The sequence below is a fragment of the Salvelinus fontinalis genome, unplaced genomic scaffold (assembly GCF_029448725.1).
Source record: "Salvelinus fontinalis isolate EN_2023a unplaced genomic scaffold, ASM2944872v1 scaffold_0345, whole genome shotgun sequence".
NCBI lineage: Eukaryota > Metazoa > Chordata > Actinopteri > Salmoniformes > Salmonidae > Salvelinus > Salvelinus fontinalis.
Genome location: NW_026600554.1, coordinates 1 through 52,500, shown reverse-complemented (window position 1 = coordinate 52,500; position 52,500 = coordinate 1). Strand labels below are relative to the sequence as shown.

At 45.4% G+C, this 52,500-nt stretch overlaps 1 protein-coding gene across 1 annotated transcript; it reads right to left on the bottom strand.

Moving 5' to 3' along the window:
• Positions 1-508: 508 nt before the first annotated feature.
• Positions 509-38,314, bottom strand: LOC129845722 (cAMP-specific 3',5'-cyclic phosphodiesterase 4B-like). The gene is made up of 2 exons (XM_055913605.1): positions 38,231-38,314; positions 509-1,086 (listed from the first exon to the last, which is right to left on the bottom strand). The coding sequence occupies exons 1-2, from the start codon at positions 38,270-38,272 to the stop codon at positions 856-858; spliced, it is 273 nt and encodes a 90-aa protein (XP_055769580.1). The 5' UTR covers positions 38,273-38,314; the 3' UTR covers positions 509-855.
• Between the last annotated feature and the right edge of the window lie 14,186 nt (positions 38,315-52,500).

The window sequence follows — 52,500 nt, the reverse complement described above, 5'->3', positions numbered from 1 at the left end:
ACAGATACAGTCTCTGATGCAAACAGTTCCTGCTTCAATCCAGTATCTCGCTCACTGGTGGGCCTGTGTTCATTTTTGACACACACACAGCATTCCCAACCAGGCGGTTATAGTGTAGAGATGGTGCTGACTGCCCTCCTACGCAGTAATAACTCGGTGACCATGATGACTCTCTACAGAAAGTGTCTGTTAGGTCAGAGGTCACTGTACAGTGTCCTTGGGTTTCTAAGAAAGGTGCTTTAAATCCCATGTATTATTATTATTATTTAACACCGCCTTCAGTCTACTCACCAGAGTGGCGGTCAAACACACTGCCTATACAGACACAATGCAGAGGAACTCCACACAATAAAACACATTCATTGAACAAGTAGACTGTATTGAGCCTCCCTCTTTTTTGCACGCACACCCGCAGACACACACACACACACACACACACACACACACACACACACACACACACACACACACACACACACACACACACACACACACACACACACACACACACACACACCATATTCCATTAGCACAGGTTACGCAGCTATTTGACTTCCAAAGAGCCTCTCCTAGAGACTACAGTCTGAAGTCATCTCAGCAGGATCCCATAAAGAATAGACCAGCCTCCTCTACACGCTTAGAAAAAAAGGTTATATCTAGAACCTAAAAGAGTTCTTTGGCTGTTCCCATACGAGAACCCTTTGAAGAACCCTTTTTGGTTCCAGGTAGAATCTTTTTGGGTTCCATGTAGAACTCTTTTCACATGGGTATCTCTGGGTTTTGAATGGATCTACATTATCACCATAGGAGTTCAGTTAGGAATATAATGGAGGAAATTGGAGTATGTGTGTACACTCACCACTCGGGGTCAACAGGTGTGATGTCGATGCGGGGCGGGGCGCAGAAGGGGAGGAAGGTGGGTCGGACGACCCAGTCATCGTCAGGGGTCCGCGACCTCTCTGCCTGTCGCCACGACAATGGGGGCAGCTGCAGGTTGCCAGAGAAACGCCTGCGTCCCCTCCGTAGGTCGACACCAAGCGTACAGGAGTACTCACTAAGACCACAGTCTGTAGGCCCTTTACTGTCCTAGAGAGAGAGAAAAAAAGACTTTTGATGAATACAAGATGAATATGAGATTATATGTTGATTGATATGCCCTGCACACTCACATCTTTCAGATTGACTACTTTGGCCACTAAGGGGAACCAAAGGCCTTGTTTTCAACGGCAGCTGATTTCAGAAGATAGAACAGAGAGAAGCAGCCTGATGTTGAAGAACATCACTATCTTGTTTTTGAGTTGATGAGAGATCCAACCACAGAAGCAAGCACCCCCCTTTTCCTCACTTGACTTGCTCCAAAACAAGATGTTCTCCAACTGGCATGTACCACTGAGCATGTCTAAGAGGGGGTTTTGGTCCTCCCAAATGAATGGCCGTGCAGTTTTTCTCAATTGGTTTAGTACAAGGTAACATGGTCTCAATAGAATTAACACAACTGTCAAAACTTTTATTTGCAAGACTATTAGAAAATTCAGATTTTGTCTCAAACAAACAAAACAAAACACATGTTTGCAAAAAATACTCGACAACCTTCATAAAAGTTCAACCCTTAGGTGAGTAATCCTGTAGGTCACATACAAACATCAAGTTCACTAAAAACTGTAAAGATAGCTCAAGACATCAGTCATTTGAATAGATTGAATACATTGGCATTATAGAAATTAAAGGATTGATGACAATGTCACTGGTCACTAAAACTTTGTTAGGCATTGGTTTTACTAGGTCTTCTTCAGTGACATACAGTACCAGTCAAAAGTGTGGACACACCTACTCATTCAAGGGTTTTTCTTTATTTTTTACTATTTTCTACATTGTAGAATAATAGTGAAGACATCAAAACTATGAAATAACACATATGGAATCATGTACTAACCAAAAAAGTGTTAAACAAATCAAAAACATATTTCATACATGAGATGATTTAATGACAGCTTTGCAAACTGTTGGCATTCTCTCAACCAGCTTCATGAGGTAGTCACCTGGAATGCATTTCAATTAACAGGTGTGTCTTTTTTAAAGTTCATTTATGGAATTTCTTTCCTTAATGCATTTGAGACAATCAGTTGTGTTGTGACAAGGTAGTGGTGGTATACAAAAGATAGCCCGTTTTGGTAAAAGACAAAGTCCATATTATGGCATAAACAGCTCAAATAAGCAAAGAGAAACGACAGTCCATCATTACTTTAAAACATGAAGGTCAGTCAATCTGGAAAATTTCAAGAACTTTTAACGTTTCTTCAAGTGCAGTCACAAAAACCATCAAGAGCTATTGTCACGTTCCTGACCTGTTTTCCATTGTTTTTGTATGTGTTTAGTTGGTCAGGGCGTGAGTTGGGGGCGGCATTCTATGTTATGTGTTTCTATGTTTGGTTAAATGTGTTGCTTGATATGGTTCTCAATTAGAGGCAGGTGTTTAACGTTTCCTCTGATTGAGAACCATATTAAGGTAGGCTGTTCTCACTATTTGTTTGTGGGTGATTGTCTTCCGTGTCTGTGTATGTTGCACCACACGGGACTGTTTCGTTTTCGTTCGTGTATGTAGTCTGTTCCTTTTCGTGCGTTCTTCGTGTTTATGTAAGTTCACATGTTCAGGTCTGTCTACGTCGTTTTGTTGTTTTGTAATTTTCCAAGTGTTTTTCGTGTTCGTCTTCGTCTTTCAATAAATCATCATGTATTCATCACCCGCTGCGCCTTGGTCCGCTCATTCACCACAAGACGACCGTTACAGCTATGATGAAAATGGCTCTCATGAGGACTGCCACAGGAAAGGAAGACACAGAGTTACCTCTGTTGTAGAGGACAAGTTCATTAGAGTTACCAGCCTCAGAAATTGCAGCCCAAATAAATGCTTCACAGAATTCAAGTAACAGACACATCTCATTATCAACTGTTCAGAGGAAACTGTGTGAATCAGGTTTTCATGGTCGAATTGCTGCAAAGAAACGACTACTAAAGGACACAAACAAGAGAGAAGAGACTTGCTTGGGCCAAGAAACACGAGCAATGGACATTAGATAGGTGGAAATCTGTCCTTTGGTCTAATGAGTCCAAATTTGAGATTGGTTCCAACCGCTGTGTCTTTGTGAGACGCAGAGTAGGAGAACGGATGATGTCTGCGTGTGTGGTTCGCACTGTGAAGCAAAGAGGAGGAGGTGTGATGGTGTGGCGGTGCTTTGCTGGTGACACTGTCAGTGATTTCAATAGAATTCAAGGCACACTTACAGGCTGACTGTGACTCGAGCGTTGCAAAGTAAATTTAGAAATCTATATTATTCAATTATGCCAACGAGCATCTGCGTTGCCAAGTACTAAAATAGAAGTCAGATCTATTTGTGACGCAGATCGCGCTGCAAGTCCTGCCTCTCCCATCTCCTGATTGGTTTATAGAAGAAGGTACCCACGTGCCATCTCCTCATTGGTTATACCCACGTGGGTGATTGAAAGACGAACGAGGTCGGTGGCGGTAATGCACCTAATTTATGAAAGTTGCCAATAGCAATGTAAAGTCAAGAGAAGAAAAGGCCTGGAATGAGGAGAGATGACCAGAAAAGATTCGGTTGACCATTTTATGTGAGGATTAGAGGACCTTGTGCATTTCAGGTAAAATAACAACTCAATGTTTATATCCCAGGAAAATTAGCTGGCAACAGCAAGCTAGCTAAATAGGACAAATTAGCTAGCAAGTGCAAGCTAGCTAGCTAAATTGCCATAAATGTTAAATGCTTTTCGACCTGTCCCCAAATTAATATAATTGTTTCAGAGTTTGTTTTGTTAACCTGCGTGTCGTGATCATGTTTGGTGTGGGGGACAAAATACATTTATGCACAATGGCGCACGTGCGCAGCCGCTTTGGGTTCCGTGGTAACCAGCATGGCTACCACAGCATTCTGCAGCGACACCCAATCCCATCTGTTTGAATTCTAAATAAATAACTGACAGGGTCACCAGCAAAGCACCCCCACACCATAATTTGTTTTTCAACAGGACAATGACCCAAAACACACCACCAGGTTGTGTAAGGGCTATTTGACCAAGAAGGGTAGTGATGGAGTGCTGCAGCAGATGACCTGGCCTCCACAATCACACGGCCTCAACCCAATTGATATGGTTAGGGATGAGTTGGAAACTTCAAGACTGTTGGACCAGCATTCCTCATAAAGCTGGTTGAGAGAATGCCATATCAGGCCACCATAAACATACAAATATCTAGACCTACAAAACCCTAGACATACAAAAACCCTAGAAAATACAAAACCCCTAGACAATACCAAACCCCTAGACAATACAAAAACTAGCATATCCACCCTAGTCACACCCTGACCTAACCAAAATATAAAGAAAACAGAGAATATCTCAGGTCAGGGCGTGACAGTTACACTGATATACCTGATATACTTGTGTTATTCTGATATTCAGAACCCTTGACTTTTTCCACATTTTACAGCCTTATTCTAAAAGGTATTAAATCTATGTTTTTCCTCATCAATCTACACACAAACACCAATAATAACAAAGCAAAAATAGTTTTTTAGAAATGTGTGCAAACGTATTTAAAATAAAAAACAGAAATACCTTATTAACAAAGTGAAAGAAAAATTATAGCACATTTTCCAAATTAAAAAATATGTATTGATTGCACATGTCTTCACACCCCAGAGTTAATACTTGATGGCAGCACCTTTGGCAGCCATTACAGCTGTAAATCATTTATATACAATTCTACCAACTTTGCACAACTCTTACAATGCATTCGGAAAGTATTCAGACCCCTTGACTTGTTCTGAATTTTGTTACAGCCTTATTCTAAAATGGATTAAATAGCTTTTTTCACTCATCCATCTACACAAAATACCCAATAATGACAAAGAAAAAACATGTTATTATTACATTTACATAAGTATTCAGACCCTTTACTCAGTACTTTGTTGAAGCACCTTTGGCAGCGATTACAGCATTGACTCTTCTTGGGTATGACGCTTCAAGCTTGGCACACCTGTATTTGGGGAGTTTCTCTCATTCTTCTCTGCAGATCCTCTCAAGCTCTGTCAGGTTGGATGGGGAGCGTCGATGCACAGCTATTTTGAGGTCTCTCCAGAGATGTTCGATCAGGTTCAAGTTCAGGCTCTGGCTGGGCCACTCAAGGGCATTCAGAGACCTGTCCCGAAGCCACTCCTACGTTGTCTTGGCTGTGTGCTTAGGTTCGTTGTCCTGTTGGAAGGTGAACCTTCGCCCCAGTCTGAGGTTCTGATCGCTCTGAAGCAGGTTTTCATCAAGTTTTACTTTGCTCCATTCATCTTTCCCTTGATCCTGACTAGTCTCCCTGTCCCTGCCGCTGAAAAACATCCCCATAGCATGATGCTGCCACCACCATGCTTCACCGTAGGGATGGTGTTGGCCAGGTGAGGAGCGGTGCCAGGTTTCCTCCAGACGTGCCGCTTAGGATTCAGGCCAAAGAGTTCAATCTTGGTTTCACCAGACCAGATAATCTTGTTTCCCATGGTCTGAGAGTCCTTTCGTTGCCTTTTGGCAAACTCCAAGCGGGCTGTCATGTGCCTTTTACTTAGAAGTGGCTTCCGTCTGGCCACTCTACCATAAAGGCCTGTGATGTGGAGTGCTGCAGAAATGGTTCACCTTCTGGAAGATTCTCCCATCTCCACAGGGGAACTCTAGAGCTCTGTCAGAGTGACCATCGGGTTCTTGGTCACCTCCCTGACCAAGGCCATTCTCCCCCGATTGCTCAGTTTGGCCGGGTGACAAGCCCCATGGAAGAGTCCAAACTTCCTCCATTTAAGAATGATGGAGGCCACTGTGTTCTTGGGGACCTTCAATGCTACAAAAATGTTATGGTACTCTTCCCCAGATATGTACCTCGAAATAATCCTGTCTCAGAGCTCTACGGACAATTTCTCCGACCTCATGGGTTGGTTTTGGCTCTGACATGCAGTGTCAACTGGGGGACCTTATATAGACAGGTGTGTGCCTTTCCAAATCATGTCCAATCAATTTAATTTACCACAGGTGGACTCCAATCAAGTTGTAGAAACATCTCAAGGATGATCAATGGAAACAGGATGCACTTGAGCTCAATTTCGAGTCTCCTAGCAAAGGGTCTGAAAACGTACGTAAATCAAATCAAATCAAAGAAGGTATTTTTCATTTTTAATACATTCGCAAAAATGTCTTAAAACCTGTTTCACTTCATCATTGTGGGGTATTGTGTGTAGATTTATGAGGATTTTTTTTCTTTAATCCATTTTAGAATAAGGTTGTAACGTAACAAAATGTGGAAAAAGTGAAAGGGTCTGAATACTTTCCGAATGCACTATTAATGTAAGGGATAAACACTGACGATTTGTACATTATCTGAAAATAATGGACAACTTAGTACTGTCCGAGTTTCCAGATAATGTACAGAGTGGAGGCATTTATCCTGCTAACCACGGTTGCCAAAGAAAAGAAGCACACATTTACAGGTAAAAATTATATTTTTACATTGAGATTTTAATAAGTAAATTCCTACTATTTCATCCTTCTACTAAACCTGGTTGTTCTTTCTATCAGTTAGTTCATATGTTTTGTTAATCTGATTCTTGCAATGTCTTGTCTTGCATGCCTTGCAAATTCACCAAGTAGCCTAAAGTTTGATTTTAATTAAGTGGGTTAGGGATTTTTCTTAGCGTTAACAATCCCAACTTTGTTTAAACCTTGTAGCGTTTAAACCTTGTATATCTGCTCTGGGATAGTGGAGGAGAATGAGCGGCAGTATGTAGTCATGGATGGGACATGAAAGATGGAAAGTTGTTGTGTAGAGAGCTGGGCCGTGGGAATGCTGTAGATACACATTACAATTCTCCATTTGGAGAGAGATGCAAGGAAAAGGGGTTTATTTGTAACGTTAAGCAGTTTAGTTGTTCAGACATTGAGTCTACTCTCGAGGACTGTCGAGTCAGCTCTGCCGAGTTTGGTTCTTTTGGTTACAATACCATTGACATTGTGGTCTGTTCAGACTCCGTGAGGCTTGTGGATGGAGCTGGTCTCTGCTCTGGGAGACTGGAGGTGAAATCCAATCAGTCCTGGGCCTCAGTGTGTAAAGTTGACTTTGACTGTCAGGATGCAGAGGTAGTCTGTCGGGAGCTTCGCTGTGGGCTTCCTGCAGCGCTACAGCAGGGGCTCTATGGAGAAGGTGAGGTTTCAACCTGGGCTAAAGAGTTCCAATGTAAAGGCAATGAGTCCCTTCTCCTGCACTGTAACACTTCAGCCAGAGAAGAGCAGACCTGCCTCCCTGGTAACGCTGTTGGACTGAACTGCTCAGAGCCTGATGATCTGAGGCTGGTGGGAGGAGGCAGTCACTGTGCAGGTAGACTGGAAGAGTACAAGATAGGAGAGTGGGAAAATTTGAGACATTTGTTTATCCATAAAGGAAGCAGCTGTAGAATATTCACAACTAGGTTGTGGCTCTGCTTTTTCAATTGTAAATTAGCCTGAAGATACATCTGATGTATCTTGATCCGTTGACTCAGAGTCTGCACTCAGGGAGTGTGTTACACGCTCTTTGCAATATATATATATAGCAGATCTCCTGCTCCAGTTTAATATCTCTCTCAATGTCTCAATAGGAGGGGTCTCCAGGGGACACCAGGGGCCAGATGTGTTCAGGGGTCACAGCTTCACCATCACCTGCTCCACTCAGCCACAGTACCCAGGAGGACTCATTCCTCCTCTCGTTCACTGGCTCCAACAGAACCCAGACCAAGACCCAGTCAGCTGTCAATCACTCTGTTGTCTTCCTCTTCCCCGCTGCAGATGACTCAGAGTCCCACCAAGGGAACTACAGCTGTCTTAATGCGATTTATGTTTTCTCTCATAACTTCTCCACTGAGAGCTACACTGAGAGCTCCTGTCCCTCACTGTCACAGGTAACTGAGAACCAACCAGGCTTTTAACTTTGACAGATTTTGAGAAATATTCCACAGAGGAATCTGATGATAATCGATCCCCTTATCAAATGTGTTTCTATTTCAGCCTCTCCTCTGACAGCCTTCATCATCAGACACGTCGTAGTGCTGCTGACGTTCTTGACGACCATCATGGCTAGCTATCTGTATTTCAAGACCACCAAGAGGCAGAGGACAAATAAGGTAGAGAGTGTGGAGCTGGTGTCTCTGCAGGAGAAACCTGAGGCTGGGCCGAGAGGAGAGGAGAGGAGAGGAGGAGTGGAGAGGAGATGAGGAGAGAGGAGAGGAGAGGAGAGTAGAGGAGGAGACGGGGAGAGGAGAGGAAGAGAGAGGAGAGGAGAGAGGATGACAGAGGAGAGGAGGGGAGGAGGAGAGAATAGGAGGAAGTAGGAGGTAGTAGGGGACGGGAGGGGGAGGTGGGCTATATATATGAGCTAATCAACAGATGACAGGTGTCTATAGCTTTCATGGATACATTTGGATCATCTGAAATGAAAGCAATAATACATTCTGCAGTGTACTTGATCTAGTTTGCTAAATAAAACTCTGTTTGGAAGGTGTTAACAACAACTGTTTTTTGAGAGCATGGAACTGTGCTCCCCACAACGAGCCAAACCAATAGAGAAACTGTATCTAGTCAGTTCAGATTGTAATAAATCATTTCCTTGAGAAGATAACATTGAGGTTGTCAGACACAGTCAGTCAATCACTCCTAACAGCTTTCTCTGTTCAGTTATCTTATCTGCCATATCTCTCCAGACACGCTGGTGTTGATCCTTCTGCTTAACTGACTGACTTAATGCGTCTAGAATGGAGAGCTGTGTGGTGAGTGATTGGAGCGCATAAATAAAGCTGTTAACGCTGAGAAATTAGGTTTAATTTATTGTCACTGACTGAGAGCTGGAATAAATCAGTGTGCGTGTGTGTGTGTGTGTGTGTGTGTGTGTGTGTGTGTGTGTGTGTGTGTGTGTGTGTGTGTGTGTGTGTGTGTGTGTGTGTGTGTGTGTGTGTGTGTGTGTGTGTGTGTGTGTGTGTGTGTGTGTGTGTGTGTGTGTGTGTGTGTGTGTGTGTGCGTGCCTGACACTGACATGTTATATTAGATGATACTCAATCTGCATGTATAAATATTATAGACAGTAGGATAGCTTCTACGGCCTCATGCCATTGACACTACATTCCTCTAGGTAAACATCATTGGCAAGTCTTTTAAGACATGTTCAGAGAGAGAGAGAGATATATTTCTGAGAAGTGAGTGGGTACCGCAGTCCTAGCCCTAGCTCTAGGAAACAGTGCAGAGCAGTATCTCTGGCCTTGCTACAGTAAAAGTGTGCATGTCAATGCCATTCTTTTTCTGTCTTTGTTGAAACTGAAACGGAATTCTAAAGCATAAAAGGTACCATAGGAACTAACCCTCTGAGAGAGCACAGGAATAGAGCATTATAGGCTCTCCACAATACCACGGCTCCGAGAGGCTCTGGAGGCCCTGCATGTGCAGTAGGGGGAAAGAGGGAGGGGGAGGATGAGGGGTAGGAGGGAGGGGGAGGATGAGGGGGTAGGGGTAGGAGGGAGGGAGGGGGAGGATGAGGAGGGAGGGGGAGGATGAGGGGGTAGGAGGGAGGGGGAGGATGAGGGGGTAGGGGGGAGGGTGAGGATGAGGGGGTAGGAGGGACGAGGAGGATGAGGGGGTAGGGGTAGGAGGGAGGGGGAGGGAGAGGGGGGAGGAGTAGGAGGGACGGGGAGGATGAGGGGGTAGGGGTAGGAGGGAGGGGGAGGGTGAGGGGGTAGGAGGGAGGGGAGGATGAGGGGGTAGGAGGGAGGGGGAGGATGAGGGGGTAGGGGTAGGAGGGAGGGTGAGGATGAGGGGGTAGGGGTAGGAGGGAGGGGGAGGATGAGGGGGTAGGAGGGAGGGTGAGGATGAGGGGGTAGGGGTAGGAGGGAGGGGGAGGATGAAGATGAAGGGGTAGAAGGGAGAGTGAGGATGAGGGGGTAGGGGTAGGAGGGAGGGTGAGGATGAGGATGAGGGGGTAGAAGGGAGGGGGAGGATGAAGGGTTAGGGGTAGTAGGGAGGGTGAGGATGAGGATGAGGGGGTAGGAGGGAGGGGGAGGATGAAGGGGTAGGAGTAGGAGGGAGGGGGAGGATGAGGATGAGGATAAGGGGGTAGGAGGGAGGGGGAGGATGAAGTGGTAGGGGTAGGTGGAAGGGGGGGATGAGGGGGTAGGGGTAGGAGGGAGGGTGAGGATGAGGGGGTAGAAGGGAGGGGGTGGATGAAGGGGTAGGGGTAGTAGGGAGGGGGAGGATGAGGGGGTAGGAGGGAGGGGGAGGATGAGGGGGTATGGGTAGTAGGGACGGTGAGGATGAGGAGGTAGAGGGGAGGGGGAGGATGAAGGGGTAGGGGTAGGTGGAAGGGGGAGGATGAGGATGAGGGGTTAGGAGGGAGGGGGAGGAGGATGAAGGGGTAGAAGGGAGGGGGAGGATGAAGGGGTAGGAGGGAGGGGGAGGATGAGGGGGTCAGAGGGAGGGTAAGGATGAGGGGGTAGGAGGGAGGGTGAGGATGAGGGGGTAGGAGGGAGGGTGAGGATGAGGATGAGGATGAGGGGGTAGGAGGGAGGGGGAGGATGAAGGGGTAGGGGTAGTAGGGAGGGTGAGGATGAGGGGGTAGGAGGGAGGGGGAGGATGAAGGGGTAGGGGTAGTAGGCGTTTTACCAAATTACAGTACGACAGACCACGTATTCACCCTAACTTTTGACTCAGTTTGCCATGAGGGTCTGCTATACAAATTGAAGGAAAGCGGTGTTGGGGGAAACACATATGACGTTATAAAATCCATGTAAACAATCAACAAGAGTTCGGTAAAAAGTGGCAAAAAACGCAAATATTTCTGTCTATAGGGCTGTGAGGTGGCTTCAACATATATATCAACGAATTGGTGATGGCACTAGAACAGTCTGCAGCACCCGGCCTCACCCTACTAGAATCTGAAGTCAAATGTCTACTGTTTGCTGATGATCTGGTGCTTCTGTCCCCAACCAAGGAGGTTCTACAGCAGCACCTAGATCTTCTGCACAGATTATGTCAGACCTGGGCCCTGACAGTGAATCTCAGTAAGACAAAATCAAGGTTGTCCCAAAAAAGATTCAGCTGCCAGGACCACAAATACAAACTCCATCTAGACACCGTTGCCCTAGAGCACACAAAAAACTATACATACCTCGACCTAAACATCAGCGCCACAGGTAACTTCCACAAAGCTGTGAATGAGCTGAGAGACAAGGCAAGAAGGGCCTTCTACCCCATCAAAAGGAACAGAAAATTCAACATACCAATTAGGATCTGGCTAAGAATACTTTAATCAGTTATAGAACCCATTGTCCTTTATGGTTGTGAGGTCTGGGGTCCGCTCACCAACCAATAATTCACAAAATGGGGCAAACACCAAATTGAGACTCTGCATGCAGAATTCTGCAAAAATATCCTCTGTGTACAACGCAGAACACCAAATAATGCATGCAGAGCAGAATTAGGCCGATACCCACTAATTATCAAAATCCAGAAAAGAGCCGTTAAATTCTACAACCACCTAAAAGGAAGCGATTCCCAAACCTTCCATAACAAAGCCATCACCTACAGAGAGATGAACCTGGAGAAGAGTCCCCTAAGCAAACTGGTCCTAGGGCTCTGTTCACAAACACAAACACACCCCACAAAGCCCCAGGACAACAGCACAATTAGACCCAACCAAATCATGAGAAAACAAAAAGATAATTACTTGACACATTGGAAAGAATTAACAAAAAAACAGAGCAAACTAGAATGCTATTTGGCCCTAAACAGAGAGTACACAGTGGCAGAATACCTGACCACTGTGACTGACCCAAACTTAAGGAAAGCTTTGACTATGTACAGACTCAGTGAGCATAGCCTTGCTATTGAGAAAGGCCGCCGTAGGCAGACATGGCTCTCAAGAGAAGACAGGCTATGTGCACATTGCCCACAAAATGAGGTGGAAACCGAGCTGCACTTCCTAACCTCCTGCCAAATGTATGACCATATTAGAGATATATTTCCCTCAGATCACACAGATCCACAAAGAATTCGAAAACAAATCCAATTTTGATAAACTCCCATATCTACTGGGTGAAATTCCACAGTGTGCCATCACAGCAGCAAGATTTGTGACCTGTTGCCACAAGAAAAGGGCAACCAGTGAAGAACAAACACCATTGTAAATACAACCCATATTTATGCTTACTTATTTTAACTTGTGTGCTTTAACCATTTGTACATTGTTACAACACTGTATATATTTAATATGACACTCATAATGTCTTTATTGTTTTTGAAACTTCTGTATGTGTAATGTTTACTGTTAATTCGTTTTGTTTGTTTCACTTTTGTGTATTGTCTACCTCATTTGCTTTGGCAATGTTAACACATGTTTCCCATGCCAATAAAGCCCCTTGAATTGAATTGAATTGAATTGAGAGAGAGAGAGAGAGAGAGAGAGAGAGAGAGAGAGACTGGCTGAGAGAGAGAGAGAGCAAGAGAGAGAGACTGGCTGAGAGAGAGAGAGAGAGAGCAAGAGAGAGAGACTGGCTGAGAGAGAGAGAGAGAGAGAGAGAGAGAGAGAGAGAGAGAGAGAGAGAGAGAGAGAGAGAGAGAGAGAGAGAGAGAGAGAGAGAGAGAGACTGGCTGAGAGAGAGAGAGAGAGAGAGAGCAAGAGAGAGAGACTGGCTGAGAGAGAGAGAGTGTGGTCACTTATGTCCTCAGTGATGCAAAGTGTTGGTAGAGACTAGGGGAATAAATGAAGAATGGGAGAGATGCCCGACCACTGGAGCTCCAGCCTTTCCAGTAAGATAATAGAATAGCAGGGAGAGAGGCCGGAGAAATGGAGTGGAAGGCTGGAGAAATAGAGTGGAAGGCCGGAGAAATGGAGTGGAAGGCTGGAGAAATGGAGTGGAAGGCTAGAGAGTTGGAGTGGAAGGCTAGAGAGATGGAGTGGAAGGCTAGATAGATGGAGTGGAAGGCTAGAGAGATGGAGTGGAAGGCTAGAGAGATGGAGTGGAAGGCTAGATAGATGGAGTGGAAGGCTAGAGAGATGGAGTGGAATGCTAGAGAGATGGAGTGGAAGGCTAGAGAAATGGAGTGGAAGGCCGGAGAAATGGAGTGGAAGGCTAGAGAGATGGAGTGGAAGGCTAGAGAGTTGGAGTGGAAGGCTAGAGAGATGGAGTGGAAGGCTAGATAGATGGAGTGGAAGGCTAGAGAGATGGAGTGGAAGGCTAGAGAAATGGAGTGGAAGGCCGGAGAAATGGAGTGGAAGGCTAGAGAGATGGAGTGGAAGGCTAGAGAGATGGAGTGGAAGGCCAGAGAGATGGAGTAAAAGGCCAGAGAGATGGAGTGGAAGGCTAGAGAGATGGAGTGGAGGCTAGAGAGATGGAGTGGAAGGCTAGATAGATGGAGTGGAAGGCTAGAGAGATGGAATGGAATGCTAGAGTTGGAGTGGAGGCTAGATAGATGGAGTGGAACGCTAGAGAGATGGAGTGGAAGGCTAGAGAGATGGAGTGGAGGCTAGATAGATCGAGTGGAGGCTAGAGAGATGGAGTGGAGGCTAGATAGATGGAGTGGAGGCTAGATAGATGGAGTGGAGGCTAGCGAGATGGAGTGGAAGGCTAGAGAGATGGAGTGGAAGGCTAGAGAGTTAGAGTGGAGGCTAGATAGGTGGAGTGGAAGGCTAGATAGATGGAGTGGAGGCTAGATAGATGGAGTGGAAGGCTAGATAGTTGGAGTAGAACGCTAGAGAGATGGAGTGCCAAAGGCAAAGGAAAAGAAAAACGAGAGATGGACAGATGAGATGGAGACAGAAGATATTATAGAGTGACAACATATGTGCATGCCTGTGATGGAGATAGAAAAAGAGAGAGAAAGTGAGAACAGAACAGAGCAAAACACAATCTCATATCAACCTAGTCTTATCTGAATCGATGTGAAGCTTGTGGAGCAGATAGGAGGGAAGGAAGCTACACTACAGAACTGTACGTGGGCAACTGTGCTAGTTCACCCACTCTGCCCATCACTCTGTCAACAGCAGGATATATCCACAGGCAGTCAGCGAAACACAAACACATGTATATATATGGATACGCATACAAATTCACAGACATACTATAAAACACAGGTCTGGACTCGACAGACACATGAGAATAGTCCTATGAGTAAACCTAAACGTAATATGACCAACCCTTATCTGTATGTTAGACACACTGTACTTAAGAAAATAGACAACTCTATTTGCCGTTCTTATTTTATTTTGTATTTTTATTGGTTGCAATTGTGAACAATAGCCATAATAATCATATCATACATCAGTATATCCAATTGGTACAATCACTTGTTCACTGCAGCTAAAGGGCTCATTTCTAGGAACTGTGACTCTTAGTAAGGCCTGCTTTCTGGAGCAAGACAAACTAGCATGTGAATCAAGAGGAAATTAAGCCTCAGCAGAGAGAGAGAGAGAGAGAGAGAGAGAGAAAGAGAGAGAAAGAGAAAGAGAAAGAGAAAGAGAAAGAGAAAGAGAGAGAGAGAGAGAGAGAGAGAGAGAGAGAGAGAGAGAGAGAGAGAGAGAGAGAGAGAGAGAGAGAGAGAGAGAGATTTGATCTTGTACACATCTGGCCCTTTTGTATACTGTGTTAACTATCCTCCAGACAAGCTTCAATGCCAGACAACACTCCTTCCGTGGCCTCCAACTGCTCTTAAATGCAAGTAAAACTAAATGCATGCTCTTCAACCGATCGCTGTCCTCACCTGCTCGCCCGTCCAGCATCACTACTCTGGACGGTTCTAACTTCTGAATATGTGGACAACTACAAATACCTAAGTGTCTGGTTAGACTGTAAACTCTCCTTCCAGACTTACATTAAGCATCTCCAATCCAAAATTCAATCTAGAATTGGCTTCCTATTTCACAACAAAGCATCCTTCACTCATGCTGCCAAACATACCCTCGTAAAACTGACTATCCTACCGATCCTTGACTTCGGTGATGTCATTTACAAAATAGCCTCCAACACTCTACTCAGCAATTTGGATTCAGTCTATCATAGTGCCATCTGTTTTGTCACCAAAGTCCCATACACCACCCACCACTGCAACCTGTATGCTCTCGTTGGCTGGTCCTCGCTTCAGATTCGTCGCCAAAGCCACTGGCTCCAGGTCATCTACAAGTCTTTGCTAGGTAAAGCCCTGCCTTATCTCAGCTCACTGGTCACCATAGCAGCACCCACCCGTAGCACGCGCTCCAGCAGGTATATCTCACTGGTCACCATAGCAGCACCCACCCGTAGCACGCGCTCCAGCAGGTATATCTCACTGGTCACCCCAAAAGCTAATTCCTCCTTAGGCCGTTTTTCCTTCAAGTTCTCTGCTGCCAATGACTGGAATGCACTGGAAAATCACTGAAGCTGGAGACTCATATCTCCCTCACTAACTTTAAGCATCAGCTGTCAGAGCAACTTACAGATCATTGCACCTGTACATAGCCCATCTTTAAATAGCCCACCCAACTACCTCATCCCCATATTGTTCTTTTTTTTTCTTTCTCCGTTGCACCCCAGTATCTCTACTTGCACATTCATCTTCTGCACATCTATCACTTCAGTGTTCAATTGCTACTTTTGTAATTATTTCGTCACTATGGCCTATTTATTGCCTTACCTCCCTAATCTTACTTCAAAGCACCTGAGCCCTAGGACAATGCCTCAGGACTACCTGGCCTGATGACTCCTAGCTCTCCCCGTCCCTAGTCCACCTGGTTGTGCTGCTAATACAGTTTCTGCTGTTTTGCCTGTGGCAATGGAACCCCGACCTGCATTGCTTGCTGTTTGGGGTTTTAGGCTGGGTTTCTGTATAAGTACCTTGGAACATCTGCTGATGTAAAAAGGGCTTTATAAATAAATTGTATATTGACTTCATTTGCACACACTTTTCTATTGGGTTATTGACTGTACATTTGCTTATTCCATGTGTCACTGTGTTGTTGTTTGTGTAGCACTGCTTTGCTTTATCTTGGCCAGGTCACAGTTGTAAATGAGAACTTGTTCTCAACCTACCTGGTTAAATAAAGGTTAAATAAACAAATACAAATCTAAATCAGATGTCGGGTACTATATTTATTGAATATTATATGAATCCTATACATTTAAATGGCCAATTTGGTTGCAATCAATTAACTTAATTTCTCAGAGTTCAAATAATCTTCCTACAAAATTGTGTTTCAGGAAGGCTAATCGTATGTTTCTAATTACAGAAAAGATTTCAGAACAATCTGAGATGATGGGTTTCAACCTTCTTTCTGGTCCATTTTGAGGTGGAACAACTCATTAGTCACACACACTGCTCTGCTCACACTCACCTGTCAGGGTAATTAACACACACTGCTCTGCTCACAATCACCTGTCAGGGTAATTAACACACACTGCTCTGCTCACACTCACCTGTCAGGGTAATTAACACACACTGCTCTGCTCACAATCACCTGTCAGGGTAATTAACACACACACTGCTCTGCTCACAATCACCTGTCAGGGTAATTAACACACACTGCTCTGCTCACAATCACCTGTCAGGGTAATTAACACACACTGCTCTGCTCACAATCACCTGTCAGGGTAATTAACACACACACTGCTCTGCTCACACTCACCTGTCAGGGTAATTAACACACACTGCTCTGCTCACAATCACCTGTCAGGGTAATTAACACACACACTGCTCTGCTCACAATCACCTGTCAGGTTAATTAACACACACTGCTCTGCTCACACTCACCTGTCAGGGTAATTAACACACACACTGCTCTGCTCACAATCACCTGTCAGGGTAATTAACACACACTGCTCTGCTCACAATCACCTGTCAGGGTAATTAACACACACTGCTCTGCTCACAATCACCTGTCAGGGTAATTAACACACACACTGCTCTGCTCACAATCACCTGTCAGGTTAATTAACACACACTGCTCTGCTCACAATCACCTGTCAGGGTAATTAACACACACTGCTCTGCTCACAATCACCTGTCAGGGTAATTAACACACACACTGCTCTGCTCACACTCACATGTCAGGGTAATTAACACACACACTGCTCTGCTCACACTCACCTGTCAGGTTAATTAACACACACTGCTCTGCTCACAATCACCTGTCAGGGTAATTAACACACACTGCTCTGCTCACAATCACCTGTCAGGGTAATTAACACACACACTGCTCTGCTCACACTCACATGTCAGGGTAATTAACACACACACTGCTCTGCTCACACTCACCTGTCAGGTTAATTAACACACACTGCTCTGCTCACAATCACCTGTCAGGGTAATTAACACACACTGCTCTGCTCACAATCACCTGTCAGGGTAATTAACACACACACTGCTCTGCTCACACTCACCTGTCAGGGTAATTAACACACACTGCTCTGCTCACAATCACCTGTCAGGGTAATTAACACACACTGCTCTGCTCACAATCACCTGTCAGGGTAATTAACACACACTGCTCTGCTCACAATCACCTGTCAGGGTAATTAACACACACACTGCTCTGCTCACACTCAACTGTCAGGGTAATTAACACACACTGCTCTGCTCACACTCACCTGTCAGGGTAATTAACACACACTGCTCTGCTCACAATCACCTGTCAGGGTAATTAACACACACTGCTCTGCTCACACTCACCTGTCAGGGTAATTAACACACACACTGCTCTGCTCACAATCACTTGTCAGGGTAATTAACACACACTGCTCTGCTCACAATCACCTGTCAGGGTAATTAACACACACTGCTCTGCTCACAATCACCTGTCAGGGTAATTAACACACACACTGCTCTGCTCACAATCACATGTCAGGGTAATTAACACACACCCTGCTCTGCTCACAATCACATGTCAGGGTAATTAACACACACCCTGCTCTGCTCACAATCACCTGTCAGGGTAATTAACACACACTGCTCTGCTCACAATCACCTGTCAGGGTAATTAACACACACTGCTCTGCTCACACTCACCTGTCAGGGTAATTAACACACACCCTGCTCTGCTCACAATCACCTGTCAGGGTAATTAACACACACACTGCTCTGCTCACAATCACCTGTCAGGGTAATTAACACACACCCTGCTCTGCTCACAATCACCTGTCAGGGTAATTAACACACACTACTCTTCTCACAATCACCTGTCAGGGTAATTAACACACACACTGCTCTGCTCACACTCACCTGTCAGGGTAATTAACACACACACTGCTCTGCTCACAATCACCTGTCAGGGTAATTAACACACACACTGCTCTGCTCACAATCACTTGTCAGGGTAATTAACACACACTGCTCTGCTCACAATCACCTGTCAGGGTAATTAACACACACTGCTCTGCTCACAATCACCTGTCAGGGTAATTAACACACACACTGCTCTGCTCACAATCACCTGTCATGGTAATTAACACACACACTGCTCTGCTCACACTCACCTGTCAGGGTAATTAACACACACTGCTCTGCTCACAATCACCTGTCAGGGTAATTAACACACACACTGCTCTGCTCACAATCACCTGTCATGGTAATTAACACACACACTGCTCTGCTCACACTCACCTGTCAGGGTAATTAACACACACTGCTCTGCTCACAATCACCTGTCAGGGTAATTAACACACACACTGCTCTGCTCACAATCACCTGTCAGGGTAATTAACACACACACTGCTCTGCTCACAATCACCTGTCAGGGTAATTAACACACACACTGCTCTGCTCACAATCACCTGTCAGGGTAATTAACACACACTACTCTTCTCACAATCACCTGTCAGGGTAATTAACACACACACTGCTCTGCTCACACTCACCTGTCAGGGTAATTAACACACACACTGCTCTGCTCACAATCACCTGTCAGGGTAATTAACACACACACTGCTCTGCTCACAATCACCTGTCAGGGTAATTAACACACACTGCTCTGCTCACACTCACCTGTCAGGGTAATTAACACACACACTGCTCTGCTCACAATCACCTGTCAGGGTAATTAACACACACACTGCTCTGCTCACAATCACCTGTCAGGGTAATTAACACACACTGCTCTGCTCACAATCACCTGTCAGAGTAATTAACACACACACTGCTATGCTCACAATCACCTGTCAGGGTAATTAACACACACACTGCTCTGCTCACAATCACCTGTCAGGGTAATTAACACACACACTGCTCTGCTCACAATCACCTGTCAGGGTAATTAACACACACCCTGCTCTGCTCACAATCACCTGTCAGGGTAATTAACACACACACTGCTCTGCTCACAATCACCTGTCAGGGTAATTAACACACACACTGCTCTGCTCACAATCACCTGTCAGGGTAATTAACACACACACTGCTCTGCTCACACTCACCTGTCAGGGTAATTAACACACACTGCTCTGCTCACAATCACATGTCAGGGTAATTAACACACACCTTGCTCTGCTCACAATCACCTGTCAGGGTAATTAACACACACTGCTCTGCTCACAATCACCTGTCAGGGTAATTAACACACACTGCTCTGCTCACAATCACCTGTCAGGGTAATTAACACACACCCTGCTCTGCTCACAATCACCTGTCAGGGTAATTAACACACACTGCTCTGCTCACAATCACCTGTCAGGGTAATTAACACACACTGCTCTGCTCACAATCACCTGTCAGGGTAATTAACACACACTGCTCTGCTCACACTCACCTGTCAGGGTAATTAACACACACTGCTCTGCTCTGCTCACAATCACCTGTCATGTTAATTAACACACACACTGCTCTGCTCACAATCAACTGTCAGGGTAATTAACACACACTGCTCTGCTCACAATCACCTGTCAGGGTAATTAACACACACTGCTCTGCTCACAATCACCTGTCAGGGTAATTAACACACACTGCTCTGCTCACACTCACCTGTCAGGGTAATTAACACACACACTGCTCTGCTCACAATCACCTGTCAGGGTAATTAACACACACTGCTCTGCTCACAATCACCTGTCAGGGTAATTAACACACACACTGCTCTGCTCACACTCACCTGTCAGGGTAATTAACACACACTGCTCTGCTCACAATCACCTGTCAGGGTAATTAACACACACCCTGCTCTGCTCACAATCACCTGTCAGGGTAATTAACACACACACTGCTCTGCTCACAATCACATGTCAGGGTAATTAACACACACTGCTCTGCTCACAATCACCTGTCAGGGTAATTAACACACACACCCTGCTCTGCTCACAATCACCTGTCAGGGTAATGAACACACACACTGCTCTGCTCACAATCACCTGTCAGGGTAATTAACACACACCCTGCTCTGCTCACAATCACCTGTCAGGGTAATTAACACACACACTGCTCTGCTCACAATCACATGTCAGGGTAATTAACACACACCTTGCTCTGCTCACAATCACCTGTCAGGGTAATTAACACACACTGCTCTGCTCACAATCACCTGTCAGGGTAATTAACACACACTGCTCTGCTCACAATCACCTGTCAGGGTAATTAACACACACCCTGCTCTGCTCACAATCACCTGTCAGGGTAATTAACACACACTGCTCTGCTCACAATCACCTGTCAGGGTAATTAACACACACTGCTCTGCTCACAATCACCTGTCAGGGTAATTAACACACACTGCTCTGCTCACACTCACCTGTCAGGGTAATTAACACACACTGCTCTGCTCTGCTCACAATCACCTGTCATGTTAATTAACACACACACTGCTCTGCTCACAATCAACTGTCAGGGTAATTAACACACACTGCTCTGCTCACAATCACCTGTCAGGGTAATTAACACACACACTGCTCTGCTCACACTCACCTGTCAGGGTAATTAACACACACTGCTCTGCTCACAATCACCTGTCAGGGTAATTAACACACACTGCTCTGCTCACAATCACATGTCAGGGTAATTAACACACACCCTGCTCTGCTCACAATCACCTGTCAGGGTAATTAACACACACTGCTCTGCTCACAATCACCTGTCAGGGTAATTAACACACACTGCTCTGCTCACAATCACCTGTCAGGGTAATTAACACACACTGCTCTGCTCACAATCACCTGTCAGGGTAATTAACACACACTGCTCTGCTCACAATCACCTGTCAGGGTAATTAACACACACTGCTCTGCTCACACTCACCTGTCAGGGTAATTAACACACACACTGCTCTGCTCACACTCACCTGTCAGGGTAATTAACACACACTGCTCTGCTCACACTCACCTGTCAGGGTAATTAACACACACTGCTCTGCTCACACTCACCTGTCAGGGTAATTAACACACACACTGCTCTGCTCACACTCACCTGTCAGGGTAATTAACACACACTGCTCTGCTCACAATCACCTGTCAGGGTAATTAACACACACTGCTCTGCTCACACTCACCTGTCAGGGTAATTAACACACACTGCTCTGCTCTGCTCACAATCACCTGTCATGTTAATTAACACACACACTGCTCTGCTCACAATCAACTGTCAGGGTAATTAACACACACTGCTCTGCTCACAATCACCTGTCAGGGTAATTAACACACACACTGCTCTGCTCACACTCACCTGTCAGGGTAATTAACACACACTGCTCTGCTCACAATCACCTGTCAGGGTAATTAACACACACTGCTCTGCTCACAATCACATGTCAGGGTAATTAACACACACCCTGCTCTGCTCACAATCACCTGTCAGGGTAATTAACACACACTGCTCTGCTCACAATCACCTGTCAGGGTAATTAACACACACTGCTCTGCTCACAATCACCTGTCAGGGTAATTAACACACACTGCTCTGCTCACAATCACCTGTCAGGGTAATTAACACACACTGCTCTGCTCACAATCACCTGTCAGGGTAATTAACACACACTGCTCTGCTCACACTCACCTGTCAGGGTAATTAACACACACACTGCTCTGCTCACACTCACCTGTCAGGGTAATTAACACACACTGCTCTGCTCACACTCACATGTCAGGGTAATTGACACACACTGCTCTGCTCACACTAGTTCTTCTGGATAGAACTGATGAGGACACTGAGAGACAGGGTGATGTGGCTCCCGAGTGGCGCAGCGGTCTAAGACACTACATCTCAGGGCAAGAGGCGTCACTACAGTCAGTTCTTAGTTTGATTCCAGGCTGTATCACTTCTGGCCATGATTGGGAGTCCCATTGGGCGGCGCAAAATTGGCCCAGCATCGTCTGGGTTTGGCTGGGGTAGGCCGTCATTGTAAATAAGAATTTGTTCTTAACCGACTTGCCTAGGTAAATAAAGGTTACATTTAAAAAAAATGAGGAATGGAAAGAATAGAGAAGAAAGAGAGCTGCGGGAGCAAGAAAAGGAGAGATAGTAGGAAAACAGCAATGAGAGGGAAATAAGGTAAGAGAGAGATAGGCAGCAAGAGAGACGGTGAGGAAATAAGGTAAGAGAGAGATAGGCAGCAAGAGAGACGGTGGGGAAATAAGGTAAGAGAGAGATAGGCAGCAAGAGAGACGGTGGGGAAATAAGGTAAGAGAGAGATAGGCAGCAAGAGAGACTGTGAGGAAATAAGGTAAGAGAGAGATAGGCAGCAAGAGAGACGGTGGGGAAATAAGGTAAGAGAGAGATAGGCAGCAAGAGAGACTGTGAGGAAATAAGGTAAGAGAGAGATAGGCAGCAAGAGAGACGGTGGGGAAATAAGGTAAGAGAGAGATAGGCAGCAAGAGAGACTGTGAGGAAATAAGGTAAGAGAGAGATAGGCAGCAAGAGAGACGGTGAGGAAATAAGGTAAGAGAGAGATAGGCAGCAAGAGAGACGGTGGGGAAATAAGGTAAGAGAGAGATAGGCAGCAAGAGAGACTGTGAGGAAATAAGGTAAGAGAGAGATAGGCAGCAAGAGAGACGGTGGGGAAATAAGGTAAGAGAGAGATAGGCAGCAAGAGAGACGGTGGGGAAATAAGGTAAGAGAGAGATAGGCAGCAAGAGAGACGGTGAGGAAATAAGGTAAGAGAGAGATAGGCAGCAAGAGAGACGGTGAGGAAATACGGTAAGAGAGATAGGCAGCAAGAGAGACGGTGGGGAAATAAGGTAAGAGAGAGATAGGCAGCAAGAGAGACGGTGAGGAAATACGGTAAGAGAGATAGGCAGCAAGAGAGACGGTGGGGAAATAAGGTAAGAGAGAGATAGGCAGCAAGAGAGACTGTGAGGAAATAAGGTAAGAGAGAGATAGGCAGCAAGAGAGACGGTGAGGAAATAAGGTAAGAGAGAGTTAGGCAGCATGAGAGACGGTGGGGAAATAAGGTAAGAGAGAGATAGGCAGCAAGAGAGACGGTGAGGAAATAAGGTAAGAGAGAGATAGGCAGCAAGAGAGACGGTGAGGAAATAAGGTAAGAGAGAGATAGGCAGCAAGAGAGACGGTGAGGAAATACGGTAAGAGAGATAGGCAGCAAGAGAGACGGTGGGGAAATAAGGTAAGAGAGAGATAGGCAGCAAGAGAGACTGTGAGGAAATAAGGTAAGAGAGAGATAGGCAGCAAGAGAGACGGTGAGGAAATAAGGTAAGAGAGAGTTAGGCAGCATGAGAGACGGTGGGGAAATAAGGTAAGAGAGAGATAGGCAGCAAGAGAGACGGTGAGGAAATAAGGTAAGAGAGAGATAGGCAGCAAGAGAGACGGTGAGGAAATAAGGTAAGAGAGAGATAGGCAGCAAGAGAGACGGTGGGGAAATAAGGTAAGAGAGAGATAGGCAGCAAGAGAGACGGTGAGGAAATAAGGTAAGAGAGAGATAGGCAGCAAGAGAGACTGTGAGGAAATAAGGTAAGAGAGAGATAGGCAGCAAGAGAGACGGTGGGGAAATAAGGTAAGAGAGAGATAGGCAGCAAGAGAGACGGTGAGGAAATAAGGTAAGAGAGAGATAGGCAGCAAGAGAGACGGTGAGGAAATAAGGTAAGAGAGAGATAGGCAGCAAGAGAGACGGTGGGGAAATAAGGTAAGAGAGAGATAGGCAGCAAGAGAGACTGTGAGGAAATAAGGTAAGAGAGAGATAGGCAGCAAGAGAGACGGTGGGGAAATAAGGTAAGAGAGAGATAGGCAGCAAGAGAGACGGTGAGGAAATAAGGTAAGAGAGAGATAGGCAGCAAGAGAGACTGTGAGGAAATAAGGTAAGAGAGAGATAGGCAGCAAGAGAGACGGTGGGGAAATAAGGTAAGAGAGAGATAGGCAGCAAGAGAGACGGTGAGGAAATAAGGTAAGAGAGAGATAGGCAGCAAGAGAGACGGTGAGGAAATAAGGTAAGATTGAGATAGGCAGCAAGAGAGAGGGTGAGTGTGAAATAAAACACCATAAATGAGAGTATAAAATCACACGGTCTGCCAACTGATGCAGAGTACAGAGAATTGATCAACTGAATCCCCCCCGCCTCAGACACCAAGCTGCAGGGTCGTTACCCAACATTTCTACACATACACACACAACAAGCCCTGAGGTCATTACCCAAACCCACAGTCTGCAGCACATTAGAGGGCATTGTCCTCAGCTGGCATGCTGCCCAACCTGTCCACATTGTCATCGTCATCCCTGTCCCCATTCCCCAAGAAATTAGGACCTTATCTCTCCTCAGGAGAGATTCAAAAAAAGACTCATTAGGGCCTTTTGAATTGGGAGGTCTATACTTTATTTCAAAATGAACAATGGTGACAGCTCAGAGACATGAATGAGGCACACACACTACTGTGCCTATGCATTTAATTCATATTGAAATCAGAGGCTTGTTGTTTCAGAGGTGACTAAGATGAAAACTGGTGGAGAGGAGACAGGAGAACCAGATGTGACTCTCACATTAACCATGACAGTGTTTGGGGGTGAGGGAGTGAGGGAAGCAGTGTGTTTGTGAATAGAGATAAAATACCATACCAACGCCCTGTGTTTTTACCCCATTATGTGTAGAAAATCCCAGGTGTGTTTAGGTATATTTGTGCACTGCGTGACGGTAGGCTTATAACTAGTGTATATCACTTGTCTTTACATGGTTATTCCAAGACTGTGCCCCACTTAAATGGGCTCCCGAGTGGCACAGCGGTTTAAGGCACTGCATCTCAGTGCTAGAGGTGTCACTACAGACCCTGGTTCGATTCCAGGATGTATCACAACCGGCCGTTATTGGGCGTCCCATAGGGCAGCGCACAATTGGCCCAGCGTCGTTTGGGTTAGGGTTTGGCATGAGTAGGATGTCATTGTAAATAACAATTTGTTCTTAACTGACTTGCCAAATAAAGGTTAAATAAAACATTTATAAGGCACTGGGTAGAGAGAATGTTCAACTTCCATTTAAAACAACAACAACAACAACAAAATATTCACAGAATGTCACGTTCCTGACCTGTTTTCCTTTGTTTTGTATTCATTTTAGTTGGTCAGGGCGTGAGTTGGGTGGGTTTGTCTATGTTTGTATTTCTATGTGGGGTTTTGTGTTCGGCCTGGTATGATTCTCAATTAGAGACAGGTGTGTATTGTTTGTCTCTAATTGAGAGTCATACAAAGGCAGCCAGGGTTTCACTGGTGTTTGGTGGGTGTTTGTTCCTGTGTCCTCACAGGACAGTTGAAGGTTAGTCACGTTTGTTGTTTTGTAGTTTGTAGTGTCTTGTTTGCTGTTTTTTCATTAAAAGATGGCTTATTTCCCTCAATCCGCATCTTGGTCCTATCCATGCTCCTCCTCGTTTGAGGAGGAGAACAACATTGACTGCCTTTACAGAAACACCCACCACAACAGGACCAAGCGGATTGAGGAGAGAGAAAAAGAACTAAGGCACTGGACACAGGAGGAATGGTCTTGGGAGATCATGGACGGAAAGGGACCCTGGGGAAGGGTTGGAGAGAATCGCCGCTCTCGGGAGGTGAAGAAGGCAGCCACAGCCCAGGAGCGGTGGATTGAGGAGGCAGCACGTATGAGAGGCTGGAAGCCCGAGAGGCTCACCCAAGAATTTCTTGGGGGGGGCCTAAAGGGGAGTGTGGCGAAGCCGGGTAGGATACCTGAGCCAACTCCCCGGGCTTGCCGTGGAGTGAGAGGGCGTCGTACTGGTCAGACACCGTGTTATGCGGTGAAGCGCACGGTGTCCCCAGTACGTGTGCTTAGCCCAGTGCGGGCTATTCCACCTTGCCGCACTGGGAGGGCTAGGTTGGGCATCGAGCCGGATGCCATGAAGCCGGCCCAACGTATCTGGCCTCCAGTACGTCTCCTCGGGCCGGCGTACATGGCACCAGCCTTACAGGTGGTGTCCCCGGTTCGCCTGCATAGCCCAGTGCGGGCTATTCCACCTCGCCGCACTGGCAGGGCTACGGGGTCCATTCAACCTGGTAAGGTTGGGGAGGCTCGGTGCTCAAGAGCACGTGTCCTCCTTCACGGTCCGGTATATCCGGCGCCACCTTCCCACCCCAGCTCAGTACCACCAGTGCCTACACCACGCACCAGGCTTCCAGTGCATCTCCAGAGCCCTGTTCCTCCTCCACGTACTCTCCCTATGGTGCGTGTCTCCAGCCCAGTGCCTCCAGTTCCGGCACCACGCACCAAGCCTCCTGTGCGTCTCCAGAGCCCTGGACGCACTGTTCCTTCTCCCCGCACTCGCCCTGAGGTGCGTGCCCTCAGCCCGGTACCTCCAGTTCCGGTACCACGCACCAGGCCTAGAGTGCGCCACGAGAGTCCAGTGTGCCCTGTTCCTTCTCCCCGCACTCGCCCTGAGGTGCGTGCCCTCAGCCCGGTACCTCCAGTTCCGGTACCACGCACCAGGCCTATAGTGCGTCTCAGCCGGCCAGAGTCTGCCGTCTGCCCAGCGGTGCCTGAACGGCCCGTCTGCCCAGCTCCGTCTGAGCCATCTGTCTGCCCAGCTCCGTCTGAGCCATCTGTCTGCCCAGCGCCGTCTGAGCCATCTGTCTGCCCAGCGCCGTCTGAGCCATCTGTCTGCCCAGCGCCGTCTGAGCCATCTGTCTGCCCAGCGCCGTCTGAGCCATCTGTCTGCCCAGCGCCGTCTGAGCCATCTGTCTGCCCAGCGCCGTCTGAGCCATCTGTCTGCCCAGCGCCATCTGAGTCAGCCGTCTGCCACGAGCCAGTAGAGCCGCCCGTCTGTCCCGAGCCAGTAGAGCCGTCCGTCAGTCAGGAGCCGCTAGAGCCGTCCGTCAGTCAGGAGCTGCCAGAGACGCCCGCCAGTCAGGAGCTGCCAGAGACGCCCGCCAGTCAGGAGCTGCCAGAGACGCCCGCCAGTCAGGAGCTGCCAGAGACGCCCGCCAGTCAGGAGCTGCCAGAGACGCCCGCCAGTCAGGAGCTGCCAGAGACGCCCGCCAGTCAGGAGCTGCCAGAGACGCCCGCCAGTCAGGAGCTGCCAGAGACGCCCGCCAGTCAGGAGCTGCCAGAGACGCCCGCCAGTCAGGAGCTGCCAGAGACGCCCGCCAGTCAGGAGCTGCCAGAGACGCCCGCCAGTCAGGAGCTGCCAGAGACGCCCGCCAGTCAGGAGCTGCCAGAGACGCCCGCCAGTCAGGAGCTGCCAGAGACGCCCGCCAGTCAGGAGCTGCCAGAGACGTCCGACAGTCCGGAGCTGCCCTACAGTCCGGAGCTGCCCTACAGTCCGGAGCTGCCACTCAGCCCGGACCTGCCGGAGTCCCTCAGTCAGGACCTGCCGGAGTCCCTCAGCCAGGACCTGCCGCCCCTTATCCCGGTGCTGGTCCTTATCCCGGTGCTGGTCCTTATCCCGGTGCTGCCCCTTGTCCCGGTGCTGCCCCTTGTCCCGGTGCTGCCCCTTGTCCCGGTGCTGCCCCTTGTCCCGGTGCTGCCCCTTGTCCCGGTGCTGCCCCTTGTCCCGGTGCTGCCCCTTGTCCCGGTGCTGCCCCTTATCCCGGTGCTGCCCCTTATCCCGGTGCTGCCCCTTCATTTAGGTGGGGTTAGTGGGAGGGTGGTCATTGGGAGGGGGATAAAGAAGCGGGGATTGATTATGGTGGGGTGGGGACCTCGTCCACCGCCAGAGCCGCCACCGTGGACAGACGCCCACCCAGACCCTCCCCTAGACTTTGTGCTGGTGCGCCCGGAGTTCGCACCTTAAGGGGGGGGTTCTGTCACGTTCCTGACCTGTTTTCCTTTGTTTTGTATTCATTTTAGTTGGTCAGGGCGTGAGTTGGGTGGGTTTGTCTATGTTTGTATTTCTATGTGGGGTTTTGTGTTCGGCCTGGCATGATTCTCAATTAGAGACAGGTGTGTATTGTTTGTCTCTAATTGAGAGTCATACAAAGGCAGCCAGGGTTTCACTGGTGTTTGGTGGGTGTTTGTTCCTGTGTCCTCACAGGACAGTTGAAGGTTAGTCACGTTTGTTGTTTTGTAGTTTGTAGTGTCTTGTTTGCTGTTTTTCATTAAAAGATGGCTTATTTCCCTCAATCCGCATCTTGGTCCTATCCATGCTCCTCCTCGTTTGAGGAGGAGAACAACATTGACTGCCTTTACACAGAAGTTGGCAGCAACTGTTTTTTTTCTTCATAAACATATACTACCGTTCAAAAGTTTGCGGTCACTTAGAAATGTATTTGTTTGTAAAGAAAAGCACATTTGTTGTCTATTAAAAGAACATACAATTGATCAGAAATACAGTGTAGACATTGTTAATGTTGTAAATGACTATTGTAGCTGGAAACAGCTGATTTTTAATGGAATATCTACATAGGCGTACATAGGCCCATTATCAGCAACCATCACTCCTGTGTTCCAATGGCATGTTGTGTTAGCTAATCCAAGTTTATCATTTTAAAAGGCTAATTGATCATTAGAAAACCCTTTTGCAATTATGTTAGCACAGCTGAAAACTGTTTATTAAAGAAGCAATAAAACTGGCCTTCTTCAGACTAGTTGAGTATCTGGAGCATCAGCATTTGTGGGAATCGATTAAAGGCTAAAAATGTCCAGAAACAAATAGTTTTCTTCTGAAACAAGTCCGTTTTTTCTTGTTTGGAGCAATGAAGGCTATTCCATGCGAGAAACTGCCAAGAAACTGAAGATTTCGTACAATGCTTTGTACTGCTCCCTTCACAGAACAGCGCAAACTGGTTCTAACCAGAATAGAAGGAGGAGTGGGAGGCCTCTCTCTCTCTCTCTCTCTCTCTCTCTCTCTCAAATTTCTTTATTGGCATGACAAACATTTATCAAATATTGCCACCACCATTTAAAGCTGTCCAGGGGGGAGGGACTATATAAGTAAATATAGTGAAATAGAAATAGTTTACACCTAAACTGTCTGGTTTAGGTGTAAAGTGTGGAGTAGACATTCTGACATGGATAGCAGAATTCCATTACCTTCAGGCTTAGATTCATTCAATTATGTTTCACAGTTGTGATTAAATTCCATGAATGTCCTTTTTCCCCCTAAGTGGGAAGTGTAGGTTAGCACTGTGTTAGAAGCCATGAGGTGTGTCTGTCTGTCTGTCTGTCTGTCTGTCTGTCTGTCTGTCTGTCTGTCTGTCTGTCTGTCTGCTAGAAGAACTAGCTCCACGTGTCTTACTGTCTCACTGTTAGCCCAGCCAAAATGAATTATAGTGTCTTTAATTAGATTTTTCACCATGCATGAATGTACTCAGAAGGTGAGAGCCAAATGGAGGAGACTGGATGCCAGAGAGACTATGAAGCCACACTGGCGAGACTGTGACATGATACAGTCATATTAAAACACAGTTTAAAACATCATGTACAGTCAGTAAGCACACAAACAAGGTCTGAAATTACTAGTTTCTTCTTCTCTTTGGCAAGACTAGAAATGACAGACTGAATAATTCCTCTGAAAAAAACATTACTTCTAGACTCACTCATATGTGAGTTAAAGGTAGTCAGGAGGGAATTCAGGCTTCTCCCCGAATCTATAAGAAAATCATTTGATAGAGTAGGTTGATCAAAGCCTGATCAAAAGAGATGCTACTCATGTTGCATCTCCTTTTTAAATATGCAGTACACCAGCCTCCTGTGATCCTCTACACCTCTGATGAATGCCAAGGATGAGAGGAGTTAGTATTTAATGCTACACTGGGTCTGAAGAGCCGTGATCCTACAGCAGAGCCTGACATAGGGAGAAGTGAGTTGTTTTCAGAGATCCGTCACATTCCCCCTGTAATGGAACCCCGTGATGGAGCTATTGGAGTTGATGCCAGGTCAAGTGTATAGCAACAGCGCTGTAACAGGCAAGGCACCATGATCATAATGTCAAATGGCAGTCTCAAAATGTATTTTTTCACATTTATTTTGACAGGTAATCATGCCAAGAGTGTGCAAAGCTATCATCAAGGCAAAGGGTGGCTACTTTGAAGAATCTCATATATGAAATATATTTAGATTTGTTTAACACTTTTTTGCTTACTACATGATTCCATATGTGTTATTTCATAGTTTTGATGTCTTCACTATTATTCTACAATGTAGAAAATAGTCAAAATAATGAGAAACCCTTTAATGAGTAGGTGTGTCCAAACTTTTGACTGGTACTGTAGACAATACCGTCATAGTCTATAACAGGTGTGAATGTGGACTGAATTATTTGTTTTCTGTTATTTAATGACAGGCATGAACTATTCTTATAAAATAATTGCTAATTTCTTATATAACTCATCAACATGCTTTTTGAAAGATAGCTAAAAAGGGCACAGTACATATGGAGGATCTTCATTTGATCACCCTGTTGCAGGACATTTTAAAACTTGTAGTGTATTTGAGGTTTAAAAAGACTTCTGAAGTTTGTAATTTCCACTTTGGACTTTCAGACTTGATTTTTCCTTACAAAAAATCTATTAACTCCTACAAATATTTTTACATTTCCTTTTGCTGAAGCATATTTTCTTTTGCTGTAGCAAGTTTGCTCAATTTTGATCCTACACCTGTATGTGTTTTTGTCTATCATACCTCTAAACCAGACCAGAAATCAGGTGAGCTCAAGTCAAGCACTGCTTATCCCTTGCGCTGAGGACCTACAATATCTTGTACAATGTTGCAAGTTCGCTTGTGCAAGCTTCAGCTGACCCAAGTTAATAGTTGATACAATGTTTCAAGTTCATTGCAGACAGGCCATGCAGGCTGTAGTTTTTATTTGTTGGCTTTATGTAGGTTATCTTTACATAGTTGGCAATAGAAGTTACTTTTTGGGTTTGAATCATTTTCCTTTAGATTTGGATAGAATTTTGATTAACCACTGTCATGGAAAAATTGCAAGATTATGTTATAATGTATTTATTGCATCAAATGGTTGTTTTATTCGACAGAATAGAGTATTCTGTTAACTATTGTGTGTGTGTTCTACTGAGGATGGGCCTATATGAGATAACACTGACAGAGGAGATTTACGATGTCTTTGGGTGATAAAACCTAAAGAGCATTCCAGAGAACATGAGTTAATGTTTCTGCTCTATAACCGTACCAGGAAGAGATGGTTCCAGTTTGGAGTCTTAACCTTGTGACACATTCTATGTATCTGTTGTTCGTCATGTAGGTTGAAAGGGGTGTCCCTTGGCTATAACAGACCTTTGTCTTTTATAGCCACAAAAATGCATATGAAAAACATAACTGGCACGCAGATGGGTAGAAATGGTAAGATAAATGGTCATTCCACATGAGCAAGGTTGCCGACTCCTCATGTAGCCCACTACCGGCAACTTCAAGAGAGTAATGGTAGAATCTGCGAAAGCTAGCAGGAGTAGGAGGAGAATAATTGGGTCAGGTTTTTTTCTTCTGGTTATCTAGATCTCTAGCCCCCTCTTGAGACGTTTGTCTTACTTCATCAAACCGTAAGCTTAAAGCATCAGACAAGATCAATGCATATAGTTGATTTTATTAAAACACATAGGGTGTATCTATCTATATATGGAAAAATACACATAAAACATTTAGACCAGACGACTTTCGGTCGACCAAGATTGTTTTTGGCCGGGGACAGCCCTAGTTGCTACACAGGAGTGGCAAACTATACGAGTTATTACACATTGAGTGGCAGACTATACGAGTTGTTACACATTGAGTGGCAGACTGTATGAGTTGTTACACATTGAGTGGCAGACTGTATGAGTTGTTACACATTGAGTGGCAGACTGTATGAGTTGTTACACATTGAGTGGCAGACTGTATGAGTTGTTACACATTGAGTGGCAGACTGTATGAGTTGTTACACAGCGAGTGGCAGACTGTATGAGTTGTTACACATTGAGTGGCAGACTGTATGAGTTGTTACACATTGAGTGGCAGACTGTATGAGTTGTTACACAGCGAGTGGCAGACTGTATGAGTTGTTACACATTGAGTGGCAGACTGTATGAGTTGTTACACATTGAGTGGCAGACTGTATGAGTTGTTACACATTGAGTGGCAGACTGTATGAGTTGTTACACATTGAGTGGCAGACTGTATGAGTTGTTACACATTGAGTGGCAGACTGTATGAGTTGTTACACATTGAGTGGCAGACTGTATGAGTTGTTACACATTGAGTGGCAGACTGTATGAGTTGTTACACATTGAGTGGCAGACTGTATGAGTTGTTACACATTGAGTGGCAGACTGTATGAGTTGTTACACATTGAGTGGCAGACTGTATGAGTTGTTACACATTGAGTGGCAGACTGTATGAGTTGTTACACAGCGAGTGGCAGACTGTAGGCGTTGTTACACATTGAAAGGCAGACTGTATGAGTTGCTACACAGCAAGAGGCAGACTGTATGAGTTGTTACACATTGAGTGACAGACTGTATGAGTTGCTACACAGCAAGAGGCAGACTGTATGAGTTGTTACACATTGAGTGGCAGACTGTATGAGTTGTTACACATTGAGTGGCAGACTGTATGAGTTGCTACACAGCAAGAGGCAGACTGTATGAGTTGTTACACATTGAGTGACAGACTGTATGAGTTGTTACACATTGAGTGGCAGACTGTATGAGTTGTTACACATTGAGTGGCAGACTGTATGAGTTGTTACACAGAGAGTGGCAGACTGTATGAGTTGTTACACAGAGAGTGAGAGACTGTATGAGTTGTTACACAGACAGTGACAGACTGTATGAGTTGCTACACAGCGAGTGGCAGACTGTATGAGTTGCTACACAGCAAGAGGCAGACTGTATGAGTTGTTACACATTGAGTGACAGACTGTATGAGTTGTTACACATTGAGTGGCAGACTGTATGAGTTGTTACACATTGAGTGGCAGACTGTATGAGTTGTTACACAGAGAGTGGCAGACTGTATGAGTTGTTACACAGAGAGTGAGAGACTGTATGAGTTGTTACACAGACAGTGACAGACTGTATGAGTTGCTACACAGCGAGTGGCAGACTGTATGAGTTGTTACACAGAGAGTGAGAGACTGTATGAGTTGTTACACAGACAGTGACAGACTGTATGAGTTGCTACACAGCAAGAGGCCGACTGTATGAGTTGTTAAACAGCAAGTGACAGACTGTATGAGTTGCTACACAGCAAGAGGCAGACTGTATGAGTTGGTAAACAGCAAGTGACAGACTGTATGAGTTGCTACAAAGCAAGAGGCAGACTGTACGAGTTGTTAAACAGCAAGTGACAGACTGTATGAGTTGCTACACAGAGAGTGACAGACTGTATGAGTTGCTACACAGAGAGTGACAGACTGTATGAGTTGCTATACAGCTAGTGACAGACTGTATGAGTTGTTACACAGAGAGTGGCAGACTGTATGAGTTGCTACACAGAGAGTGGCAGACTGTATGAGTTGCTATACAGCGAGTGGCAGACTGTATGAGTTGTTACACAGAGAGTGACAGACTGTATGAGTTGTTACACAGAGAGTGACAGACTGTATGAGTTGCTACACAGAGAGTGACAGACTGTATGAGTTGCTATACAGCGAGTGACAGACTGTATGAGTTGCTATACAGCGAGTGACAGACTGTATGAGTTGTTACACAGAGAGTGGCAGACTGTATGAGTTGCTACACAGAGAGTGACAGACTGTATGAGTTGTTACACAGAGAGTGACAGACTGTATGAGTTGCTACACAGAGAGTGACAGACTGTATGAGTTGCTATACAGCGAGTGACAGACTGTATGAGTTGCTACACAGCAAGAGGCAGACTGTATGAGTTGCTACACAGAGAGTGACAGACTGTATGAGTTGCTACACAGAGAGTGGCAGACTGTATGAGTTGCTATACAGCGAGTGACAGACTGTATGAGTTGCTACACAGAGAGTGGCAGACTGTATGAGTTGCTACACAGAGAGTGACAGACTGTATGAGTTGTTACACAGAGAGTGACAGACTGTATGAGTTGTTACACAGAGAGTGACAGACTGTATGAGTTGCTATACAGCGAGTGACAGACTGTATGAGTTGTTACACAGAGAGTGACAGACTGTATGAGTTGCTACACAGAGAGTGACAGACTGTATGAGTTGTTACACAGAGAGTGACAGACTGTATGAGTTGCTACACAGAGAGTGACAGACTGTATGAGTTGTTACACAGAGAGTGACAGACTGTATGAGTTGCTACACAGAGAGTGACAGACTGTATGAGTTGCTATACAGCGAGTGACAGACTGTATGAGTTGCTACACAGCAAGAGGCAGACTGTATGAGTTGCTATACAGCGAGTGACAGACTGTATGAGTTGCTACACAGAGAGTGACAGACTGTATGAGTTGTTACACAGAGAGTGACAGACTGTATGAGTTGTTACACAGAGAGTGACAGACTGTATGAGTTGCTACACAGAGAGTGACAGACTGTATGAGTTGTTACACAGAGAGTGACAGACTGTATGAGTTGTTACACAGAGAGTGACAGACTGTATGAGTTGTTACACAGAGAGTGACAGACTGTATGAGTTGCTACACAGAGAGTGACAGACTGTATGAGTTGCTACACAGAGAGTGACAGACTGTATGAGTTGTTACACAGAGAGTGACAGACTGTATGAGTTGCTACACAGAGAGTGACAGACTGTATGAGTTGCTACACAGAGAGTGACAGACTGTATGAGTTGTTACACAGAGAGTGACAGACTGTATGAGTTGTTACACAGAGAGTGACAGACTGTATGAGTTGCTACACAGAGAGTGACAGACTGTATGAGTTGCTATACAGCGAGTGACAGACTGTATGAGTTGCTACACAGCAAGAGGCAGACTGTATGAGTTGCTATACAGCGAGTGACAGACTGTATGAGTTGCTACACAGAGAGTGACAGACTGTATGAGTTGTTACACAGAGAGTGACAGACTGTATGAGTTGTTACACAGAGAGTGACAGACTGTATGAGTTGCTACACAGAGAGTGACAGACTGTATGAGTTGTTACACAGAGAGTGACAGACTGTATGAGTTGCTACACAGAGAGTGACAGACTGTATGAGTTGCTACACAGAGAGTGACAGACTGTATGAGTTGTTACACAGAGAGTGACAGACTGTATGAGTTGTTACACAGAGAGTGACAGACTGTATGAGTTGCTACACAGAGAGTGACAGACTGTATGAGTTGCTATACAGCGAGTGACAGACTGTATGAGTTGCTACACAGCAAGAGGCAGACTGTATCTGGCCACAGAGAGTGAGAGTGAGATAGTTGTTGCACTATGTGTGCCTGGTAGGAATAGATTCAGTTGGTTAGCGACTTGATGAAGGCTGTGTGTGCAGGCACACCTCGCTATGTTTTTCTTTGGTATTAAAAGCTGTATTATTGTGTCCTCTCCCAGGCTCTGGTGGGTACAGGGACGTCCTCTCTGGGTTAGGGTTGTATTAAAAGCTGTATTATTGTGTCCTCTCCCAGGCTCTGGTGGGTACAGAGGGACGTCCTCTCTGGGTTAGGGTTGTATTAAAAGCTGTATTATTGTGTCCTCTCCCAGGCTCTGGTGGGTACAGAGGGACGTCCTCTCTGGGTTAGGGTTGTATTAAAAGCTGTATTATTGTGTCCTCTCCCAGGCTCTGGTGGGTACAGAGGGACGTCCTCTCTGGGTTAGGGTTGTATTAAAAGCTGTATTATTGTGTCCTCTCCCAGGCTCTGGTGGGTACAGAGGGACGTCCTCTCTGGGTTAGGGTTGTATTAAAAGCTGTATTATTGTGTCCTCTCCCAGGCTCTGGTGGGTACAGAGGGACGTCCTCTCTGGGTTAGGGTTGTATTAAAAGCTGTATTATTGTGTCCTCTCCCAGGCTCTGGTGGGTACAGAGGGACGTCCTCTCTGGGTTAGGGTTGTATTAAAAGCTGTATTATTGTGTCCTCACATGCACATGCACGCAGACACATATAACTAAGGCTGAGCTGACTGGGTGATGGGTCATCAGTGGGCCTGGCTGTAAGAGTGTCTTAGACGTTGTTTAATCAGGCCGTTTTGTCTGTTGCCTACAGCTGTGCTTCTGCACCTCCACTCAACACACGCTGGAATCCAATAACAACACCCAGCTAAAGGTAGAGCCCTCCCCCCTCACACACACGCACACGCACACGCACACGCACACACACACACACACACACACACACATAAACTCAAATCTAACACACGCAAACACAGAAACACACACCATCTCACCCAATCTAATCCCACCCCTTATGAGGTCAAACATCACACTATGCCAAGCCCATACCAGACTATAGTCTACTTATGCCCAAAGCCAATAACAATGACTCACCAAACCTCCGCAACCTCTGACCCCTTCACTGGTGCTCTTACGCTCCTGCCTTACTTTGTCTATGGTCATCTTAAAACCCCTTCCAAACAGACTAACCTTGTGTCTTATCCTTAAAATCTCAATCCTGCACTTCTTATACACATAAATACATCCACACCTCAGACACACAACACAGTCCATGTACAAGTTCCTACAGTAGCTCCATTCACCGTCAGCATCTCCTGAGCCCTGGTCCTCCAGACAAACCTATTGTTCTCCCTTACCCCCCTGCGTGTTAGTGTTATCTTTAGTAATCTGACAGAGAGGGGAGGGCCTATCTCTGTCAGCCAGCCTGAAGGGCCTATTACACAGTACTGATAACCCACAGGAAGCAACCAGGCTAGAGCAGGACCAGAGGCTGGAGAGAGGAGAGGAGATGAGGCTACTCTACAGAGAGAGAGAGCGAGAGAGAGAAAGAGAGGGGGGGGGAGAGAATACTCTACAGAGGGAGGAGAGAGAGTCAGAGAGAGAGTGAGAGAGAGGGGGGAGGAGAGAGGATACTCTACAGAGAGAGAGAGGAGGAGAGAGAGGGGAAAGAGCGAGGAAGAGAGGAGAGAGAAGGAGAGAGCGAGGAGAGAGAGAGAAAGAGAGAGAGGAGAGAGAAAGAGAGAAAGAGAGGGAGGAAAGAGCGATCATAGGGTTAAAGGGAAATAATTCGAAAAAGAAGAGCAAGAAGGAAGGGAACAATACGTTTAGTGAGGAAAGGGAAGAGAAAGGGAGAGCAAGGATTAGTGACAGGGTGCAAGGACAATGTGACAGCGACAGGAAGGAGACATTGAATAGAATGGTGTTGCTTGAGATGCTGAAAAATGCAATAAGGGGAGAGAAAAGGAGAGATACGGAGATGGAGGATAAGAGCTCATCTGGCTGACTAATGCCAAAGCTGTCTACAGAGACGTAACACTACACCCACACCTTTATCTACTGTCCATCTAGTAGGAGAAGTAAGAGGGAGGTACAGGAGTAGAGAGAACAGAGAGTAGGATAAGGCTGAGAGATGAGCCAACATGAGGCTGTCTGTTTTTTTCCAGTCTACCCTGTCACTGAGCTGTTTGCAGGTTAGATCAGAAGAAGCGTGCCTTCTACTGCTATCACTTGGGACTACTGGAGTGGAAGCCTTTTTTATATTTTCCTTCTCTCTCTCCTTCCTCTCCCTCCCTCCTTACTCTTTCTCCCCCACCCTCTCTCTCTCTCTCTCTCTCTCTCTCTCTCTCTCTCTCTCTCTCTCTCTCTGTCCTTCCTCTCTTTCTTTCTTTCTCTCTCTCTCTCTCTGAATTTATTCTAAGCCACTCTGGGATGAATTCAAGGGTGGGAATGAGAGTGTTCTTGGAACCTTGTGGCAATGTTGTTGGAACGTTGTTGGAATGTTGAAGGAATGTTGTTACTTACATCATTCGGAGACACCGTCAGCACACTCCTGCTCTTCCTCATCTTCCGTGGAGTATTCCTCACTTTGTTACACAGCAGCCAGCTTCACATACACACCTGGAACAACACAATACACACACACATACGTGTTACTGTTGTAGAGTCCAAAGAGGACTTAGTTTGTGTAGTTGTTTAGTATTCTATAAAATATAGATAGTAAAATAAAAACAAGAGTGGTTCCATTATTGATATATACAGTACCAGTCAAAAGTTTGAACAGACCTACTCATTCAAGGGTTTTTCTTTATTTTTGACTATTTTCTATACTGTAGAATAATAGTGAAGACATCAAATCTATGAAATAACACAATGCAGTAACCAAAAGAGTGTTAAAGAAATCAAAATATATTTTATATTTGAGATTCTTCAAAGTAGCCACCCTTTGCCTTGATGACAGCTTTGCACACTCTTGGCATTCTCTCAACCAGCTTCACCTGGAATGCTGGTCCAACAGTGAGAGGACAGTGAGAGGACAGTGAGAGGACAGTGCGAGGACAGTGAGAGGACAGTGAGAGGACATCGAGAGGACAGTGAGAGGACAGTGTGAGGACAGTGAGAGGACAGTGTGAGGACAGTGAGAGGACAGTGTGAGGACAGTGAGAGGATAGTGAGAGGTCAGTGCGAGGACAGTGAGAGGAAAGTGAGAGGAAAGTGAGAGGACAGTAAGAGGAAAATCCTAGGTCTTCACTCTCCCATCGCACTCAAATGAAATGTTATTTGTCGTGCTTCTTAAACAACAGGTGTAGACTAACTCTAGCCCTACGCCAGATGATCTGTGTGAGGAAACAGGGTAACGCAAGGTCAGCAAAGCACATCAACAGTAAGAAACAGAGGAAAAAAGTCGTCAGATGAGGAAAATGCTAAGCTATCGGACTGTTTTGCTAGCACAGACTGGAATATGTTCCGGGATTCTTCCGATGACATTGAGGAGTACACCACATCAGTCACTGGATTCATCAATAAGTGCATTGATGACGTCATCCCCACAGTGACCGTACGTACATACCCCAACCAGAAGCCATGGATTACAGGCAGCATCCGCACTGAGCTAAAGGCTAGAGCTGCTTCTTTCAAGGAGTGGGACTCTAACCCAGAAGCTTATAAGAAATCCCGCTATGCCCTCCAACGAACCACTAAACAGGCAAAACATCAATACAGGACTAAGATTGAACCGTACTACACTGGCTCTGACGCTGGTCGGATGTGGCAGGGCTTGCAAACTATTACAGACTACAAAGGCAAGCACAGCCACGAGCTGCCCAGGGACATGCCCAGTGGCCTACCAGACGAGCTAAATTACTTCTATGCTCACTTAGAGGCAAGTAACACTGAAACATGCATGAGAGCATCAGCTGTTCCGGACGACTGTGTGATCACGCAATGCGTAGCCAAAGTAAGAATTTCACTGTTAGGTCTACACCTATTGTATTCGGCGCATGTGACAAATACAATTTGATTTGAAGAGTGAGTTATGCTAATGTTGGAAAAACCTGGGCAGTTTCAGTCAGGATCACAGTGCTGCGCAACTCGTGTCCTTACAGTTTCACTCAGTATGTGGTGTGGAGAAGCTCTGCTCTGTTCTCCAAAATGGCTCTGTGTTAGCTCTCATTTGTTCAGATCCTTTGTTTATACACTATCTTGTTCTGACTCCTGACTCAGTGATCATCATCCGGTCTGTCTGTGTACTGTAACACACACAACCTGTGTGTTTCAGAGAAGAGCTGTTCATGTTATCCATGTAGTTTCAGATGCATGTGTGTTTATGTGTGTTTGTGCGTGTGTGTTGTGTGTGTGTTTATGTATGTGTGTGTGTGTGTGCGTATTTATGTGTGCGTGTGTGTTTATGTGTGTGTTCTTGTTCATGTGTGTTTGTGTGTGTGCATGTGTTTATGCTTGTGTTTATGTGTGTGTGTGTGTGTGTTTATCTGTGCGTGTGTGTTTATGTGTGCGTGTGTGTTTATGTGTGTGTTTATGTTTGTGTGTGTGTGTGTGTGCATGTGTTTATGTTTGTGTTTATGTGAGCATGTGTGTTTGTGTGTGTTAATGTGTGCATGTGTGTTTATGTGTGTGTTAATGTGTGTGTGTAACCGTATCATTTAAACATATATATGTTTTATTTAACCTTTATATAACTAGACAAGTCATTTAAGAACAAATTCTTATTTACAATGACGGCCTACACCGGGCAAACCCGGACGACGCTGGGCCAATTGTGCGCCTCCCTATGGGACTCCCAATCACGGCCTCTAGCACTGAGATGCAGTGCCTTAGTCTGCTGCGCTACTCGGGAGCCCATCATAACTCTCATAACCTTATCATAACCTTATCACCACTCCTATACTGAAGTAAAAGACTGGCCTAGATTACTATAACGGTGTTATTATATGTATGTAACTCACACAGACACAAACACCCACACCCACACCCACACCCACACCCACACCCACACCCACACACACACCACTGTTGCATGATCCTTGGTTCAAATCATAATAATAATAATGGGTGGTGGCCAGGCCAGGCTGCAGTGGGAGTGGTAACTGCAGGTCAGAGCTTCATTAAATCATAGGGTGGGTAGAGGGCTGGACGCTTAAATCAATTTCAGCTCTCTGGTATGGGACAGGGGGGTTAGCTAAATCACCTGTGATGATGGAGACATCGAGGAGGCATTGGGAAACAGATGACAACATTGAGTGTTGAATGTTCATTTTTGAGTTCATCCTGATGTCAATTGTTTTTCTAGCTTTACAAAGCACATACCGGCACATTTTGCTTTACATTTTACACTTTAGTCATTTAGCAGACACTCTTATCCAGAGCAACTTACATGAGCAATTAGGGTTAAATGCCTTGCGCAAGGGCAAATTGACAGATGTTCACCTAGTCAGCTCAGAGATTTGAATCAGCAACCTTTCGGTTACTGGACCAACCTCTTAACTGCTAGGCTACCTACATCAACTGAGATTGTTTTCAGGAACTGCAATATTGTCTTTATATATCAGAGTATTGCTCTTCATGGAACAACTGCTGTAGGGCCTGGGTGGGTACATTGTTGCATCATCATTCTCATGCCTTCTCTTATGCAGCTGAAATATAGAGAGCTTTCATCGTGTAAATAACATTTGAAGTCATCCTCCCTCAACCAAGAGGGAAATATATTTTTCACCTCCCAAATTTCTAACACCAATATGCATGTTGTTTCTGGTTACCTTATGTACAGGTGTGTATAGTGTTTCTCTCCAATCATCCTGCCTCCCGAGTGGCGCAGCGGTCTAAGGCACTGCATCGCGGCTTTATATCAACCGGCTTTGATCGCGAGAGCCCATAGTGAAAGCTTTCTTCCTTAAGGTAACGAGGTCTAGAACATTCCAATCCACAAATAGCATACATCCCCATCAGTCAGTAAAAGCCTATGGGTGCTAATGGAGCCCAAGGATGTACAATGAATACGGATATTGACATTAGCCAAGGCTAATGGGCGACAAGACGCTAGCAGAAGTTTGTCCAAGAGCCAATCATTGATCAAGAGCGCTGGAGGGGAGTTGTTTGATTGGATGAATAGGACTGTGGGAGAGGCACAGCAGCCAACCTCTCACATACTTAATGTCATGATTGGGTATGTGACATTATTTCCAGTCCAACATTGCTATTAGAAAAATCATAGCAGTACAGCATTAGCCTGCCTTGTACTGTACATTAAGGGGGCCTGTGTGCTAGTATCCTGTCTAGTGATAACACCTCCTATCCCATACCTTACAGTGTATCTCAACACATTTAGCATAGCTGGCTAATGAAAGCAGCAGTAATGGCCTTGCACAGTTTAATTTCTCACATGCTAATGATGCTAATCATTCAAAGCTATAGAGGGACAGCTCCCATGGTTGTGTGTGTGTGTGTGTGTGTGTGTGTGTGTGTGTGTGTGTGTGTGTGTGTGTGTGTGTGTGTGTGTGTGTGTGTGTGTGTGTGTGTGTGTGTGTGTGTGTGTGTGTGTGTGTGTGTGAGGGAGGGAGGGAGGGAGGGAGGGAGAGGGAGAGAAAGGGAGAAAAGAAAGTGAGAAAAGAGAAAGAAACAATTAGGAGAGCGATAGAGACAAATGGAGGGGAAATGTGAGTGAGAGTGTAAGGGAGAAAGAGGATATAGTGAGTAAGGAGAAAGAGACTATTAGGAGAGATAAGGAGTGGGAAGAGAGAGGGGGAAGACAGAAAGTCAGTGATGGAGAGAGAGCAAGACAGAGAGGATATAGAGAAAATGTGAAAGAATAAAAAGAGTTAAGAGAGAGAGAGAAAGAGGGGGTCAGTGATGGAGAGAGAGAGAGAGAGAGAGAGAGAGAGAAAGAGGGGGTCAGTGATGGAGAGAGAGAGAGCGGGAGCGAGAGTGAGAGAGAGAGAGAGAGAGAGAGAGAGAGAGAGATCGGGAGATGTAGTCAGGTAAAAGGTTAGATAAAGGACAGCCCATGTCCCTAAAACAGATGGCTGCAGTCTGTTAAAAACATTCATCAGGCTTGTGCTAAAACCACAGGGCATATACTGAAAATATAGACTCCATTTATAAACAAGGAATTAGCATACGGTCTACAGAACACCGTCTCCCTAAGCACACTATAGCATGTGGGCAAAGTCAAACCGATTTGGAGAAGCACTTATGAAAATATGAATTTGCCTGTTTTAAAAGCGTTAGAGCTATTTCACTCACCCTCTTGACACAGATAGCTATGGTAGTGATGCTTTACAGTCTGAAATACACTCCTGACTAGAACCAGACACCGGTTGTTATAGACTGCTAGAGGAAGCAGCCAGACAGACAGTTGTGAGCAGGAACAGGTTATCACTCACCCGTTTGGCACTGATAGCTATGGTAAGTGGTCGACTAAAACGTTCCTGACTTAATCCAGATACCAGTTGCATTGAGGAAGCTGACAGACAGTTGTGATCAGGAACAGCTCATGGGGATGTTTTGATTGGATGAAGGACCTGTTTCCTCTTTAGTGTCTGTTAGAGATCAGAGCTTAGCCACTTCCTCTTGCTCCTCAGCTTACAGATATAGGATCTCAATTTGACCTATATTGTCACAGCAAAAGAATCCTGCAGGAACAGGATTTGAACGTTTAGTCCATAATGTTGCTTGATCAGTGGTTAGGCTATTAGCTGGCCAAAAGTAGGCTACATGAAAATTGCTATACTGTTAATATAACCGTGTGTTAGTGTGGGTTTTCAGTGAATTTATGTTAATCATGAAGCTGCGGTGCAGGAAAATTCTCAGCAACAGAAGAGTGATCAAATTAAGATCCTACATCTGTACACTCTCCTCTTCATTCTGACTGACAGCTGTTGCACTTGCTGGATGCCATAGGAGTCTACTGCCATGTATACAGTCTTGTCTCAAGGCAAATGTTTGACATGAGAGCTTTGTGTTTTTATTCAGGACCAGGGTGTTCAGGACTACCACTGTGCTCTGTCATATGGCCTGTCGTTTACTGAATACTTCACCATTACATGTTTTACTAAATACTTTTCATAAATAACGAGCAAAAAGTAATGCGCCTTCATTAAAACTCTCTCTTCAATCCATATGGCTCTCATGTTTTCTACGAACAGGAAAACCCTTATCTAGGTCTTTAGCTACACATTAAGAGGATCATTTTCAGTGACAAGCACACAATCATTATCGGATTATGATTGGCTGCATGGGAATTATGTGTTTCATGTAGATTAGTGAATTAAACGGGGCGGTCCTGGCCCTTGTACGCCGTAGGCTGTGGTGTTTAAACAACTGGCTCTTCAGGGAACAGGAACAATGATGGTGTATGACTTTAGGTACCAGGCTCTGTGTGTGTGTGTGTGTGTGTGTGTGTGTGTGTGTGTGTGTGTGTGTGTGTGTGTGTGTGTGTGTGTGTGTGTGTGTGTGTGTGTGTGTGTGTGTGTGTGTGTGTGTGTGTGTGTGTGTGTGTGTGTGTGTGTGTGTGTGTGTGTGTGTGTGCCAAACTGGACATCTGAGGAAGGCTAATTGGCATTAATTATCCCTTGTCAAGAGAAATATAGTAACAAAGATATCTACATATATTTCAGGGTGTGTAACATTACAGTTTAGAAAACATATTTTTTCCAAAAAAAGTGATCTCTTGGCACACCTTTCTCTGGGTATGGGGTAAGTTGAGCTGCGGGACAGGGTTAGTTAAGCCGCCCCCAAAATGTCTGTACTGAATTAAATATTACCGGTACCTTTTTAAAACCAATCACTATCGCTTTTTTGTCTTTTAATAATTTAAAGCATCTTTTAACACAGGCTTAACACCTCACACACACTCTGTACCTTTAATTTTACACTTCTAACACAAGCACTGTTGTTACCTCATATCCCAGTGATAATGCCTTGTATTACGCCTGGGAAGAAAACACTTCAATTTGCTGAACCATTGGCTCAACTTACCCCAAGGAAAACATTTTAACTACATTAGCCCACACAGCTACAAGGAGGCACTTTCATACTAGGTTTGGCCAGACTGCTATCTGAAGGCCAGCTCCTGTCAGCCTGTGAACATGGCCAGACTGCTATCTGAAGGCCAGGTACTGTCAGCCTGTAAACATGGCCAGACTGCTACAGTATCTGAAGGCCAGGTACTGTCAGCCTGTAAACATGGCCAGACTGCTACAGTATCTGAAGGCCAGGTACTGTCAGCCTGTGAATATGGCCAGACTGCTATCTGAAGGCCATGTACTGTCAGACTGTGAACATGGCCAGACTGCAATCTGAAGGCCAGGTACTGTCAGCCTGTAAACATGGCCAGACTGCTACATTATCTGAAGGCCAGGTACTGTCAGTCTGTGAACATGGCCAGACTGCTATCTGAAGGCCAGGTACTGTCAGCCTGTAAACATGGCCAGACTGCTATCTGAAGGCCAGGTACTGTCAGCCTGTAAACATGGCCAGACTGCTACAGTATCTGAAGGCCAGGTACTGTCAGCCTGTAAACATGGCCAGACTGCTACAGTATCTGAAGGCCAGGTACTGTCAGCCTGTGAATATGGCCAGACTGCTACAGTATCTGAAGGCCAGGTACTGTCAGCCTGTGAACATGACCAGACTGTTATCTGAAGGCCAGCTACTGTCAGCCTGTGAACATGGCCAGACTGCTATCTGAAGGCCAGGTACTGTCAGCCTGTGAACAAGCCCAGACTGCTATCTGAAGGCCAGCTACTGTCAGCCTGTGAACATGGCCAGACTGCTATCTGAAAGCCAGCTACTGTCAGCCTGTGAACATGGCCAGACTGCTACATTATCTGAAGGCCAGGTACTGTCAGCCTGTGAACATGGCCAGACTGCTACATTATCTGAAGGCCAGGTACTGTCAGCCTGTGAATATGGCCAGACTGCTATCTGAAGGCCATGTACTGTCAGCCTGTGAACATGGCCAGACTGCTACATTATCTGAAGGCCAGGTACTGTCAGCCTGTGAATATGGCCAGACTGCTATCTGAAGGCCATGTTCTGTCAGTCTGTGAACATGGCCAGACTGCTATCTGAAGGCCAGGTACTGTCAGCCTGTAAACATGGCCAGACTGCTATCTGAAGGCCAGGTACTGTCAGCCTGTAAACATGGCCAGACTGCTACAGTATCTGAAGGCCAGGTACTGTCAGCCTGTAAACATGGCCAGACTGCTACATTATCTGAAGGCCAGGTACTGTCAGCCTGTGAACATGGCCAGACTGCTACATTATCTGAAGGCCAGGTACTGTCAGCCTGTGAATATGGCCAGACTGCTACAGTATCTGAAGGCCAGGTACTGTCAGCCTGTGAACATGGCCAGACTGCTATCTGAAAGCAAGCTACTGTCAGCCTGTGAACATGGCCAGACTGCTATCTGAAGGCCAGCTACTGTCAGCCTGTGAACATGGCCAGACTGCTACATTATCTGAAGGCAAGCTACTGTCAGCCTGTGAACATGGCCAGACTGCTATCTGAAAGCCAGCTACTGTCAGCCTGTGAACATGGCCAGACTGCTACATTATCTGAAGGCCAGCTACTGTCAGCCTGTGAATATGGCCAGACTGCTATCTGAAGGCCAGGTACTGTCAGCCTGTGAACATGGCCAGACTGCTATCTGAAGGCCAGCTACTGTCAGCCTGTGAACATGGCCAGACTGCTATCTGAAAGCCAGCTACTGTCAGCCTGTGAACATAACCAGACTGCTACAGTATCTGAAGGCCAGGTACTGTCAGCCTGTGAACATGGCCAGACTGCCCTCTGAAGGCCAGCTACTGTCAGCCTGTGAACATAACCCAGACTGCTATCTGAAGGCCAGGTACTGTCAGCCTGTGAACATGGCCAGACTGCTACATTATCTGAAGGCCAGGTACTGTCAGCCTGTGAACATAACCAGACTGCTACAGTATCTGAAGGCCAGGTACTGTCAGCCTGTGAACATGGCCAGACTGCCCTCTGAAGGCCAGCTACTGTCAGCCTGTGAACATAACCCAGACTGCTATCTGAAGGCCAGGTACTGTCAGCCTGTGAACATGGCCAGACTGCTATCTGAAAGCCAGCTACTGTCAGCCTGTGAACATAACCAGACTGCTACAGTATCTGAAGGCCAGGTACTGTCAGCCTGTGAACATGGCCAGACTGCCCTCTGAAGGCCAGCTACTGTCAGCCTGTGAACATAACCCAGACTGCTATCTGAAGGCCAGGTACTGTCAGCCTGTGAACATAACCAGACTGCTACAGTATCTGAAGGCCAGGTACTGTCAGCCTGTGAACATGGCCAGACTGCCCTCTGAAGGCCAGCTACTGTCAGCCTGTGAACATAACCCAGACTGCTATCTGAAGGCCAGGTACTGTCAGCCTGTGAACATAACCAGACTGCTACAGTATCTGAAGGCCAGGTACTGTCAGCCTGTGAACATGGCCAGACTGCCCTCTGAAGGCCAGCTACTGTCAGCCTGTGAACATAACCCAGACTGCTATCTGAAGGCCAGGTACTGTCAGCCTGTGAACATGGCCAGACTGCTACATTATCTGAAGGCCAGGTACTGTCAGCCTGTGAACATGGCCAGACTGCTACATTATCTGAAGGCCAGGTACTGTCAGCCTGTGAATATGGCCAGACTGCTACAGTATCTGAAGGCCAGGTACTGTCAGCCTGTGAACATGGCCAGACTGCTATCTGAAGGACAGCTCCTGTCAGCCTGTGAACATGACCCAGACTGCTATCTGAAGGCCAGCTACTGTCAGCCTGTGAACATGGCCAGACTGCTATCTGAAGGCCAGGTACTGTCAGCCTGTGAACATGGCCAGACTGCTATCTGAAAGCCAGCTACTGTCAGCCTGTGAACATGGCCAGACTGCTATCTAAAGGCCAGGTACTGTCAGCCTGTGAACATGGCCAGACTGCTATCTGAAAGCCAGCTACTGTCAGCCTGTGAACATGGCCAGACTGCTATCTGAAGGCCAGGTACTGTCAGCCTGTGAACATAACCCAGACTTCCCAATATCACCACAGTGTGCACTGATACCGGAGGCTGTTCAGGCGTGATGAGGAGCAGCTTGTCAGAAAAGGCCTGGTCCATGTAGCAGCCCACCTCACAACAACAATATCTGGCTTCTTCAGCATACAAGAAAACACATTCTCATCAACATCAAACCAGGCTCCTCTGACAAACACACACACAAACAAATACTTTTTCAACCCAGTTGTTAGCAGTTGATGATATTCTTCAATTACACAAACTCCAAAGCAAATCAAGGGGAGAAAAATAGGTTAATTTGAGGACAAATCAAGATGTAATGCTGGGAGGTAAAGGTTCAATCTCCCCTGACCTCAGCTTTTCTCCACAGAACAAAGGAACAGGATGCCATTTATAACCCCCACCCTAGCCTGGGGTTGACCAATCAGAAGTCCTTGCAGTACAACTGGCCAATGGACAAATAACAAGTATCCTGCTCCAGACTCAATGTACAGAACGTAGCACTGAGTTCAGGAGTGACATTCCACAGATTCTAAACAGATGTTGAACTGAAACCCAACTCCTATTTACAATTCCCTATTGACCATTAGTACTCTCGTTTTTAGTCCTCTCATCCTCTTCGTTGTGTATTTATTTTCAAAATATTCTTATACGGCCAAGTCTGTAATCACCTTTCAATCCAAAAATCTTTCATCAACATCAAATTCAAATGAGTCCCTTGTACCCAGAAACAGGGTCACATACAGCGAAGAGCATCTATTATCATCTAATATTACACATTTATCAGATGAAAACATCTGGAACATTATGTCCCTAGTGTGGTGCATCTGCCTGGAAGAAATAATATCCTGGCCTTAATTCATTTAACGAGGGGATCCTAATAATATCAGACACAAAGACTGTGTTGTGGCCTGGTTCCGTGTAGTCTGACGTCATGACTGACTGACCAGCCGTGCCCTGGCAGTGCCCTGTACCCTGCAACTAATGTGCTTACTGACTTTCACAAGACATCCACACCTGGGTCAAAAGTGTTACACACATGGTCACTTTTTCACAATGGGAACCCCATTCAAATGGAATAATGCTAAGCCCTTGCTCTCTTTTCTAAGACTGCCCCATCCTGATGATATTAGACTGTTTCAGACGGTTAGGCTGCTTCAGAAACAGGAAATACAAACCTCAATATAGTCAGAGTGGTGGTACAATTTCACAGGATGTTTTATCATCGTTGTTAGTCATGCTTACCTCACAGTGGAACTATTCACACACAACCACACAACCTATAATAATAATAATAAACATGACAACATTTGTTTCTGAGAGGAGCTAAAGATAGATCAGCAAATTCCAGTAGCGCAGAGAAAGATAATAGAATCATGTTGAGTTGGTACACTACAACTCAATCAAATCAAGTATAGTCTAAAGCATTTTCAACAGTCAATGCTAAGGCAACCAAAGCATAAAGGCAGTGGGGCAAATACACCAGTGATGATGGCTATGGACAGAGCTTAGCAGTAGAAACACATCAATGCATAATATTGAATAACATAAATATTTCTGTCAGAGTAGGACTGATTAGATCCTCTCCTGATCTGGTACGGATCCAGAGGGTGCCTTGCTTCAGCTATGTTATTGGACAAACATGTATTGTACACACACACACACACACACACACACACACACACACACCACTGTTGCATGATCCTTGGTTCAAATCATAATAATAATAATAGTAAGTGAGGGTGAGCGAGAGAGGCAGAGAGAGAGAGCGAGAGGAAGAGAGAGGAAGGGAGAGAGACAGAGACAGAGACAGAGACAGAGACAGAGACAGAGACAGAGACAGAGAGACAGAGAGACAGAGAGACAGAGAGACAGAGAGACAGAGAGACAGAGAGACAGAGAGAGAGAGAGAGAGAGAGAGAGAGAGAGAGAGAGAGAGAGAGAGAGAGAGAGAGAACCTCTAAAATCTGCAAACAAAGAACCTGGGTCAAGGGCTTTAGCTTAATACACAAAGATAAATGATTTTAGTTTGAAGAGCTTATACATTATTACTTCCTCATACATGTGATTATAATACATGAATACCATAAATCCATGCTATCTGTGGAGCTGAATGTATCATTTTTTAAATTTTTAAATTTATTTTTGTATTTAACCTTTATTTAACCAGGTAGGCTAGTTGAGAACAAGTTCTCATTTGCAACTGAGACCTGGCCAAGATAAAGCAAAGCAGTGTGACACAGACAACAACACAGTTACACATAGAGTAAACAATAAACAAGCCAATAACACAATAAACAAGTCAATGACACAGTAGAAAAAAGAAAGTTTATATACAGTGTGTGCAAAAGGCATGAGGAGGTAGGCAATAAATAGGCCATAGGAGCGGATAATTACAATTTAGCAGATTAACACTGGAGTGATAAATGAGCAGATAATGATGTTCAAGTAGAGATACTGGTGTGCAAAAGAGCAGAAAAGTAAATGAAATAAAAACAGTATGGGGATGAGGTAGGTAGATTGGACATATTTACAGATGGACTATGTACAGCTTCAGCGATCGGTTTGCTTATACCTTATTAATAAGGTTTATGCCTGGAGGACACAACCTAATAAATATGGCTGCTTGTTAATATGAAAAACGCTTAACTGAATAACAATCACTAGCTATGATTCATTGACCTTTGGGATAAAAATCTGAAAGTACAGCTCGTTACCATAGTTTTTTTCAGTATATACAAATACCAGCTCGATTTGGAATGCAGCATATAGTAAAGAATCACCATAAAACCATAAAGCCAGTGGTTGAGTCTCAGGACGCCCAGAAGGCTGTCTATTGGGAATGGTCTTGACAGACTGGTAGAGATTATAGATCAGAGATAATTAGATGTAATTCTGTCCACACTGTACTGTAAGTCCACACCACCCATGGCTACAGTACAGCTCATGTAGAGGTTAGGCCAAAGAGGGCAAACTAAAGGAACTGTAACGAACGTCGTCGGGAGAAGGAGAAGAGGACCAAGGTGCAGCATGGTAAGTGTTCATTTTACTTTTAATCAATCAACTGAACACTGAACAAAACAACAAAAACGACAAACGAACAGTTTTGTAAGGTGACGACACACAAAACAGAAAACGACTACCCACAAACACAGGTGGGAACAGGCTAAGTATGGTTATAAGTATGGTTCTCAATCAGAGACAACGATATACAGCTGCCTCTAATTGGGAACCATACCAGGCCAAACACATAGAAATACAACACAAGGCCAACATAGAACACCAGACATAGAATGCCCACCCAAACTCACACCCTGACCAACCAAAATAGAAACATAAAAAGGATCTCTAAGGTCAGGGCGTGACAGGAACTAAGGAGCCATTGTTTTCATGTTTTCTATACAAACATAGTGAACGTCACAACTGTAATCCCAATCTACCTCATCTATGAAGGGATCTGTTAGAATACGTCATCTGACTGTCATCATCAACTGTCATTATCATGGAGCATCAACAGTAACTCCAACAGAAAAATATTCTACTAGAATAGAAGAAGCCAGTGAGATATCCACAAAGGAACACAGGTACAGTACAATATTTCATCATGCTTTTATATTTACTGGTTTGCAGCAGCAGCCTTCAAAACATGTCCAATAACACAGAGTGGTATGAAATTGGACAGCAATCATTTTCACAATAGAAATCCTCTGTCCTGTAGCTAGTGGAAAATCGGAATTAGAGGTGGGGCGTATGAAAAGCCTAACATACGCAGATTGATCACAACAAATTATAGCAATAGCAAAAATAAATGCATTTAAATGTTCTTCTTTCAGGAATAAAACTGGTTTAATTTATTTCTAAAACATAATTTCATGCTATGAATGAATCCAACTTCCAGATCCATACATGACTCATCTACTTTAAACCACAAAAATGTTCTGTCACAAAGTTGAAGTCAGAAGTTTACATACACCTTAGCCAAATACATTTAAACTCAGTTTTTCACAATCCCTGACATTTAATCCTAGTAAAAATGGCCTGTCTTCAGTCAGTTTGGATCACCACTTTACTTTAAGAATGTGAAATGTCAGAATAATAGTAGAGAGAATGATTTATTTCAGCTTTTATTTCTTTCATCACATTCTCAGTGGGTCAGAAGTTTACATACACTCAATTAGTATTTGGTAGCATTGCCTGTTAAATTGTTTAACTTGGGTCAAACCTTGCGGGTAGCCTTCCACAAGCTTCCCACAATAAGTTGGGTGTAACGGTCCTGACCTGTTTTATGTTGTTTTTGTATGTGTAATTGGTCAGGGCGTTAGTTTTGGGTGGGCAGTCTATGTTATCTGTTTCTATGTTGGTTTTGGTTGCCTGGTATGGCTCTTAATTAGAGGCAGGTGTTTTGCGTTCTCCTCTAATTAAGAGTCATATTTAGGTAGGGTGTTCTCACTGTTTGTTTGTGGGTGATTGTCTCCTGTGTCGTCGAATGTATGTACCATACGGGACTGTTTGGCTGTTCGTTTATTTTGATGTCGTCTGTTTCCTGTCCGTGAGTTTACGTTTAGTTATGTAAGTTTATGTTCAGGTTTCGTCAACGTCGTTTTCTTGTTTTGTATATTTGAAAGTGTTTTGTTTCGTGTTGCCATCGTCGTTGTAAATAAAAAGATGGCTTATTTCCCGAATGCTGCATTTTGGTCTGATCCTTCTCTCCTCTCCTCGTCCGAGGATGAGGAGAGAGACAGCCCTTACATTGGGTGGATTTTGTCCCA

Excerpts from the sequence above, each read along its gene's own strand:
- LOC129845722 (XM_055913605.1), bottom strand. The coding sequence starts at position 38,272 with ATGAGGAAGAGCAGGAGTGTGCTGACGGTGTCTCCGAATGAT. Across the intron at positions 1,087-38,230 it reads TGACGGTGTCTCCGAATGAT|GACAGTAAAGGGCCTACAGA; the intron begins GTAAGTAACAAC and ends CTCTCTCTCTAG.